Source organism: Cherax quadricarinatus, chromosome 43 (assembly GCF_038502225.1).
Source record: "Cherax quadricarinatus isolate ZL_2023a chromosome 43, ASM3850222v1, whole genome shotgun sequence".
Taxonomy (NCBI): domain Eukaryota; kingdom Metazoa; phylum Arthropoda; class Malacostraca; order Decapoda; family Parastacidae; genus Cherax; species Cherax quadricarinatus.
The window spans coordinates 31,301,270-31,373,358 of NC_091334.1; the positions used below are offsets into that span (position 1 = coordinate 31,301,270).

The 72,089-nt window shown below is 42.4% G+C and overlaps 1 protein-coding gene across 2 annotated transcripts; it reads left to right on the plus strand.

The window, feature by feature from the left end:
• Positions 1-6,760: 6,760 nt before the first annotated feature.
• On the plus strand, positions 6,761-57,385 carry LOC128694169 (coiled-coil domain-containing protein 6-like). Of its 2 annotated transcripts, none has more exons than XM_070093829.1 (4): positions 6,761-6,943; positions 14,545-14,796; positions 35,148-35,224; positions 54,773-57,385. In XM_070093829.1, the coding sequence occupies exons 1-4, from the start codon at positions 6,787-6,789 to the stop codon at positions 55,004-55,006; spliced, it is 720 nt and encodes a 239-aa protein (XP_069949930.1). In that variant the 5' UTR covers positions 6,761-6,786; the 3' UTR covers positions 55,007-57,385. The 2 variants fall into 2 exon arrangements, with proteins under 2 accessions (XP_069949930.1, XP_069949929.1); XM_070093828.1 differs by having other exon boundaries at positions 6,762-6,943; positions 35,148-35,320.
• Positions 57,386-72,089: the final 14,704 nt, after the last annotated feature.

Below are 72,089 nucleotides of genomic sequence, written 5' to 3' on the forward strand. Positions count from 1 at the left end.
CCCGGCCGGGGGTATGGTTTACCTCAAGTCCTAATGGAAGGGGATTCCCCTTCTAAACATTAACAACTTCCACACACTCCCCTCCTCCCATCCCATCAATCATCACCAGATCTTCAATAAAGGTAAGTGTCAATTTGTGTGTATTAAAATTAATATTTCATGTGGTAAAAATTTTTTTTTCATACTTTGGGGTGTCTTGCACGGAATAATTTGATTTCCATTATTTCTTATGGGGAAAATTAATTCAGCTAACGATAATTTCAGCTAACAATGAGTGTTCAGGAATGGATTAATATCGTTAGCTGAGGGTCCACTGTATTTTCATATGGTTTTTATAGTTGTATTCACGTTTTTTGGTCTCATTTGATAGAATGGAAAATATACTACAGAAATAGATATGATTTTGATTGGTTTCACAACAAAAAGTAGCAGAAATGTTCGATTCTTTAGTGATGTTCAAGAGCAGCAGCGGTAGCCATCATGAGGTAGCAGTGGCAGACAACATGAAGCAGAAGTGGCAGACAATATGAAGCAGAAGTGGCAGACAACATGAAGCAGCAGTGGCAGACATCATGAGGTAGCAGTGGCAGACAACATGAAGCAGCAGTTACAAACAACATGAAGCAGCAGTGACAGACATGAAGCAGCAGTGGCAGACATCATGAGGTAGCAGTGGCAGACAACATGAAGCAACAGTAGCAGACAACATGAAGCAGCACCTTGGACCTCGAAAACATCCTTGTTGTACCCTGGTAGCAACCTTGTTGTGCCTTATACTATAAGTGAGTTTCCGAACGCCATCACGAGATGGCAGTATGTATCAAAACAATGCTCAGTCCACTCCACTCACGGTGGAGGGAACTTTCATGTTATCTTTACATTTCGCGCAGTTATTTCTTGTTTCTAACCTTGGGTCCTAAAAAAGCAAGCGCAAAGGGCAGTGCTGAGAAGAAAAAGAGGATGATTTCCATGGAATTAAAGCAGGAAATAAACAAACTAGGTGGAGGGCTAAGGACTTTGCCAGGCAGTACCAGCATACCACTCCTACTGTATGTACAATACTAAAGCAGGAGTTAGCAGGCATTAGTAAGTAAGTAAGTTTATCCAGGTATACACAAATACAGTTACATAGAATTATCATACATAGCAGCATATGTGTAGAGAATTAAGAGTGTAGCAATTGTAAGTCACTCTGTCTGACTTTTTTTGGGCTATCCTAGGTTCTCTACACACGTAGTCAGGAGCAGGAATGGCCGCTGTAGTGGCCCTACAAACCCCAACAACAACAATGGCCGCTGTAGTGGCCCTACAAACCCCAACAACAACAATGGCCGCTGTCACCAATGCTAGCCACATACTTAATGACATGTATTTTATTCATTCTAGTGTATATATCAAGTTTCTATGTTATTAATATTGTTTATTATATCTTATTAGATGAATTGTGAAATATAAATAAGCCATAGAGTTGATATTAGGGAAATATTGAAGTATTGTGTCGTGCCTGGAATTCCACTGGAACGCATTAATTTCATTTCAATTAATTTAAATGAGAAAAATTGACTCTGCAAGTAAGCAAATCCAGATGCGAGCAAGGTCATGGATGGAATGGATTAAATTCGTAAGTAGAGGTTCCACTGTATGTCTAATAAAGCTTTTGTGGGAAGAAGGGAGAGTCCACTAGTTCATTCTAAGAGGGCTACACCCCTCAGAGGGCTGAAGGGGGCTAGGAGATACCCCCTTCCTTTAAAACTGGAGATTTTTCTCCACAGCTTTGAAGTCACTGCAGAAGGATCATTTCAGTATCTAGAGGTGAGTGAAGATGATGTGGAGGGGTTGGTGGAGGAGCATAGAACTGAACTCACCACTGAGGAACTTCTAGACCTTCAGAAGGAGCACCAACAATTGCAGCAGAGGAGCTGTCATCAGAGGAAGAGGAGGGAAGTATGATGAGCCCAGTGAACTTGTCAAGAAAATGTGTGTTAAATAGCATGAGGTGCAGGAATTTACTGAAAAATGCCATCCAGACACAGCAGTGGGCATCCCTCTTTCTAACATATACAATGACAGTGTAATGTCTCAAATTAGATGAGTCTTAAAACTGAGCCATAAACAAACCTCACTGGAGAGGTTTTTTGTGAGACAAAGAACTAGTGAGCCAGAGCAAGGTGTTATTGATGAAGAGAGACAGAGAAGAGAAACATTAGCTCTTCTCTGACAGGTAAAGGGCAGATAAATTTTCATTTACTGTACAGCAATTCAGTTAAATTTTGTTTAGTATTCATCTTTACATTTTCCCTGTTCTCTATAATATTATTCATTGTTTTATGTAGTTAGTACATTATTATTATATGTATATTGTCATTTGCGGTTTGGAACAGATTACAGTGGACCCCCACCCAACGGCGGCATCAAGTAACGGCAAATTCGTCTAATGGCGTAAAGAAAATGGCTCTACCAACTCATCTAACGGCGTTCATCCTGAACTTGTCCATGTGGCAGGAGCCCAGCCTGAGCTGGCCCAGCCACTCCAAGACTCCATGTACAACCAGTGTGCCAGTGTTTACAAGCCGTTTCGGTCGATTCCAAGTGTTCCTGCAATATATTTTGTATTCCAGTGTTTTTAGTACTTGTAATTGCTGAATAAGCCACCACGGGCCCAATGAAAGTTTCTAGTGCCAGCCCTGTGATAAAGAAGGAAACAATAAAATTCAAGAAAAAATTCGTGGCAAAGTACCAAAGTGGAGGAGGAAGAGAGAGGGGTGAATGTGCCTTCTACAATGATTCATTGATTCTGCAATATGTATGATACTAAAGCAGCAGGTATCAATAAAGGCTATAGTGCCAGCCAGCAATAAAGTGTAGAATTAACAGTGTAGCAAGTAAGTTAAGTGAGTAAGCAATAGAAAAATGACAGGAAAGTAACTCTCCAAAGTTGTTGCATGTGTGTATATATGCCGGCCTGCTATCTTCCACAGCCCTAAACCTCTGCCAGCATCTCCTCCAGCAAACTAACTAATTAAACTAACATCTCCTCCAAGGTAAGTGTAAATATAAAAGTGTAAGCATAAAAGTAAATATATTAAGTGTAAATATAAAAGGACCCGAATGGAAGTACAAAAATCACTGACTTTTTTGGGTTATCCCAGGTACTTTACACACATGCTGCTATGTATGATAATCTGTGTAACTGTATTTGTGTATACTTGAATGAACTTATTTATTTATAAATTAAAATATAAATATTTCTTATTTATAAATTAAAATGTAAATGATGGTGTTGGTTGCAGAAGCCTCCACTGCCACCAACACGGCTTCTCTCAGTGGCGGCCCTTAAACCCAACAATAACACACCATTTACTCCTCTCATACATTATGACATAATTTATTCATTCTAGAGTATATATCATGTTTCTATGTTATTAATATTGTTTATAATGTCATATTGGATGAATTGTGATAGATAAATAAAAAGCCGTAGAGATGATATTAGCATCACATTGAAGCATAATAAACTTGTCTTCCTCTTGCCTCCTAGGTGTCTGTCATACACCAACAAGTCGAGTCAGTAAAAGTAAGTCAATAAAGGTAAGTGTGATGTTAAATGTTCATTTATCCACTTTATTAGTGCTTTATATTTATTTGTCATTGTTTTGTGTATGTATATTTATATTTAATCTTTAAAAAAATATTTTTTGTTAATACTTTTGGGTGTCTGAAACTGATTAATTGGATTTCCATTATTTCTTATGGAGAAAATTAATTCGACTAACGGCAAAATCAACTAACGGCTAGCTCTCTGGAATGGATTAATGCCGTTGGTTGAGGGTCCACTGTAATTCTATTTACATTATTTTTATGGGAAAAATTGCTTTGGTTGTTGTCGATTTTGGTTATCGAATCAACATCTGGAATGAATTAAAAAAAAAAAAAAGAGTTTCCACTGTATTATTATTGCATCTTACCTGTGTTTACATTTTTCTAGACTGTGAATGTAACATGTATGATCCATAATTGTTTGTGTACGTAAGTTTTGATAAATTTGAACTTTTTATAATAATCTGTGTATATTTTATGGTAGCAAATGATAAAATAGACTAGTATCTGAATATATTTTATGATTTCATGACATACCTAATTACTATTAACATTTTTTGGTCACAAATCTCCCCCCAAAAAAAAATCCAATATATTTATTGAAATAATTCGTGTATAAGTGGACCCAAGCAGTTCAAGCCTGTATTGTTCAAGTATTAAAAAATATACGTGTATATAATTTTTGTTTTTTGTTTTTCAATACGCCAGCCATCTCCCACCAAAGCAGGGTAACCCAAAAACGAAAGAAACACTTTCACCATCATTCACACATAATCACTGTCTTTGCAGAGGCACTCAGATGTGACAGTTTAGATGTCACTCCAAACAGCCAGTGTCCCAAACCCCTCCTTTCAAGTCAGGCTAACCGGTTTCCCTGAATCCCTTCACAAAATATTACCCTGCTCACACTCCAACAGATCGTCAGCTCCCAAAAATCATTCGTCTCTACTCACTCCTATCTAACATGTTCAAGCATGCTTGCTGGAAGTCCAAGGCCCTCGCCCACAGAACCTCCTATACCCCTCTCCCTCAGTAAACTTATTCTTATATAATTTTTACAATATCTTTTGTCCTCCTTTCTTTTATATAAAGGAATTATACACACACACTCTGGCAATCCCATATATATATGTATCATGTCTTTTTTTTTTTTTCATACATACCTGTGATAAAGTTTAAATGATAAATTATGCACAATAAATGGAGAATTTTCTCCTTTTTCATGGATGGGAAGCACTTCACGGCTTCTCTGTGGCTTTGAAGAAGTGCCACTATTGCTACTTTTTTATGCTTTGGTGCCATTATTGAGCAAAATTAAGGGTTATTTTTGGGCCATGGTAAACCCTGAATAACTGAATCTGTGGATACAGGGGTTCTACTGTATAATACAGTGGACCCCCGCCTTACGAACGCATCGCGTTGCGTTAAATCCACCATACGAAGCATTTGAACGCAAAAATTTTGCCTCGCCTCACGATAAAAAACTCGCCTTACGTGATTCGTCTGGGATGCGTCCCACGTGTGGCCTCAGTGCCAGTGCGGTCGCATCTACGTATACATTCGGTACATTTCACATTATCCCAGTGTTTGTAGTGCTTGTAACTGCAAAATAAGTCACCATGGACCCCAAGAAAGCTTCTAGTGCCATCCCTGTGGTAAAAAGGGTGAGAATTAGTATGGAACTGAAAAAAAAGATTAAGGAAATGTGTGCAAAGTGGGTTGAACTGCAAACCTTTACGGATGAAAATCACCCTGACACAGCTACTGCAAGCCGTGTTGGCAACCTATACAATGACAATGTTATGGCCCATTTTAGGAAAGTCTTAAAGGAACGGGAGGTACAGAGCTCTATGGACAGATTTGTTGTGCGACAGAGGTCCAGTGACTCTCAAGCTGGTCCTAGTGGCATTAAAAGAAGAAGGGAAGTAACCCCGGTAAAAGGACTTGCTACCTCATGTCCTAATGGAAGGGGATTCCCCTTCTAAACAATAACTTCCACACACTCCCCTCCTCCCATCCCATCAATCATCACTAGATCTTCAATAAAGGTAAGTGCCATGTATTCTATTCTTAGAGTAGTAATTGTGCATGTCTTCTTCAGTTTGTGCATATTAAAATTAACATTTAATGTAGTAAAAAAATTTTTTTTTTTTTTCATACTTTGGGGTGTCAGGAACGGATTAATTTGATTTCCATTATTTCTCATGGGGAAAATTAGTTTGGCTAACGATAATTTCGGCGAGCTCTCAGGAACGGATTAATATCGTAAGACGGGGGTCCACTGTACAGTGGTACCCCGAGTTTTGGCCATAATTCGTTCCAGAAAGCTGTTCGAGTGCCGTTACCGAACGAATTTGTTCCCATAAGGAATAACATAAATTACAGTAGTCTGTTTCAGACCCCCAAAAATACACTTACAATAATACACTTACATACCATACCCCGGCCGGGATTGAACCCGCGGTCAGAGAGTCTCAAAACTCCAGCCTGTCGCGTTAGCCACTAGACCAGCTAGCCACAATAAGATTCGTCCAACTAGGTATATTTCTACACCTAGTTGGACAAATCTTATTGTGGCTAGCTGGTCTAGTGGCTAACGCGACGGGCTGGAGTTTTGAGACTCTCTGACCGCGGGTTCAATCCCGGCCGGGGTATGGTTTGTTTGCAATCGTGTCATTACGATTTCGTGAGTCATGTTGACGGCAGTGAAGGGACTTGAGCTAGAGCTCGTCACGGCCATGCTAGCTGGAGATTCGTCTGTAAAAACTTGCATTTGTGGTCACAGTGGTGCCTGTGCTAACCTTCCTATGGTGTAGAAATATACCTAGTTGGATGAATCTTATTGTGGCTAGCTGGTCTAGTGGCTAACGAGACGAGCTGGAGTTTTGAGACTCTCTGACCGCGGGTTCAATCCCGGCTGGGGTATGGTTTGTTTGCAATCGTGTCATTACGATTTCGTGAGTCATACACTTACATAATTGTTCGAGCTGGGAGCTGTACGAAACTCAGGGTACCACTGTACTCATATAAATGCACACATGGTGTGTGCCAAAATCTGTGTCAGTGGGTATTGGCTAATTTTGATGGCCTTATATAGGTGTTGATATTGGCAGAAATTTTGGTAACGTCTCATTCCTACATTATATATTTATAAGTCTGTTAATAGCGTGATTATTATGTTTACACAGGATGCTGCAGGGCAAGTTAGAACAACCTATCTCCAACCCTCCATCTCCAGCTGACTTTAATCAGGGAGACCGAGCGAATAATCTTTCCTCACACATCCAACACCTGCGCGATGAAGTTTCTAGGTTTAGGGAGCAGCTTACGACTGCACAGGAAGAACGTAAGTATGTTGTGTTTTGTTGGGAGTTATTGCCTCAGCCTTAACCCTTTGAGGAGTCGCACCCCCCTGATCTGAAATTTGCTCTCAAGATCGGGGAATTTTCAAAAAAGAAAAAAATCTTATGAAACGATAGAGAATCTTTTTCCGGAGATACTAAAACTTATTTTATTTTTTTATTATTATTATCACACTGGCCGATTCCCACCAAGGCAGGGTGGCCCGAAAAAGAAAAACTTTCACCACCATTCACTCCATCACTGTCTTGCCAGAAGGGTGCTTTACACTACAGTTTTTAAACTGCAACATTAACACCCCTCCTTCAGAGTGCAGGCACTGTACTTCCCATCTCCAGGACTCAAGTCCGGCCTGCCTGTTTCCATGAACCCCTTCATAAATGTTACTTTGCTCACACTCCAACAGCACGTCAAGTATTAAAAAACCATTCGTCTCCATTCACTCCTATCAAACATGCTCACGCATGCCTGCTGGAAGTCCAAGCCCCTCGCACACAAAACCTCCTTTACCCCCTCCCTCCAACCTTTCCTAGGCCGACCCCTACCCCGCCTTCCTTCCACTACAGACTGATACACTCTTGAAGTCACTCTGTTTCGCTCCATTCTCTGTACATGTCCGAACCATCTCAACAACCCTTCCTCAGCCCTCTGGACAACAGTTTTGGTAATCCCGCACCTCCTCCTAACTTCCAAACTACGAATTCTCTGCATTATATTCACACCACACATTGCCCTCAGACATGACATCTCCACTGCCTCCAGCCTTCTCCTCGCTGCAACATTCATCACCCATGCTTCACACCCATATAAGAGCGTTGGTAAAACTATACTCTCATACATTCCCCTCTTTGCCTCCAAGGACAAAGTTCTTTGTCTCCACAGACTCCTAAGTGCACCACTCACCCTTTTCCCCTCATCAATTCTATGATTCACCTCATCTTTTATAGACCCATCCGCTGACACGTCCACTCCCAAATATCTGAATACATTCACCTCCTCCATACTCTCTCCCTCCAATCTGATATCCAATCTTTCATCACCTAATCTTTTTGTTATCCTCATAACCTTACTCTTTCCTGTATTCACTTTTAATTTTCTTCTTTTGCACACCCTACCAAATTCATCCACCAATCTCTGCAACTTCTCTTCAGAATCTCCCAAGAGCACAGTGTCATCAGCAAAGAGCAACTGTGACAACTCCCACTTTATGTGTGATTCTTTATCTTTTAACTCCACACGTTTTGCCAAGACCCTCGCATTTACTTCTCTTACAACTCCATCTATAAATATATTAAACAACCACGGTGACATCACACATCCTTGTCTAAGGCCTACTTTTACTGGGAAATAATTTCCCTCTTTCCTACATACTCTAACTTGAGCCTCACTATCCTCGTAAAAACTCTTCACTGCTTTCAGTAACCTACCTCCTACACCATACACCTGCAACATCTGCCACATTGCCCCCCTGTCCACCCTGTCATACGCCTTTTCCAAATCCATAAATGCCACAAAGACCTCTTTAGCCTTATCTAAATACTGTTCACTTATATGTTTCACTGTAAACACCTGGTCCACACACCCCCTACCTTTCCTAAAGCCTCCTTGTTCATCTGCTATCCTATTCTCCTATTTTCTTAATTCTTTCAATAATAACTCTACCATACACTTTACCAGGTATACTCAACAGACTTCTTTCTTTCTTTCAACACACCGGCCGTATCCCACCGAGGCAGGGTGGCCCAAAAGAAAAAACCAAAGTTTCTCCTTTCAAATTTAGTAATCTATACAGGAGAAGGGGTTACTAGCCCCTTGCTCCCGGCATTTTAGTCGCCTCTTACAACACGCATGGCTTACGGAGGAAGAATTCTGTTCCACTTCCCCATGGAGATAAGAGGAAATAAACAAGAACAAGAACTAGAAAGAAAATCGAAGAAAACCCAGAGGGGTATGTATATATACGCTTGTACATGTATGTGTAGTGTGACCTGAGTGTAAGTAGAAGTAGCAAGACGTACCTGAAACCTTGCATGTTTATGAGACAGAAAAAACACCAGCAATCCTACCATCGTGTAAAACAATTACAGGCTTACGTTTTACACTCACTTGGCAGGACGGTAGTACCTCCCTGGGTGGTTGCTGTCTACCAACCTACTACCTAGGACTCAGCAGACTTATCCCCCTATAATTTTTGCACTCTCTTTTATCCCCTTTGCCTTTATACAAAGGAACTATGCATGCTCTCTGCCAATCCCTAGGTACCTTACCCTCTTCCATACATTTATTAAATAATTGCACCAACCACTCCAAAACTATATCCCCACCTGCTTTTAACATTTCTATCTTTATCCCATCAATCCCGGCTGCCTTACCCCCTTTCATTTTACCTACTGCCTCACGAACTTCCCCCACACTCACAACTGGCTCTTCCTCACTCCTACAAGATGTTATTCCTCCTTGCCCTATACACGAAATCACAGCTTCCCTATCTTCATCAACATTTAACAATTCCTCAAAATATTCCCTCCATCTTCCCAATACCTCTAACTCTCCATTTAATAACTCTCCTCTCCTATTTTTAACTGACAATCTTCCACTTATACACATATCCATTTGTTCTCTAGGCTTCCTTAACTTGTTAATCTCACTCCAAAACTTTTTCTTATTTTCAACAAAATTTGTTGATAACATCTCACCCACTCTCTCATTTGCTCTCTTTTTACATTGCTTCACCACTTTCTTAACATCTCTCTTTTTCTCCATATACTCTTCCCACCTTGCATCACTTCTACCTTGTAAAAACTTCTCATATGCTAACTTTTTCTCCCTTACTACTCTCTTTACATCATCATTCCACCAGTCGCTCCTCTTCCCTCCCACACCCACTTTCCTGTAACCACAAACTTCTGCTGAACACACTGACACTACATTTTTAAACTTACCCCATACCTCTTCGACCCCATTTCCTATGCTCTCATTAGCCCATCTATCCTCCAATAGCTGTTTATATTTTACCCTAACTGCCTCCTCTTTTAGTTTATAAACCTTCACCTCTCTCTTCCCTGATGCTTCTATTCTCCTTGTATCCCATCTACCTTTTACTCTCAGTGTAGCTACAACTAGAAAGTGATCTGATATATCTGTGGCCCCTCTATAAACATGTACATGCTGAAGTCTACTCAACAGTCTTTTATCTACCAATACATAATCCAACAAACTACAGTGGACCCCCGCATAACGATATTATTTCAATCCCGAAGTTTGTTTGGGTACCGTTATAGACCGAATTTGTTCCTATAAGAGATATTGTGAATTAGATTAGTCCATTTCAGACCCCCAAAAATACACCTACAAAAGCACTTACAAAAATACACTTACATAACTGGTCGAGTTGGGAGCTGATCGTTGTGCAGGGGTCCACTGTACTGTCATTTCGCCCTACATCATATCTTGTATACTTATTTATCCTCTTTTTCTTAAAATATGTATTACCTATAACTAAACCCCTTTCTATACAAAGTTCAATCAAAGGGCTTCCATAATCATTTACACCTGGCACCCCAAACTTACCTACCACACCCTCTCTAAAAGTTTCTCCTACTTTAGCATTCAGATCCCCTACCACAATGACTCTCTCACTTGGTTCAAAGGCTCCTATACATTCACTTAACATCTCCCAAAATCTCTCTCTCTCTCCTCTACATTCCTCTCTTCTCCAGGTGCATACACGCTTATTATGACCCACTTTTCGCATCCAACCTTTACTTTAATCCACATAATTCTTGAATTTACACATTCATATTCTCTTTTCTCCTTCCATAACTGATCCTTCAACATTACTGCTACCCCTTCCTTTGCTCTAACTCTCTCAGATACTCCAGATTTAATCCCATTTATTTCCCCCCACCGAAACTCCCCTACCCCCTTCAGCTTTGTTTCGCTTAGGGCCAGGACATCCAACTTCTTTTCATTCATATCATCAGCAATCATCTGTTTCTTGTCATCCGCACTACATCCACGCACATTCAAGCATCCCAGTCTTATAAAGTTTTTCTTTTTCTCTTTTTTAGTAAATGTCTACATGAGAAGGGGTTACTAGCCCATTGCTCCCGGCATTTTAGTCGCCTCATACGACACGCATGGCTTACAGAGGAAAGATTCTTTTCCACTTCCCCATGGACAATAGAAGAAATAAAGAAGAACAAGAGCTATTTAGAAAAAGGAGAAAAACCTAGATCTTTTCTTCTTTCAACACACCGGCCGTATCCCACCGAGGCGGGGTGGCCCAAAAGGAAAAACGAAAGTTTCTCCTTTTACATTTAGTAATATATACAGGAGAAGAGGTTACTAGCCCCTTGCTCCCGGCATTTTAGTCGCCTCTTACAACACGCATGGCTTACGGAGGAAGAATTCTGTTCCACTTCCCCATGGAGATAAGAGGAAATAAACAAGAATAAGAACTAGAAAGAAAATAGAAGAAAACCCAGAGGGGTGTGTATATATGTGCTTGTACATGTATGTGTAGTGTGACCTAAGTGTAAGTAGAAGTAGCAAGACGTACCTGAAATCTTGCATGTTCATGAGACAGAAAAAAGGACACCAACAATCCTACCATCATGTAAAACAATTACAGGCTTTCGTTTTACACTCACTTGGCAGGACGGTAGTACCTCCCTGGGCGGTTGCTGTCTACCAACCTACTACCTACAAAAACCTAGATGTATGTATATATATATATATATGCATGTGCATGTCTGTGAAGTGTGACCAAAGTGTAAGTAGGAGTAGCAAGATATCCCTGTTATCTAGCATGTTTATGAGACAGAAAAAGACACCAGCAATCCTACCATCATGCAAAACAGTTACAGGTTTCTGTTTCACAGTCATCTGGCAGGACAGTAGTACTTCCCTGGGTGGTTGCTGTCTACCAACCTACTACCTATACTGAAACTAAAAGTGTGAAATTTGATGGAAAACCTTTGGAATTATGCCTTCTCAAAGTTAGCAGTCTCAGCAATATTTGTGCATCAGCGATTTCATCTACCTTGAGCCCTATTTTCAGCCAATTCCATTGTTCCAGTTGACCAAACTCATAGCAATTTCACTAGCATTCCTTTTGTTCTGTCGAATGAGTACAAAAAATTCCTCATTTACCTAATTCAACTACCCAATAAAGTAGTCAGAAATCGGTAATTTGGCCAATTTTGCACGCAATTCAGAAATTGCCAATTTCAAAATAGGGTCCAGAATAAACAGTGTAGGTATTCCTGGCACTAAAACATTTCCTCTGTTCATTAATCACATCTCCAGGCCCCTCTTATATTATGCTTTCTTTCCATTTTGAATTTGATGGCGAGAATATTTTGAGGAACTTTTAAGTGTCAACGAAGAAAGGGAGGCAGTAATTTCATGCACTGGACAGGGAGGTATACCATCTTTTAGGAGTGAAGAAGAGCAGAATGTAAGTGTGGGGGAGGTATGTGAGGCATTACGTAAAATGAAAGGGGGTAAAGCAGCTGGAACTGATGGGATCATGACAGAAATGTTAAAAGCAGGGGGGGATATAGTGTTGGAGTGGTTGGTACTTTTGTTTAATAAATGTATGAAAGAGGGGAAGGTACCTAGGGATTGGCAGAGAGCATGTATAGTCCCTTTTATAAAGGGAAGGGGGACAAAAGAGATTGTAAAAATTATAGAGGAATAAGTTTACTGAGTATACTAGGAAAAGTGCATGGTAGGGTTATAATTGAAAGAATTAGAGGTAAGACAGAATGTAGGATTGCGGATGAGCAAGGAGGTTTCAGAGTGGGTAGGGGATGTGTAGATCAAGTGTTTACATTGAAACATATATGTGAACAGTATTTAGATAAAGGTAGGGAAGTTTTTATTGCATTTATGGATTTAGAAAAGGCATATGATAGAGTGGATAGAGGAGCAATGTGGCAGATGTTGCAAGTATATGGAATAGGTGATAAGTTACTAAATGCTGTAAAGAGTTTTTATGAGATAGTGACGCTCAGGTTAGGGTGTGTAGAAGAGAGGGAGACTACTTCCTGGTAAAAGTAGGTCTTAGACAGGGATGTGTAATGTCACCATGGTTGTTTAATATGTTTATAGATGGGGTTGTAAAAGAATTAAATGCTAGGGTGTTTGGGAGAGGGGTGGGATTAAATTATGGGGAATCAAATACAAAATGGGAATTAACACAGTTGCTTTTTGCTGATGATACTGTGCTTATGGAAGATTCTAAAGAAAAATTGCAAAGGTTAGTGGATGAGTTTGAGAATGTGTGTAAAGGTAGAAAGTTGAAAGTGAACATAGAAAAGAGTAAGGTGATGAGGGTATCAAATGATTTAGATGAAGAAAAATTGGATATCAAATTGGGGAGGAGGAGTATGGAAGAAGTGAATGTTTTCAGATACTTGGGAGTTGACGTGTCGGCGGATGGATTTATGAAAGATGAGGTTAATCATAGAATTGATGAAGGAAAAAAGGTGAGTGGTGCATTGAGGTATATGTGGAGGCAAAAAGTGTTATCTATGGAGGCAAAGAAGGGAATGTATGAAAGTATAGTAGTACCAACACTCTTATATGGGTGTGAAGCTTGGGCTGTGAATGCTGCAGTGAGGAGGCAGTTGGAGGCAGTGGAGATGTCCTGTCTATGGGCAATGTGTGGTGTAAATATTATGCAGAAAATTCGGATTTTGGAAATTAGGAGAAGGTGTGGAGTTAATAAAAGTATTAGAGGGCTGAAGAGGGTTTGTTGAGGTAGTTTGGTCATTTAGATGGAATGGATCAAAGTAGAATGACATGGAGAGCATATAAATCTGTAGGAGAAGGAAGGTGGGGTAGGGGTCGTCCTCGGAAAGGTTGGAGGGAGGGGGTAACGGAGGTGTTGTGGGCAAGGGGCTTGGCCTTCCAGCAAGCGTGCGTGAGCGTGTTAGATAGTGAATGGAGCCGAATGGTATTTGGGACCTGACGAGCTGTTGGAGTGTGAGCAGGGTAATATTTAGTGAAGGGATTCAGGGAAACCGGTTATTTTATATAACCCGACTTGAGTCCTGGAAATGGGAAGTACAATGCCTGCACTCTAAAGGAGGGGTTTTTGATATTGGCAGTTTGGAGGGATATATTGTGTATTTTTATTTGTATATACTTCTAAAATGCTGTATTCTGGGCACCTCTGCAAAAACAGTGATATGTGTGAGTGAGGTGAAAGTGTTGAATGATGATGAAAGTATTTTCTTTTTGGGGATTTTCTTTCTCTTTGGGTCACCCTGCCTCGGTGGGAGACGGCCGACTTGTTGAAAAAAAAAAACTATAATGTAAAAAAAAAATACTTTTTGTTAATATTTTTGTACGTGTGGAATGGATTAATTGGATTTACATTATTTCTTATGGGGAAAATGGTTTCTCCATTTGTAAATTTCACCTTTCATCACTCACTCTCCAGAACGAATTAATTAGGGAATTCGAGGATCCACTGTATATACATACTCAAATTTTTCCAAAAACTCTTAAAATTAGAGTGTCTAATGTAAAGGCTCATCTTGTATGACTGAAAAAATAAGTGATTTTTTATTTCAGATAACCGCACAGCTCAGCAGTATGCTAATGAGGAACGCTTAATCCGTGAAGAGAATCTTCGCTTACAGAGAAAGCTACAGATGGAAGTTGAACGAAGGGAGGCTCTCTGTCGTCATCTGTCAGAGTCAGAGTCTAGTTTAGAAATGGAGGAAGAACGTCACTATAATGAGATCACTTCACAGCGGCATCGAACACTGTCTAGTCCAGTGCCGTATAATCCTTCTCCAAGTTCCTCTAGACCACTCTCACCGGGTAAGACAAAAACCTCCATTTTGCTTATGACATCTCTTACTAGCTACAAAGTTTGTTTACTCTGAGACCTGACTGAAGTCAGATTTTGCTATTGACTTCTTGGTCAGCCAGGCTGTTGCTGCTAGCAGCCTGGTACACAACTTGTACACTTTTGAGAATTTTATGTAATTGTTGAATAAATGTCAACACCATATGTGGAACAATTCAAAACTTCAACAAATTGGAAATACATCTTATGATATGTTTTAGCTGTTCTGGACCAAAATGAATCTAATGATTTATCTTCAACCTGAGGGTTAGTTCTTAATCCAGTAATAATAATTTTTTAATTTCTTTTTATTAAGTCGACTGTTGATTAAAACAGTAGTTATGTTTTGGAATACAGTGCCTATCAAAAAATAATCTAAAATGAACTGAAGAACATATGAGAAAATAGTTAAGTTTCTGGACACCCCTCCCCCCACCACCACCACCAGAAAACTAAAAAAAAAAAATTAAACATTGTAATTTTTTAAGCCCTAAAAATAGTCTAGGTTTTCTATTCCTCACATTATAGATGTTGCTGTTTGTTGATGTAGAACTGGTGGAGAGGATTGCTGTGATCCTGTATAATACCTGTACAAACATTTGAGAGACAGTTTCACAGCTGTCACCTGCCACAAGTATCACCAGCCACTACCTCAACCACTTGCAAACATCACTAAAAATATCACATACTATCAGCTGTAAGGAAAAAATTTACTAAATAAATATGCCTATAGTAATATCCTTAAAATGAGTGTAAGCTATCCCCAAAAATCTGAAAAAATGATCAAGAAAAACCTCAGGTTGCCACTGTCCTATTATTCTTTGGTTTAAGAAACCATACCCCGGCCGGGTATACCTAGGTATACCTAGTTGGACGAATCTTATTGTGGCTAGCTGGTCTAGTGGCTAACGCGACAGTCTGGAGTTTTGAGACTCTCTGACCGCGGGTTCAATCCCGGCCGGGGTATGGTTTGTTTGCAATCGTGTCATTACGATTTCATGAGTCATGTTCTTTGGTTTAAGGATTGCTGTGGGCCAAGGGTCTGTCTCTGTCTTAATGCTGTCAGATTGATAACCACAACGCTCTTCTAAATAAGCTATATTATTCATACTAATAATTTTATTTAAAAATAAAGTATCATTTGACTTGCATTTTCTATAATAAAAGTAATAGTACTAAGGAACAGAGGGTGGAGGGAAGTTGGGAGGTTGGAGAGTGGGAAGAACGAGCAGTTGTTAACGTTGCCAACACACTCGCACATTCTGTATCACAAAATATGAGCTCGACTAAACTGTTACACAATATACATGAAGTACATACAGTGGACCCCGGTTATCGGCTGGTTTGGTTATCGGCCAACTCGGTTATCGGCGGGTTTTTTGGTGCCCGGTTATCGGCCGTTTGCTTGGTTATCGGCAGTTTTGGACGCATCCATCCGCCGGCTGGGGCAGCTTGCCCTTCAGTTTGGCTTTGTCTCTTGGTGGCTGAGGAGGCTTCCGCTCATACATCCAAACATTTCACTTGTTTACCATTGTTTTTAGTGGTTTTTCTTGCAGTGCAACTGTGAAATAAGTAACCATGGCTCCAAAGAAAGTTCCTGTGGTAAAGAAAGTGAGAAACACCGTGGAATTTAAGCGTGAAGTGATTTAAAAGTTTGAGAGTGGTATGAAGGTGGTGGAACTTGCCAGGATGTACAGCAAGAATAAATTAACAATTACATCCATCCTGGCAAAGAAAGAACAAATCAAAGATGCTAATGTTGCAAAAGGGACAACTTTTCTAACTAAACAAAGGCCACCAATAATGGAAGAGATGGAAAAGTTATTATTATTGTGGATTAAGGAAAAAGAATTAGTGGGAGACAGTGTAGTGGAGTCTACTATTTGTGAGAAGGTAAGGCAGTTAGTTGCATGAGGATCTTGCAAAGAAAATGCCTGGAACAAGTGCTGCAGTTCGTGAATTTAGGGTCAGCAAAGAATGGTTTGATAGATTTAAGAAGTGTAGTGGCATACACAGTGTTGTAAAGCATGGTGAGGCTGCAAGTTCTGACAAATGTGCAGCAGAACAGTATGTTCACAAATTCCAGGACTATGTAAAGGCTGAAAGATTCGAATCCCAACAAGTTTTCAATTGTGACGAAACAGGCCTGTTTCGGAGGAAGACAGTTCTGGAGGAATCACTTCACTATCCTCCATTGTAAAAGCCTTACAGGTAAGGCTTGAGAGGGAGTGACTTTCAGGACTTTGAACTCTGCTTGGAGAAAACTGTGGCCAGATTGTGTCCAAGAGAGGGATTGTGAAGGGTTTGAGACTCACCGTGACCCTGACTCTGCCGACCCTGTGGACTCTATTGTGTCTTTGGGGAAGTCCCTAGGGTTGGAGGTGAGTGGTGAGGATGTGGAAGAATTGGTGGAGGACCACAGGGAAGAGCTTACCACTGAAGAGCTGCAAGAGCTGGCCTGGTTATATAGTAAACCCCAATCAACCATCGCTACTATTGTGGCCAAGAAAACGGCAATCAAGGAAGCTGTTCTTGCCAAAGGTGCAACTTTCTTTTCGAAACAGAGATCGCAAGTGATAGAAGATGTTGAGAGACTGTTATTGGTGTGGATAAACGAAAAAGAGATAGCAGGAGATAGCATCTCTCAAGTGATCATATGTGAAAAGGCTAGGAAGTTGCATTAGGATTTAATTAGAAAAATGCCTGCAACTAGTGGTGATGCGAGTGAATTTAAGGCCAGCAAAGGTTGGTTTGAGAGATTTAAGAAGCGTAGTGGCATACATAGTGTGATAAGGCATGGTGAGGCTGCCAGTTCGGACCACAAAGCAGCTGAAAAATATGTGCAGGAATTCAAGGAGTACATAGACAGTGAAGGACTAAACCCTGAACAAGTGTTTAATTGTGATGAAACAGGCCTGTTTTGGAAGAAAATGCCAAGCAGGACCTACATTACTCAGGAGGAAAAGGCACTCCCAGGACATAAGCCTATGAAAGACAGGCTTACTCTGTTGATGTGTGCCAATGCTAGTGGTGATTGCAAAGTGAAACCTTTATTGGTGTATCACTCTGAAACTCCCAGAGTGTTCAGGCAAAAGAATGTCCTCAAGGAGAATTTGTGTGTGCTGTGGAGGGCAAACAGTAAGGCATGGGTCACTAGGGACTTTTTCTATGACTGGTTACTCCATGCATTTGCTCCCACTGTGAAAAATTACCTAATTGAAAATAAATTTGACCTTAAGTGCCTCCTGGTATTAGACAATGTCCCTGGTCATCCTTCAGACGTGGCAGAGCAACTTTCTGCAGACATGAGCTTCATAAAGATCAAGTTTTTGCCTCCTAATACCACTCCTCTCCTGCAGCCCATGGACCAGCAGGTTATTGCAAACTTCAAAAAACTGTACACAAAAGCTATGTTTGAAAGGTGCTTTGTAGTGACCTCAGAAATTCAATTGACTCTAAGAGAGTTTTGGAGAGATCACTTTAATATCCTCAAGTGTGTAAACCTTATAGGTAAGGCTTGGGATGGAGTGACTAAGAGGACCTTGAACTTTGTTTGGAAGAAACTGTGGCCAGAATGTGTAGACAAAAGGTATTTTGAAGGATTTGAGGCTAACCCTGAGAAGCGTATGCCAGTTGAGGCAATTGTGCATTGGGGAAGTCCTTGGGGTTGGAGGTTAGTGGGGGGGATGTGGAAAAGTTGGTGGAGGAGGACAATGAAGAACTAACCACTGATGAGCTGCTAGATCATCTTCAACAGCAAGAGGCCAGACCTGAGGAAACTGCTTCGGAGGAGGGGAGAGAGAAATTGAAGAAGTTGCCTACTTCAAAGATTAAGGAAATATGTGCAAAGTGGCTTGAAGTGCAAACCTTCATGGATGAAAATCACCTTCACACAGGTATTGCAAGCCGTTCTGGTGACTATTACACTGACAATGTTGTGAAACACTTTAGGAAAGTCATAAAGGAACGAGAGGTACAGGCCTCTATGGACAGATATGTTGTGCGACAGAAGTCCAGTGACTCTCAAGCTGGTCCTAGTGGCATTAAAAGAAGAAGGGAAGTAACCCCGGAAAAGGACTTGCTACCTCAAGTCGTAATGGAAGAGGATTCCCCTTCTAAACACTAAGACCATCCACACTCTCCCCTCCTCCCATCCCATCAATCATCACCAGATCTTCAATAAAGGTAAGTGTCATGTAACTGTGCATGTCTTCTTCAGTATGTGTGTATTAAAATTAATATTTCATGTGGTAAAAAAAATTTTTTTTTCATACTTATGGGTGTCTTGCACAGATTAATTTGATTTCCATTATTTCTTATGGGGAAAATTAATTTGCCTAAAGATAATTTCACCTAACGTTGAGCTCTCAGGAACGGATTAATAGCATTAGGCGAGGGTCCACTGTACTTACTTGTAGGAAGGCAGGTGTAGGTAGCCCTGGCTCCCTCTCTCATATTTAATATACGATATTTAAAGCAACCCAAGGAGATAAAATACACGTACAGTACACTCATTATTTACCTTAATATATATGTAGTCTTAATGTAGGGTGGGAGGTGAGTAATAGCCGGTAGGTGTACCTATAGACTACTACTCACCTTCCTACCTACACCGGCCCAGAGCCATATTATTACCATCGACATACTTTGTTCAATGAATTTAATCGTTTCTAACAACTACCTTTTGATGCCATCATAAACGAAGGGAGAAGTAATGAATAATTCACGATGAGAATTGTAAAAAAAAAAAAAGGCAGAGTGGGGAGTGACTAGGCCAAACGCAGATTCATACACGTTTTCTCTAATGCTAGACCAGAGAAAACGTAATGTTTCCCTCCACCGACTCGCCCCTTGATAACATATAAACATTGCATGTTTATATGCTATGTAATGTGTTTCTTATACAGTGGACCCCAGTTCACGTTATTAATCCGTTCCTGAGAGCTCATCATAAAGCAAAAATTATCGGAAAGTGAATCAATTTTCCCCATAAGAAATAATGGAAATCAAATTAATCCGTGCAAGACACCCAAAAGTATGAAAAAAAACTTTTACCAAATGAAATATTAAGTTTAATGCAATAGAATAATTACAATAACAATAATAACAATAGAATAATCACAATAGAATAATTGACACTTACCTTTAATGAAGATCTGGTGATGATTGATGGGATGGGAGGAGGGGAGAGTGTCAAAGGTTTTAATGTTTAGAAGGGGAATCCCCCTCCGATAGGACTTGAGATAGCAAGCCCTTTTCCGGGGTCACTTCCCTTCTTCTTTTAACCCTTTGAGGGTTTTGGTCGTACTAGTACGTCTTACGCTTAGGGGTTTTTGTCGTACTAGTACGCATAAATTCTAGCGGCCTCAAATCTCGCAGGAAAAGGCTGATAAGCCTAGATGTGAAAGAATGGGTCTGTGTGGTGGGTGTGCGCAGTAGGAAAAAAATCTGGGACCCAGTGGTGCATTGTGGGAATGCCATCATAGTACACAATTTCCACCGTGCCCTGCGGTAAGAAGTTCCTCACTCCTCGGCGAATTGGGACACTTTTGTTCCCCAGTGACAGTTCTAATACAGATGGAAGTGACAGTGAAGATGAGTTTCAAGGTTCTGGTGAGGTTTTGACCGAAACTAATGACCATAATATGGGTAATAGTGAGGAAAACCCAGACAACCCACAGCCTTCCACCTCTGGTGCTGGGCCGTCGTTCAATTGTACCAGAATCAAAGAGGAAACTCCTATTTTCCAAAATCCCAGACTCAGATGTGAGCATTGGTGATGATAATGATAGTGATTATGAACTACAAGCTCTTCAAACTTGTTCCAAGAATGGAGGAGGAGGAGGAGGAGGCAGAGGAGGAGGAGGCAGAGGAGGAGGAGGCAAGAGGAGGAGGAGGCAAGAGGAGGAGGAGGCAAGAGGAGGAGGAGGCAGAGGAGGAGGAGGAGGCAGAGGAGGAGGAGGAGGAAGAAGAAGAGGAGGAGGAGGAGGAAGAAGAGGAGGAGGAGGAGGAGGAGGAGGAGGAGGAGGAGGAAGAGGAGGAGGAGAAGGAGGAAGAAGAAGAATACGTAATGATAACAATAATACATAATAATAATACATAATAATAATAATACATAATAATAATAGGTAATAATAATAATATGTAATAATAAATGTTCACCCATGACAGTAACAAGATAAGGGGAGATAACATCTGATAAGTGCTGACGTTTGATGAGGGTAAATGAGGGTAGAGCTGATGCCAAAAGATGAGATGAACATCGCCCTCCCTTTGTTTTTGCTGGTATACTAACATTTCTGTCTGTCTATTTGCCTGTCTGTCAAGCTCCCTGTCTATCCATCTAGCTCTCTGTCTCAGAGAGCCACAAGACTGCGTCATGACTTTTACTCACATCTTCAAGCAGAGTATAGCACTTTGTCTGGGTTTCTTGGGTTATCCTAGGTAATTTATACTATGTATACTTGTATTTATGTGTACCTGTGAGACAGAGATAGACAGACAGATAGAATGAGGGAGAAAGATAATTAGATAAAATGGAGGAGGGGAAGCAGCATCCGACCCCATTGTTTTGACAGGCCGGAGGGGGAAAGAGTAATGAGCCAATATGTCACTTTGACAGCTGCCGACTCCTTGTAATTTACACTATGGACGAGGAGGAGGAAGAGTAGGGGGAAGAGGAAGAAGAGGAGGAAGAGGAGGAGGAGGAAGAGGAAGAGTAGGAGGAAGAGGAATAAGAGGAAGAGGAGGAGGAAGAGGAATAGTAGGAGGAAGATTAGGGGGAAGAGGAGGAAGAGGAAGAAGAGGAGGAGGAGGAAGAGGAAGAAGAGGAGGAGGAGGAAGAGGAGGAGGAGGAAGAGGAAGAGTAGGAGGAAGAGGAAGAGTAGGAGGAAGAGGAAGAGGAGGAAGAGGAAGAGTATGAGGAAGAGTAGGAGGAAGAGTAGGGGGAAGAGGAGGAAGAGGAAGAAGAGGAGGAGGAGGGTGGAACACTGGTACTGGTACACTAACATTTCTGTCTGTCTATTTGTCTGTCTGTCAAGCTCCCTGTCTATCTGTCTATCCGTCTAGCTCTCTGTCTCAGAGAGCCACAAGACTGTGTCATCACTTTTACTCACATCTTCAAGCAGAGTATAGCACTTTGTCTGGATTTCTTGGGTTATCCTAGGTAATTTATACTATGTATACTTGTATTTATGTGTACCTGTGAGACAGAGATAGACAGACAGATAGAAAGAGAGAGACAGATTGAAAGAGATAGAATGAGGGAGAAAGATAAAACACCATTGTGTATGACACCATGTTTCAGAGTTCCACAAGCTGCAGAACTAATAGGAATATGTTCAGTGACTGTATATTGGTATATATATTATAGAACAATAATAATAAACAATGTTTTGTATTGTTTGTTTTTGTAAACAAGTTTTGTAAACAATATATTGATAATTATGTTTGTGTGCTTATTGTGTTGTATACAACGAGTGTATATATGTACATTGCACCTTACTTTGGTCTCATAGGCCACATAAGTTATGTGAAAAAATAAAATAGTGAAAAAAACAACAAACCTTCAAATACAAGTAAATCAAAGTTTACCGGGTGAGCGGCAGTCGCCGCTGTTGCCATACGCGGCTCATTTTCTGCAAACTTCATGCATCCATATCTCCGTAAGTATTGATGGTAAAATTTTTTTGTTTATCCTATAATGTTTAGAAAAAAAAACTATTTTTTCATAAAAAATAATTTTTTTTTTTTGAAATTTGGCCGACCCTGAGAACGAGTTTCGGAGAGGGCCTGTCGACCCTGAAAGGGTTAACCCTTTGAGGGTCGACAGGCCCTCTCCGAGACTCGTTCTCAGGGTCGGCCAAATTAAAAAAAAAAAAATTCTCTTATGAAAAGATAGAGAATCTTTTCCCAATCATAATGACACCAAAAGTTTGAAATTTTATGGAAAACTTACGGAATTATGCTCTCGCGAAGTTAGCGGTCTTGGTGATGTTTACGCATCGGCGATTTTGCCCACTTTGAGCCCCATTTTCGGCCAATTCCACTGTACTAGTCGACAAAAAACATGAATATTTCGCTATAACTCGATTTTTTCTATCGAATGAGTGCAAGAAACCACCCATTTATCAATTTCAACTATCCAGTAGAGTGGTCAGAATTTAGCAATTTTGCCAATTTCACACAAATTTCAAAAGATGCCAATTTCCGAATAGGGTCCAGAATAAACAAGAAAGACATTCCTGGCACTAAAATGACATTTCCTCTGTTCATTAGTCACGTCTCAAGGCCCCTCTTATATTCTTTTGCTTTCCACTTTGAATTTTTATTCTCACAAAAAACAGAAGATTTACTGCTATGCAGACTACTGCATTAGTGTAAAAAATGGTATAAATAATATTGGCGCACTTGCGAAAAAATATTAGACTCACCAGTTGACGTGTATTGGACGCTTGGCATGATTTGTTTACTTTTGAACTTTGGTAAAAATTGATCATTTCTGCTACTTTAAGCTCAATTTCAAGGTACTTTTCATTGTAAAACCAGTCAAAATCATCTCAATTTCTGTAATATGTCTTCCATTCTATAATATGAGACCAAGAAAATTAGAATACAACAATAAATACCATACGAAAATACAGTGCAAAGTCTGTTTTATTCCAAAATAACGGTCAAAGTTTTTTTTTCTCATTATGCACTGTGTGCTGCAGGATTTTTTTTTATACTGCGCACACTGACCACATAGACCCATTCTTTCATATGTAGGCCTACCAGTTTTCTCCCACTAGATTTGAGGGCGCTAGAATTTAGAGGTACTAGTACGTCAAAAGCCCTGGGTCGTAAGCCATACTAGTACGCCCGAAACCCTCAAAGGGTTAATGCCACTTGCACCAGCTTGAGAGTCACTGGACTTCTGTTGCCCATCATATCTGTCCATAGAGGCCTGTACCTCTTGCTCCTTTATGACTTTCCTAAAGTGGTTCACAACATTGTCAGTGTACAGGTTGCCAACATGGCTTGCAGTAGCTGTGTCAGGGTGATTTTCATCAAAAAAGGTTTGCACTTCAAGCCACTTTGCACACATTTTCTTAATCTTTGAAGTAGGCAACTTCTTCAATTTCTCTATCCCCTCCTCTGAAGCAGTTTCCTCAGGTCTGGCCTCTTGCTGTTGAAGATGATCTTGCAGCTCATCAGTGGCTAGTTCGTCATTGTCCTCCTCCACCAACTGTTCCACATCATCCCCACTAACCTCCAACCCCAAGGACTTCCCCAATGCCACAATGGATTCCTCAACTGGCACAGGATTCTCAGGGTTAGCCTCAAATCCTTCAAAATCCCTTTTGTCTACACATTGTGGCCACAGTTTCTTCCAGGCAGAGTTCAAGATCCTCTTAGTCTCTCCCTCCCAAGACTTACCTATAATGTTTATACACTTGAGGATATTAAAGTGATCCTTCCAAAACTCCTTTAAAGTTTCTTGAAGTTTGCAATAACCTGCTGGTCCATGGGCTGCAGGAGAGCAGTGGTATTAGGAGGCAAAAACTTGACCTTAATGAAGCTCATGTCCGCTCAAAGTCACTCTGCCAAGTCTGTAGGATGACCAGGGGCATTGTCTAATACCAGGAGGCACTTAAGGTCAAATTTATTTTCAATTAGGTAATTTTTCACATTGGGTGCAAATGCATGGTGTAACCAGTCATAGAAAAAGTCTCTAGTGACCCATGCCTTACTGTTTGCCCTCCACAGCACACACAAATTAGCCTTGAGGATATTCTTTTGTCTGAACGCTCTGGGAGTTTCTGAGTGATACACCAATAAAGGCTTCACTTTGCAATCTCCACTAGCATTGGCACACATGAGAAGAGTAAGCCTGTCTTTCATAGGCTTATGTCCTGGGAGTGCCTTTTCCTCCTGAGTAATGTAAGTCCTGCTTAGCAATTTCTTACAAAACTGGCCTGTTTCGTCACAATTAAACACTTGTTCAGGTTTCAATCCTTCAGCCTCTATGTACTCCTTGAATTCATGCACATATTTTTCAGCTGCTTTTTGGTCTGAACTGGCAGCCACACCATGCCTAATCACACTATGTATGCCACTACGATTCTTAAATCTTTCAAACCAACCTTTGCTGGCCTTAAATTCACTCGCATCACCACTAGTTGCAGGCATTTTTCTAATTAAATCCTCATGCAACTTCCTAGCCTTTTCACATATGATCACTTGAGAGATGCTATCTCCTGCTATCTGTTTTTCATTTATCCACACCAATAACAGTCTCTCAACATTTTCTAACACTTACAATCGCTGTTTTGTAATCACAGTTGCACCTTTTGCATGAACAGCTTCCTTGATTGCTGTTTTCCTGCTCACTATAGTAGAGATGGTTGATTGGGATTTACTATACAACTTGGCCAGGTCCGACACACGCACTCCACTTTCATACTTTGCAATTACACGCATCTCTTTCTTCATTTCAATAGTCATTAGCACCCTTGGTCTCAATGGGTTGGCACTAGAAGCTTTCTTGGGGCCCATGGTGACTTATTTTGCAGAAACAAGCACCAAAAACAGTGATAATATGGATAATATGGAATGTACCGAATGTATCCTTAGATGCACGCACACTGGCTGGCTTGTAAACACTGGCACACACGGGGCAGTTCAGGCCACACGTGGACACGTCTCCTACGAATCGTATCGCATACCGGGTTTTGTAACTGGAACCGAGGCAAATTTTTTGCGATATAATGCTTCGGATACTGGATTTATCGGATACCAATGACTTCACGAACCGGGGATCCACTGTGTACTTTTGAAGAAGATATCATAGATGGATTAATGAAAATGTCTATATTAACATAAAACAAGACATTTTTATGTGCTGAAGAGAGAGTCATGAATGAATGAGCGGCTCAGGCAGGTGTTTCTGGTACCATCGATTTCTGAGCCGATGTACGGAACCCGAGAGAAAATTTCACCAAAAAAAAAAAAAAGTGCTCGAAATCCAAATTGTACGATTTCCATACCAGACGAAAACTGGGGATCCACTGTACCCTTGGCTTTGTTTTCCTCTATATTTCTTAATACAGTGGAACCCTGGTTATCGGCCGGTTCAGTTATTGGCCAGCTCGGTTATCAGCCAGCTTTTCGGCGCCCGGTTATCGCCATTAATTCGGTTATCGGCCATTTGGGAGGCATCCATCCACCGGCTGGGGCCACTTGCAAATCAGTTTGGCTTTGTCTCTGGGCAAGTGAGGAAGCTTCTGCTCATTCATCCAAACATTTTGCTATAATCCATTGCTTTTTGTGGTTATTGATTGAGTGCAACTGCAAAATAAGCAACCATGGGCCCATGCAATGTTTATATGCGATGTATATTTAATAATAATCACTCGTACATTAAATATCTTATTTTACATTAATATAGACGTTTTCATTAACCCTTTCAGGGTTTCGGACGTACTAGTACAGCTTACGCACCAGGGTTTTTGACGTACTAGTACGCCTAAATTCTAGCGCCCTCAAATCTAGTGAGAGAAAGCTGGTAGGCCTACATATGAAAGAATGGGTCTATGTGGTCAGTGTGGGCAGTATAAAAAAAATCCTGCAGCACATAGTGCGTAATGAGAAAAAAGAAAACTTTGATCGTATTTTTGGATTAAAACAGGGAATTTGTACTGTATTTTTGTATGGTATTTATTGTTGCATTCTGGTTTTCCTGGTCTCATTTTATAGAATGGAAGACATATTACAAATTGATATGATTTTGACTGGTTTTACAATGAAAAGTACCTTGAAATTGAGCTCAAAGTAGCAGAAATGTTCGATTTTTACCCAAAAGTAAACAAATCATGCTACACGTCCAATACACGTCAACTGGTGAGTCTTAATATTCTTTCACAAGTGCGCTGATATTATTTATACCATTTCTACACTAATGCAGTAGTCTGCATAACAGTAAATCTTCTATTTTTTTGTGAGAATAAAAATTAAAAGTGGAAAGCAAAAGAATGTAAGGGGGGCGTGGGGACGTGACTAATGAACAGAGGAAATGTTATTTTAGTGCCAGGAATGTCTTTCTTGTTTATCCTGGACCCTGTTCAGAAATTAGCATCTTTTGAAATTTGTGTGAAATTGGCAAAATTGCTAAATTCTGACCGCTTTATTGGATAGTTAAAATTGGTAAATGGGTGGTTTCTTGTACTCATTCCATAGAAAAAATGGAGTTCCACGAAATAGTTATGATTTTTGTCAACTAGTACACTGGAATTGGCCGAAAATAGGGCTCAAAGTGGGCAAAATCGCTGATGCATAAACATCGTCGAGACTGCTACCTTCGCGAGAGCATAATTCCATAAGTTTTTCATCAAATTTTGTACTTTTGGTGTCATTATGATTGGGAAAAGATTCTCTATCTTTTCATAAGAAATTTTTTTTTTTTTTTTAAATTTGGCGACCCTGAGAACAAGTCTCGGAGAGGGCCTGGCAACCCTGAAAGGGTTAATCCATCTATTATATCTTCTTCAAAGTTATATAAGAAACACATTACATAGCATATAAACATGTAATGTTTATTTTATGCAATGTATATTTAATAATCACTTTTTGCCACATTAAATGTCTTATTTTATGTTAATATAGACATTTTCATTAATCCATCTATGATATCTTCTTCAAAATTATGTAAGAAACACGTTACATAGCATATAAACATGCAATGTTTATTATATTTGATGTATATTTAATAATCACTCTTTTCCACATTAAATGTCTTATTTTACTTTGATATAGACACTTTCATTACTCCATCTATAATATTTTCTTCAAAATTGTCTAAGAAACACATTACATATCATGTAGCACATAAACATGGCATATAAATACGCAATGTTTACATGTTATCAAGTGGAGAGTGGGATGGAGAGTAAACATTACGTTGTCTCTGATGCAGCGTAAGAGAAAATCGTGAATCTGACGACTGGTGCAGTAACTGCCCTTCATGTGCGTTTGTTTACAATTCTTGGCATGAATTATTTATTACTTCTCCCTTTGTTTATGATGGCATCTAAAGGTAGTTGTTAGAAACGATTAAACTCAGTGAACATGGTAATAATATGGCTGTGTAGTGTAATAATATGGCTGTGTATTGTAATATAGCTGTGTAGTGTAGCCTGGGGGAGGCTACATACATGTACTGTACCTACATCTACTGCTACCTACACTGACTTCCTACAAATAAATACTACTCACCTCTTGCAGTACATTAAGACTACAAATATTTTCAGGTTAGTAATGAATGTACTGTAGCAGTAAATGACAGATTAAAGAGGTGTGTGCAATGTGGACTAGGGTGCAAGCTTTTGTAGAGAAACACCACCCTGACCAAGCTGAAACAAGCCATATCTGCAACATGTTCAGCAACAAAACCCTGTCCCACTTCAGGGAAATGTTAGATGCCAGAAACAGACCTCTATGGACAGATTTGTTGTGAGACAGGGGTCCAGTGACTCTCAAGCTGGTCCTAGTGGCATTAAAAGACAAAGAAGGGAAGTAACCCCAGAGAAGGCTTTGCTACCTAAAGTCTCTATGGAGGGGGATTCTCCTTCCAAACGCTAACTCCTCCCTCTTTCCTTTTCCCTATCTTCCAGAAGCCAGCATTAGCCTTTAATAAAGGTATGTAAAACTTACATAATTGTTAAAAAAATCATTTTTTTGTGAATATTTTTGTCTGGAACGGATTAACTGTATTTCCATTAATTCTTATGGGAAATATTAATTCGGTTTTTGGCCATTTCAGTTATCGGCCGACCTTCTGGAACGGATTACAGCCAATAACCAAGGGTCCACTGTAGTTCTTATTTCCCCAATGTTTTATTTTAAACTTTGGAAGCTGTTTCTGAGACTTCACTTACGGGGGCAGTGCTCCTCATAACTGTTAATAGTTACAGCCTGAACCACTCTCACTCTTCAACTCTTTCAGGGTCCAGAGGCCAAGTCTCAGAGTGACAGCCAAGGTCCAAGAATTTTCAAAAAAAGATTGTTATTTTTTCTTATGAAATGATAGAGAATATTTTTCTGAAGGTAATAAAACAAAAAGTATGAAATTTGATGGAAAATTTATGAAATTACACTCTTGCAAAGTATGATGAATCAGCAATATTTACTCATCGGCAATTTTGTGGACTTTGACTCCCACTTTAGGCCAATTACAATTTTCCAGTCCACCAAATTCTTAGTTATTTCACTAGTATTACTTTTATTTTATCAACTGAGCCTAAGAAATCAGTCAGTGAACTGTTTCAACTACCCAATGAAGTGATTGGAAATTGGTAATTTGGCCAGTATAACAAAGTTCAAAATATTCCAGTTTCAAAATAAGGTCCAGAATAAACAATGCAGGCATTCCTGGCACTAAACTAGCATTTCCTCTGTTCATTAGTTACATTTTCAGGCTTTACAAATGAATTCCATTTTGATTTTTTATTCACATAATGAATTTTTATTCACACAAAAAAATAGAAGATTTACTGTTATGCAGTGTTGTTATAATTGTATAAATAATATCAGCACATTTGTGAATATATATTAGACCCACCAGCTGATGCATATTACTCATGATGACATTTGTTTACTATTCAGCATCAGCAAAAATTTAACATTTCCGCTTCTGTGAGCTCAGTTTCAAGCCATTTTCAGTACTAAAACCAATCAAAATCATCTCTATTTCTCTCATGCATGCTACAGGATTTGTTTTATGTGGTTCACACTTACCACATAGATGTATTCTCTCATATCTAGGCTCAGATTTACTGCTCACAGGTTATCTGAGTGAGCTGAGCTCATGGCATAGATCTACAGCTTAGACCCTGGCTTCAAAGCCGTAGATCTACGGGACAGACTCTGAAAGGGTTTAGACTTTTCTTTATAAAGTACAGATGCTGCTCACTTTACGATGGTCCACTTGTGATATTTCAGCTTTACGATGGTGCGATAATAATGCACACTTGTACTGTACAGTACTGTGCGTTTATTGATAAGATAAACTTGTATTCATTTATTTACTTTTCAGTACTGGTATTTAGTAACATTAATTATTTGTGTACTTATTCAGTGACAATTATTTATCATATACAGCCTCTCCTCATGTAACGACGGAGTTCTGTTCCTAAAACCACGTCGGTAAACGAATTCGTTGCTAAATGGGGAGAATACTATAATGGTAGGGGTTTTGTGTCATCCATCTTTGATATTGTTTTAATGTCACCTTTGCACCATTTATAACATTTCTGGTATAATTTTAAATGTTTGTACAGTAATGTGCCTTTTTTTTTTTTTTTTGACAAGTTGGCCATCTCCCACCGAGGCAGGGTGGCCCAAAAAGAAAACACTTTCATCATCATTCGACACTTTCACCTCACTCACACATAATCACTGTTTTTGCAGAGGTGCTCAGAATACAACAGTTTAGAAGCATATACGTATAAAGATACACAACATATCCCTCCAAACTGCCAATATCCCAAACCCCTCCTTTAAAGTGCAGGCATTGTACTTCCCATTTCCAGAACTCAAGTCCAACTATATTGTAATATATTGTATACTGTAATAATCAGAATACAAGAAATCAGCTCTAATATACATTATTTAGGTATGCATACTAATCAGAGAGGCCATTGTAAGTCCAAGTCGTCAGTAAATGAGTAAGTCACTAAGTAAAGAGAGGCTGTATTCATATTCGACTTGAAGATATTTTCAATTTAGGATAGGTTCACACGGAAGACAACCCTGTTGTAAGTCAAGGAGTGCTTGTACTTGCTGGAAATTAATATTTACTATGTATTACCTTATTTCTCCAGTGTTCTCATTATGTACAAAGTAATTTTTTTTTTTTTTATTATCACACTGGCCGATTCCCACCAAGGCAGGGTGGCCCGAAAAAGAAAAACTTTCACCATCATTCACTCCATCACTGTCTTGCCAGAAGGGTGCTTTACACTACAGTTTGTAAACTGCAACATTAACACCCCTCCTTCAGAGTGCAGGCACTGTACTTCCCATCTCCAGGACTCAAGTCCGGCCTGCCGGTTTCCCTGAATCCCTTCATAAATGTTACTTTGCTCACACTCCAACAGCACGTCAAGTATTAAAAACCATTTGTCTCCATTCACTCCTATCAAACACGCTCACGCATGCCTGCTGGAAGTCCAAGCCCCTCGCACACAAAACCTCCTTTACCCCCTCCCTCCAACCCTTCCTAGGCCGACCCCTACCCCGCCTTCCTTCCACTACAGACTGATACACTCTTGAAGTCATTCTGTTTCGCTCCATTCTCTCTACATGTCCGAACCACCTCAACAACCCTTCCTCAGCCCTCTGGACAACAGTTTTGGTAATCCCGCACCTCCTCCTAACTTCCAAACTACGAATTCTCTGCATTATATTCACACCACACATTGCCCTCAGACATGACATCTCCACTGCCTCCAGCCTTCTCCTCGCTGCAACATTCATCACCCACGCTTCACACCCATATAAGAGCGTTGGTAAAACTATACTCTCATACATTCCCCTCTTTGCCTCCAAGGACAAAGTTCTTTGTCTCCACAGACTCCTAAGTGCACCACTCACTCTTTTTCCCTCATCAATTCTATGATTCACCTCATCTTTCATAGACCCATCCGCTGACACGTCCACTCCCAAATATCTGAATACGTTCACCTCCTCCATACTCTCTCCCTCCAATCTGATATTCAATCTTTCATCACCTAATCTTTTAGTTATCCTCATAACCTTACTCTTTCCTGTATTCACCTTTAATTTTCTTCTTTTGCACACCCTACCAAATTCATCCACCAATCTCTGCAACTTCTCTTCAGAATCTCCCAAGAGCACAGTGTCATCAGCAAAGAGCAGCTGTGACAACTCCCACTTTGTGTGTGATTCTTTATCTTTTAACTCCACGCCTCTTGCCAAGACCCTCGCATTTACTTCTCTTACAACCCCATCTATAAATATATTAAACAACCACGGTGACATCACACATCCTTGTCTAAGGCCTACTTTTACTGGGAAAAAATTTCCCTCTTTCCTACATACTCTAACTTGAGCCTCACTATCCTCGTAAAAACTCTTCACTGCTTTCAGTAACCTACCTCCTACACCATACACTTGCAACATCTGCCACATTGCCCCCCCTATCCACCCTGTCATACGCCTTTTCCAAATCCATAAATGCCACAAAGACCTCTTTAGCCTTATCTAAATACTGTTCACTTATATGTTTCACTGTAAACACCTGGTCCACACACCCCCTACCTTTCCTAAAGCCTCCTTGTTCATCTGCTATCCTATTCTCTGTCTTACTCTTAATTCTTTCAATTATAACTCTACCATACACCTTACCAGGTACACTCAACAGACTTATCCCCCTATAATTTTTGCACTCTCTTTTATCCCCTTTGCCTTTATACAAAGGAACTATGCATGCTCTCTGCCAATCCCTAGGTACCTTACCCTCTTCCATACATTTATTAAATAATTGCACCAACCACTCCAAAACTATATCCCCACCTGCTTTTAACATTTCTATCTTTATCCCATCAATCCCGGCTGCCTTACCCCCTTTCATTTTACCTACTGCCTCACGAACTTCCCCCACACTCACAACTGGCTCTTCCTCACTCCTACAAGATGTTATTCCTCCTTGCCCTATACACGAAATCACAGCTTCCCTATCTTCATCAACATTTAACAATTCCTCAAAATATTCCCTCCATCTTCCCAATACCTCTAACTCTCCATTTAATAACTCTCCTCTCCTATTTTTAACTGACAAATCCATTTGTTCTCTAGGCTTTCTTAACTTGTTAATCTCACTCCAAAACTTTTTCTTATTTTCAACAAAATTTGTTGATAACATCTCACCCACTCTCTCATTTGCTCTCTTTTTACATTGCTTCACCACTCTCTTAACTTCTCTCTTTTTCTCCATATACTCTTCCCTCCTTGCATCACTTCTACTTTGTAAAAACTTCTCATATGCTAACTTTTTCTCCCTTACTACTCTCTTTACATCATCATTCCACCAATCGCTCCTCTTCCCTCCTGCACCCACTTTCCTGTAACCACAAACTTCTGCTGAACACTCTAACACTACATTTTTAAACCTAGCCCATACCTCTTCGACCCCATTGCCTATGCTCTCATTAGCCCATCTATCCTCCAATAGCTGTTTATATCTTACCCTAACTGCCTCCTCTTTTAGTTTATAAACCTTCACCTCTCTCTTCCCTGATGCTTCTATTCTCCTTGTATCCCATCTACCTTTTACTCTCAGTGTAGCTACAACTAGAAAGTGATCTGATATATCTGTGGCCCCTCTATAAACATGTACATCCTGAAGTCTACTCAACAGTCTTTTATCTACCAATACATAATCCAACAAACTACTGTCATTTCGCCCTACATCATATCGTGTATACTTATTTATCCTCTTTTTCTTAAAATATGTATTACCTATAACTAAACCCCTTTCTATACAAAGTTCAATCAAAGGGCTCCCATTATCATTTACACCTGGCACCCCAAACTTACCTACCACACCCTCTCTAAAAGTTTCTCCTACTTTAGCATTCAGGTCCCCTACCACAATTACTCTCTCATTTGGTTCAAAGGCTCCTATACATTCACTTAACATCTCCCAAAATCTCTCTCTCTCCTCTGCATTCCTCTCTTCTCCAGGTGCATACACGCTTATTATGACCCACTTCTCGCATCCAACCTTTACTTTAATCCACATAATTCTTGAATTTACACATTCATATTCTCTTTTCTCCTTCCATAACTGATCATTTAACATTACTGCTACCCCTTCCTTTGCTCTAACTCTCTCAGATACTCCAGATTTAATCCCATTTATTTCCCCCCACTGAAACTCTCCTACCCCCTTCAGCTTTGTTTCGCTTAGGGCCAGGACATCCAACTTCTTTTCATTCATAACATCAGCAATCATCTGTTTCTTGTCATCCGCACTACATCCACGCACATTTAAGCAACCCAGTTTTATAAAGTTTTTCTTCTCTTTTTTAGTAAATGTATACAGGAGAAGGGGTTACTAGCCCATTGCTCCCGGCATTTTAGTCGCCTCATACGACACGCATGGCTTACGGAGGAAAGATTCTTTTCCACTTCCCCATGGACAATAGAAGAAATAAAAAAGAACAAGAGCTATTTAGAAAAAGGAGAAAAACCTAGATGCATGTATATATATATATGCATGTGCGTGTCTGTGAAGTGTGACCAAAGTGTAAGTAGGAGTAGCAAGATATCCCTGTTATCTTAGCGTGTTTATGAGACAGAAAAAGAAAACCAGCAATCCTACCATCATGTAAAACAGTTACAGGTTTCTGTTTCACAGTCATCTGGCAGGACGGTAGTACTTCCCTGGGTGGTTGCTGTCTACCAACCTACTACCTACAAAGTAATTTTTATTAAAAAGATTACCAAGGAAAAAAAATGATTTTGGCATGTTCAAAATCATATGATTAGGTTTCGATTTTGTTGAAGAATGAGACATTTGTGCAACATTTGGGAAAACATTTTGCCAGCTAGTGGCTTCTTCAGTCCAATACAGAGAATAACAGAGGAAGATGAGGAGTATGAGGTAATCAGTCCCTCGGCCTGTAGTCGATGTGGTCAGTCCATCAAGATTGAAGGACTGACTTAATGGTTTGACTTAAAACATTGTGACCATTGACAGCTTTCATGGACACAATTAGGTCATGAGTGCATGAGTCGCCAGTGTTAGGTGAACCTTTTATACTTTTGTAGTCTTCAGGAGGAAGTGCAGTTCACAGCTAGTTAGGTCATACCTTGGAGATAAATATTTGGACATTGTTCTCATCCATCCTTGACCTTCATAATGTGAGTTGGTAATGATCCAGGGTGGATCAAAATGTTGCCTGACAATTCTTCTCCAGGATGTACATTGTTCCAGCCGTGTAATTGTGACTGAATTTTTAGGATGTACGTTGTTCCAGCCATGGTATTGTGACATTCTACAGGATGTACATTGTTCCAGCCATGGTATTGTGACAATTTTCAGGATGTACATTGTTCCAGTCATGGTATTTTGACAATCTTCAGGATGTACTTTGTTCCAGCCATGGTATTGTGACATTCTACAGGATGTACATTGTTCCAGCCATGGTATTGTGACAATCTTCAGGATGTACATTGTTCCAGCCATGGTATTGTGACTGAGTCTTCAAGACATACAGTAGTTTTTACTAACCAATACTCACTATTGTTTTTTCCTCTACAGGTTTGTCAGGTTACAGCGGTGGGCGGGATCTGTTCTCTCCGCCCAGCCCCATGGGTCGCTGCCCACACTGTGGCCAGGTGATCCTGCATCACCCGCCTCCCACTGTCCCTCCGCCTAATTACCTGCCCTCCGCCTCCCCTCCTCCTCCTCCCCCACCTGTAATCTCACCTGCAGTAAGTGTCGTCTCTCATAACCATTATTACATCGTCTCTTGAACATTTAATACCAAAGCCTTAGCTGTTGTTGCTTTGTAATATTTTGTAGCAGTACTCTTCAAGGAAGCTCTTTGATGCTGCTGGGTAGCTCTTCTTTCAGGGAACTGGAGCTACCCTTCCCTTCCTCAAAGCAAACCTAATTATCTCCCATTACCCAGGCGCTGTATGACCCATATTTAGCATTTCCTCATGTATAATATTATAATGTAATAATTTGTAATAAAAATAGTAATATAATAATTGCTTCTAACAGTATTGCATATAATTGAGAGGTATATCAATAGTATGTCTGACCAACTACCTGAAGGTTTCTGCCTGATTAGTATATTAGTGTATACTAACATTCTGTAAAAGAAATTCATTTGTGCTTGAAATGTTGTATAGAACAAAATGACTAACTCAAGCTGGATTTTGGTTTTTATGTCCTCGATTTATTTTTTAACAAAAAACCCAAAGCTGAGTTGGTAATGAACAATAAAGTGTCATTGTAGTAAATCCAGTTAAAGAATTTGTCATTTAAATGAGTCATACAGTTTTGTTGTTGTTCTGCATCAGCTGTCCCCCACCAAGAAATTTGTTTGTAATTAAGGGATTGAATGAATGATGGTGAAACTGTTTTTCTCTGTTTTGGGTCACCTTGCCTCCCTGGGAGACAGCAGGTCTTTAAAAAAAATATATATATATATATATGATTTTCATGTTATTATTATAGACAAGACTTGCATTAACTTCTAGTATTCACTCAGAATCTTTTAACATGTTACATTTAAATTACTCCATGGGGAAGTGGAGAAGAATTCTTCCTCCATAAGCCATGTGTGTCGTAAGAGGCGACTAAAATGCCGGAAGCAAGGGGCTAGTAACCTCTTCTGTATAAATTACTAAATTTTAGAAGAAAATTCTGTTTTTCTTTTTAGGTCACCCTGCCTCGGTAAGATACAGCTGATTTGTTGAAAAAAAAAAAAAGAATTTAACCACTTGATTTTGTGTGCCTTTGTTCTACGTGTTTTGAAGCCCGGGTCTGTGCCATTGTTGTTCTGCACGAGCTCAGCTCACTCATATAAGCTGTGAGCAGTAAATTTGGGCTTAGATATAAGAAAATGGATTTCTGTGGTAAGTGTGCACCATCTTAAAATAATCCTGCAGCACACAGTGAATAATGAGAAAAAACTGCACTCATGTTTTTGGTTTGATTATAACAGCGACTTTGCAGTTTACAGTGGAACCTCTACTTGCGAGCATGTCCACGTGCGAGTCTTTCCAAATCCGAGCAGTCGATGGGTCGAGTTTTTGCTTCCATATGCGAGCAAAATTTCCACAAACAGCAGACCTCAAGGCAGGTTCCTTGACACTGGTGAGAGGCTCTTGCTCTTGATCTCGGGAATTGTATCTCAGTTGTTTGTTGGACTATCTTATTGAAACTTGGGCAATGTATGATGGAAAGATGCTTCTTAACGTACACCAAAAATGAAAGAAATTTAAGCATAAATAGTGGAGTTCACTTTTCAGCAATTAGCCACCCCTTAGCAGTAATTTCAAATGGTTTGTATGGTTGTATTCTCGTTTGTTTGGTCTCATTTCATAGAATGGAAGATATATTACAGAAATAGATATGATTTTAATTGCTTTCACGACGAAAAGTACCTTGAAATAGAGCTCAACCTAAGAGAAATGGTCCATTGCTTGGCTGTTTCTTAGTAAACAAATGATATCACTGTCCATTCCAGTATGCAGTCGTGAATGGGTTGACATTATTTATACAATTATTGCAATAAGGAATAACAGTAAATCTTATATTTTTTGTGTGAATAAAAATTACAAATTATTTATATAATAATAATAATAATATGTATAATAATACATATAATAATAATAGTATAATAATATAATACAGTAATAATAATAATAATAATAATAATGTAATATGTATAATAGTAATACATTTTTTTCTTTTTCCAACAAGTTGGCCGTCTCCCACCGAGGCAGGGTGACCCAAAAAAGAAAGAAAAATCCCCAAAAAGAAAATACTTTCATCATCATTCAACACTTTCACCACACACACATCAGTTTTTGCAGAGGTGCTCAGAATACAACAGTTTAGAAGCATATACGTATTAAGATACACAACATATCCCTCCAAACTGCCAATATCCCAAACCCCTCCTTTAAAGTACAGGCATTGTACCTCCCATTTCCAGGACTCAAGTCCGACTATATGAAAATAACCGGTTTCCCTGAATCCCTTCACTAAATATTACCCTGCTCACACTCCAACAGATTGTCAGGCCCCAAGTACATATATAATAATAATGTACACGTACTACATATAACAATTATAATAGACGACTTCAAAAGGCCGTCACTAGATGGTAGTGTTTACCACAACAAAGAGGGAGCGGTTGTGGCCGCCTCCACCTGTTACATAATGACATATTTTATTCATTCTAGAGTATTTATCATGTTTCTATGTTATTTTTATTGTTTCTTATGTCATATTAGATGAACTGTAATATATAAATAAGCCGTATAGATGATATTAGCGAAATTGTTCATGAAGTATTTTGCCCGGTCTCCAGACAAACTCGTCCACTGCCGACAACGCCCATACCACCACATGAATGATATATTTTATTCATTTTAGAGTATATATCAGGTTTGTATGTTGTTTATATTGTTTATTATGTCATATTAGATGAAGTGAGATAGATAAATAAGCCGTAAAGTTGATATTAGCGAAATTATTGAAGTACAGAATTCTACTGGAACGGATTAATTGCATTTCAGTTAATTTAAATGAGGAAAATTGACTCTGCAAACGAGCAAATCCAGTTGCAAGCAAAGTCATGGAACGGATTAAACTCGCAAGTAGAGGTTCCACTGTATTTTCTTATGGTTTTTATGGTTGTATTCACAGTATCTTGGTCTCATTTGATAGAATGGCAGATATATTACAAAAATAGAGATGATTTTGAAAATAGCTTGAAATTGAGCTCAAATTAGAGGAAATGTTCAATTTTTGCCAATGTTCAAGAGTAAACAAATCACATCACGCATCTAATACACGTCAACTGGTGGGTCTAATATGTATTCATGAAGGCACTGATATTATTTATTCAATTATTACAATATTGTATAACAGTAACTCTTCTATTTTTGTGTGAATAAAATTCTTCATGTAAAAAAAAAAAAAAAAAAAGCAAAATGAAATTTATATGTAAACCCTGGGAACATAACTGATGAACAGACGAAATGTTATTTTAGTGCCAGGAATGCTGACATTGTTTATTGTGGACCCTATTTTGAAATTGGAATATCTTGAATTTTGTGTGAAATTTGACAGATTACCAATTTTTGATCACTTCATTAGGTAGTTGAAATAGTTGATTGGGCAGTTTCTTGTGCACATTCACTAAAATGGAAGACATACCAGCAAAATAACTAAGAATTTGGTTGACTGGAATAATATAATTGGCTTAAAATAGGACTCATTGTAGGCAAAAATCACCGGTGCATAAATATCGCTGACAACAAAATTCGTGATGGCGTAATTTCATCAATTTTCCTCAGATTTTGTACCTTTTTGTTTTATTACCCTTAGAAAAAGATTCTCTACAATTTCAAAAGGAAAAAAATGGATTTTTTTTTTCTAATTCTTGGACCCTGTGTACAAGTTTCAGCTCAAGGGTCTGGACCCTCAAAGGGTTAAATTGTAACATTTATGCACTTCTGGTTGGACAGCTAAAGGAAGAGTGATGGTGAAAGTATTTTCTTCTTATGGTCATCTTTCATTTAGGGACCTCTTCAAGGGGGGCTCCTTGGCGTGGTGAAGAGGCTCTTGGTCTGAGGAATTAGACCTATCGGTCTTCTTCCTCAGACCGAACCTAATTACCCCCCAATCTCCCCTCCCCTATCCCATCCTCCCCATCCTCCCCTTTTTCCTTTCCTCCTCCTCCTCCCCACTCCTCCCTTTTGCCCTTCCTCTTTTTGTCCTTTGGGATTTCTCCCACAGGCGCGCTAGTTCCTGGGTAGGAGAAAGGATACCGGGGTCCATCCCATTCCGTTGAGGTTCTTAGCGGTGGCGTAGTTTGCCGTGGAATCTGGATCGCCTGGGGATGTCCCGATCCCTCTCCGGTATCCCGGAGTAGCTTTGGGTGTCTTTCGGGCGACGAGTGTATCTCTGGAAGCCACCTTTCGGATTCCGGGGGTGGTGGCCGAAGGAGGTATGCTTTGTGGTGGATATCCGGCCGCCCTCTCTTTTGTCCATCGAGGTAGCTCGGCAGATGTGAGGTTGCTATCCCGGATTGTTAGTTTACTAGCATGATGGGTAGGGTATGGCACGGGTTCCATGCTGCATCTGCGCTACTTGCGGTGCTGAGGTCCTCTTGGGCGCGGAGGGAGATTTCTGGCCCTTTCATTCCTCCTAGGAACTATCCCTCCCCGGTCCCCCCTTTTTTTTCTTTTTTTTTATTTTTATTTTCTTTTCTTCTTTCTTTTTTTTTCTTAAAAACAAAAAGAAAGAAGTAACCTAACCATGGCAGCCCTAGTCCATGAACCTGGTACCCCCGGGCCCCTTCTTGATACCGCACCCCGTTCTGACCCCGCCTCGTCTTTGGACCACTCTTCAGACATTCCTCATGCCTCTGTACCTATTGCCGGTGCTGTTTCCTCACCCGCTTCAGGTACTGAGGCGTCGACTGACTCCTTCGATTTATCAGACCTTCGCTCTCCTCTGACTATGCTTCCGGCCTCTCCCTCTACGGTGCGGCAATTTTCAAATCGCCGACCCGTTCCACGTCGGACCAACTCTGGTCCCACGCCTAAACGTCAACGACAATTACCTGCTGATGATACTTCTCCACCTTCACCTTCTCGTTCTTCTCAGAAACGACCGACACGTCCTTCACTACCTTTCCACGCTCAGTTTCAGACTGAACAGTGGACTAAATTCTTCACTTTACGACCAACTTCCTCTACTGCCTATCTTTCTGACCATAGTATTGGCAAGGCACTCCTACGCCATGTTGGTAAAGATATTTCTTTTCATGCTCTTAAGAGCGGTACGCGCATCATTACCGTACAGAATGCTACCCAGGCTCGTGAGCTCTCTCGTCTTTCCCATATAGATACTGTTCCTGTCACCCTTGAAAAACATCATTCCCTCAATTCTTGTAGTGGTACCGTCATTCTGCCCCATACCATAGTTCAACAAAATTTCCAGACATGTGGCACCGACATTCTAGAACAGCTGGAACTCCAAGATCTCCCAATCCTCAAGGTAGACACTTACGTTCTTCCTGCCCGTGGGCGGAGACGATACCCTAGCAATGTGGCTCGTTTAACTTTTGACAGCCGAGAACTCCCATCCTCAGTTTATATAGCAGGACATCGGTTACAAGTTCGAAAGGTGATCCCTACACCACAACAGTGTAGAAATTGCTGGCGATTTGGCCATCCAGCGAAATATTGCAGATCTATCGCCGAATGCCCAGTCTGTGGTGCCGATGACCATTCTAATACGTCTTGCAATCGATCTCCCTCTTGCCTTAACTGTCATGAGGCTCACCCTTCGTACTCTCGCCGTTGTCAGGTCTATTTAAACGAGCGGGAAATCCGTTACCTCAAAGAGACAGAAGGTCTCCCTTATGCCATGGCAGTTTCTCATCTCCGCCTCCAAGGGAGACTCCCACGTGTTTCTTATTCCCGTGTTTCAAAACGTCCCCCCACTTCTGGTATCCCATCTTCTACACCCACCTCTGTGGTTACCTCTCCCATAATCACTCCTGTATCTAATCCTTTTGCTGTCCTCGGCTCAGACGTCCCTACTTCTACGCCTCAGTCTAATCTCGCTTCTTCGAGTTCTCTCTTACAAGCCTCAGTATCGATGAGACCTCGTACGACACCTCTTCCCAATCGTCCCTCTACTTCTCAAAAGTCAAAAAAAGGTCCGGTAACACCTCCTACCCATCTTCTACCTCCTCATTTTCCCCTCCCTGTCTCTGTCCCTAGTTCTTCCCCTCTCACTGGCTCAGTTACAAGTGCAGAGGTTCACCCTCCTCCTCGTAATGTACCTTCCTCCCCTGTTCCCTCCCAAGTTTCTTCCTCTTCTGCCACCTCCCAAGTTCCTGTCTCTTCTGTCCCCTGCCACGCTTCTCCAGTTCCCTCCACCCTTTCGCCCCCCCCTACCTTGGTACAGTCCAATACAGTTCCAATCTTTACTCATCCTCCCCCTACCATTCCCAATATTGTCTCCCATACGACATCTCTGAATTCCGAAACACTTGAAGCAATCTCTGAATATATTGCAGAGACCAAACCATCAATGGACACTGATCCACCTTCCGCTCTTTCTCTCTCCTCTGCTCCATCTGCGCAACTCCTTTCTTCACAGCGCACCGTTCCTTCGCTGCTTGAACATTTTCCACTGCCTCCGCATGTGGACTTTTCTAACCCTTCTAGTCCGTAGGAACCCTTACCTGCGGATTTCAAGTATCTTTATCATTGCCAATCATGGCCTTTTTACAGTGGAATATACGCGGCCTCAGGGGTAATCGGGGTGAGCTTCAGATGTTACTCTCCCAGTTTGCCCCTGTTGGTGTTTGCTTACAGGAACCAAAATTACACTCTGCTGTTATTTCTCACATCTCAGGCTATAATTTATTGTATTCTTCAGATCCTTTTCCTGATGGGACCTTTAATGAAAGTGCCCTTCTTCTCCGCACTGATATTCCGTACCATCAGCTATTTGTTCATACTTCGCTGCATTACACAGCAGCCCGTATCCACTTACATAGGTGGTATACGCTCTGTTCTTTATATCTCTCTCCTTCTCGGGCATTATCTATTCCGGATTTTGCCTTCCTTGTTTCGTCATTACCGCCACCGATTCTGTTACTTGGTGATTTTAATGCCCACCATTTCCTCTGGGGGGGGTCTCACTGTGATTCCCGTGGAATTCAGTTAGAGGCTTTTCTTGCCACCCACCCCCTCCATGTTTTAAATACAGGTACTCACACCCATTTTGATCCTCGGACTCATACTCTCTCTTGCATCGATCTCTCAGTTTGCTCTTCCTCCGCCGCATTAGACTTCACTTGGTCTGTTCTCCCGGACTTACATGACAGTGATCATTTCCCAATCATTCTTACTTCCCCTTCATATTCGCCACCTCTTCGCACCCCACGCTGGCAATTTAATCGGGCAAATTGGAACCTTTACTCACACCTGACTGTTTTTAAAGAGGTTCCTTCTTCGTCCTCCATCGATGAGATTTTACACCTCTTCTCGTCCTCCGTTTTCACCGCAGCTTCTCATTCTATACCCCAAACTTCGGGCAGGCATTCTCAGAAATGCGTGCCTTGGTGGTCTCCTGCTTGTGCTCGTGCAGTACGTTTGAAACGCGCTGCATGGGGCAGGTACCGGTACAATAGAACCACAGAGCGACTCCTTGATTTTAAACAGAAGCGTGCGATCGCTCGCCGTGTCATCCGTGACGCTAAACGCACTTGCTGGCGAGATTATGTCTCCACCATCACCTCTGCTTCCTCTATGAGTGCAGTCTGGAAAAAAGTACGAAAACTGAGTGGTAAATATTCTCCTGACCCGGCTCCTGTTCTGCGGGTTGCCGGTGTTGATATAGCAAACCCACTAGATGTTGCCAATGAAATTGGCAATCGTCTGGTCCGTATTTCTCAGGGACTCCATCTATGCCCCTCATTTCTTTCCTCAAAGTCTGCCAGAGAGTTAGCACCCTTGGACTTTTCTTCTCTCAGAGAAGAACAGTATAATGTGCCTTTTACACTTCAAGAACTGGAGGCAACACTCTCAGCTTGTCGATCATCGGCAGCTGGGCCCGACGACATTCATATTCGTATGCTACAACATTTACATCAGTCAGCCCTTGCAGTCCTATTACGCCTTTACAATCTTATTTGGTCACAAGGAGTTCTTCCACAGCTGTGGAAATCCGCCATTGTTCTCCCTTTCCGCAAACCAGGCACTACGGGACATGAAACCTCCCACTATCGTCCCATTGCTCTTACCAGTGCAGTTTGCAAAGTAATGGAACGTCTAGTAAATAGACGTTTAGTGTGGTATTTAGAGACACACAACAGTCTCTCCACTCGTCAATATGGCTTTCGTAAGGGACGTTCTACCATAGACCCCTTACTGCGCTTGGATACGTATGTTCGTAATGCCTTTGCGAATAACCACTCGGTTATTGCCATATTTTTTGACCTTGAGAAGGCATATGACACAACTTGGAGGTATAATATTTTAGCCCAAGCCCACTCCTTAGGCCTTCGAGGCAATCTACCATCCTTCCTTAAGAACTTTTTAACTGACAGGCATTTCCGTGTTCGGGTTAATAATGTGCTCTCCCCGGACTTTATCCAAGCTGAAGGTGTCCCCCAGGGATGTGTTCTGAGCACAACACTTTTTCTCCTTGCTATTAATGATTTGGCCTCTAGTCTTCCATCAAATATTTGGTCATCACTCTATGTTGATGACTTCGCTATTGCCTGTGCAGGCGCTGACTGTCACCTCCTTACAGTTTCTCTCCAGCATGCAGTCGACCGTGTTTCCAATTGGGCCACCACACATGGGTTTAAATTTTCCAGCACTAAAACCCACCAAATCACTTTCACTAGACGCTCTGTCATCTCCGATCATCCTTTGTACCTCTATGGCTCCCGTATCCCTGAACGTGATACAGTCAAGTTTCTGGGCCTCCTCTTTGATCGTAGGTTATCCTGGAAACCTCACATTACCTCTCTGAAGGCAACTTGTCACAGCCGGCTGAACCTTCTTAAAACCCTTGCTCATCTTTCGTGGGGAGCTGATCGTCGAACCCTCCTTCACCTACATTCCACCCTTATTTTATCGAAACTTGATTATGGTGACCAGATCTATTCAGCGGCATCTCCTGCTACTCTCTCTAGCCTTAACCCCATTCATCACCAAGGATTACGTTTATGCCTTGGTGCTTTTCGCTCTTCCCCTGTCGAAAGCCTCTATGCAGAAGCGAACGTTCCATCCTTATCCGATCGCCGTGATGCCCATTGCCTGCGCTACTATGTACGCTCTCATGATCTCCGCAATCCTTCCATTTATAGAATGGTCACTGATATTAGTAGACATTCTTTATTTGTTCGCCGCCCCTGCTTACTCCGTCCCTTCTCTCTTCGCCTTCATTCGCTCTTGTCTTCTCTTCAACTACCACCTTTCTATGTACATGTAGCATCTCACTTTTCCCTACCCCCCTGGGAAGTTCCAGCTGTTCGAGTCTGTTCTTTCTCCCTCCCTTGCTCGAAAGCCCAACTGTCTACGGTCGCTTCCCGCTCTCTTTTTCTTGACCACTTTCACTCTCATTCTCATGCCATTGCTGTGTACACAGATGGCTCTAAGTCTTCTGATGGCGTAGGATTCGCAGCAGTGTTTCCGGACAGCGTCGTACAAGGGCATTTACTATCTTCAGCTAGTATTTTTACTGCTGAATTATATGCCATCCTTACAGCACTTATCCGTATTGCATCTATGCCTGTGTCATCATTTGTGGTTGTCTCAGACTCCCTTAGTGCTTTACAGGCTATACAAAAATTTGATACACCTCACCCCTTAGTCCTCCGTATCCAACTTTGGCTACGCCGCATCTTTACTAAGCATAAAGATATTGTTTTTTGTTGGGTCCCTGGTCATGTTGACGTACAGGGCAATGAACAGGCAGACACTGCTGCGCGGTCAGCAGTACATGACCTACCAGTTTCTTATAGAGGTATTCCATGTACGGACTATTTTGCTGTAATATCTTCCCACCTTCACACCCGTTGGCAACAACGTTGGTCTACTATGCTCGGCAACAAACTTCAGTCTATTAAACCGAGTATAGGTTACTGGCCGTCTTCTTATCACCAGTGTCGAGGTTGGGAGACTACTCTCTCCCGTCTTCGCATTGGCCATACTCGTCTTACTCATGGATATCTCATGGAGAGGCGTCTTGCTCCTCTCTGTGAGAATTGCCAAGCTCCATTATCAGTCAGCCACATTCTGTTGGACTGCCCACTTTATCAACGAGCACGCAGAATTTACCTCTGTCGTCGTCTTCGCCCCGCTGCTCTCTCTTTACCTTCCCTTCTCGCTGATGGACCCACCTTTCATCCGGACTCTCTCATTGACTTTTTGACAACGACTGACTTACTTCACAAATTCTGATACTTTCAGCCCTTTCTACTTGAATCTCTTGCTACCCTCTACCCCCGTACTATCCCCTGCCCCGCTGTTTTCTGTAACTTGCTGATCATCCCCCCTCCCTTCTGCCATCCAATTCCCTTGCTTCCTTCCCTACCCTGCAGCGCTGTATAGCCCTTGTGGCTTAGCGCTTCTTTTTGATTATAATAATAATAATTTCATTTAGGGAAATGATCAACGTAAAGCCATTGCGTTTGCCTTTTTTTTTCTCGAGTAATGGATGAAATTCATCGTATTTTAATTTTAAAAACTGTTTAAAATAGAGAGGGAAGAATAACGTTGTTTGGGTTTACCATAATTAAGTATTTGTAGTTCATACTAAGTTATGAAGCTGCGTATTGTGACAGTTTATGACCACGAGCAGTATAGTGAAGCATTCATCACTGCTAAGATGGTGAAGCAACCATCACTGCTAAGATGGTGAAGCAACCATCATTGCTAAGATGGTGAAGCAACCATCACTGTTAAGATGGTGAAGCAACCATCACTGCTAAGATAGTGAAGCAACCATCACTGCTAAGATGGTGAAGCAACCATCACTGCTAAGATGGTGAAGCAACCATCACTGCTAAGATGGTGAAGCAACCATCACTGCTAAGATGGTGAAGCAACCATCACTGCTAAGATGGTGAAGCAACCATCACTGCTAAGATGGTGAAGCAACCATCACTGCTAAGATGGTGAAGCAACCATCACTGGTAAGACAGTGAAGCAACCATCACTGCTAAGATAGTGAAGCAACCATCACTGCTAAGATAGTGAAGCAACCATCACTGCTAAGATAGTGAAGCAACCATCACTGCTAAGATAGTGAAGCAACCATCACTGCTAAGATAGTGAAGCAACCATCACTGCTAAGATAGTGAAGCAACCATCACTGCTAAGATAGTGAAGCAACCATCACTGCTAAGATAGTGAAGCAACCATCACTGCTAAGATAGTGAAGCAACCATCACTGCTAAGATAGTGAAGCAACCATCACTGCTAAGATAGTGAAGCAACCATCACTGCTAAGATGGTGAAGCAACCATCACTGCTAAGATGGTGAAGCAACCATCACTGCTAAGATGGTGAAGCATTCATCACTGCTAAGATGGTGAAGCATTCATCACTGCTAAGATGGTGAAGCAACCATCACTGCTAAGATGGTGAAGCAACCATCACTGCTAAGATGGTGAAGCAACCATCACTGCTAAGATGGTGAAGCAACCATCACTGCTAAGATGGTGAAGCAACCATCACTGCTAAGAAGGTGAAGCAACCATCACTGGTAAGACAGTGAAGCAACCATCACTGCTAAGATAGTGAAGCATCCATCACTGCTAAGATAGTGAAGCAACCATCACTGCTAAGATAGTGAAGCAACCATCACTGCTAAGATAGTGAAGCAACCATCACTGCTAAGATAGTGAAGCAACCATCACTGCTAAGATAGTGAAGCAACCATCACTGCTAAGATAGTGAAGCAACCATCACTGCTAAGATACTGAAGCAACCATCACTGCTAAGATACTGAAGCAACCATCACTGCTAAGATAGTGAAGCAACCATCACTGCTAAGATGGTGAAGCAACCATCACTGCTTAGATGGTGAAGCATTCATCACTGCTAAGATGGTGAAGCAACCATCACTGCTAAGATGGTGAAGCAACCATCACTGCTAAGATGGTGAAGCAACCATCACTGCTATGATGGTGAAGCAACCATCACTGCTAAGATGGTGAAGCAACCATCACTGCTAAGATGGTGAAGCAACCATCACTGCTAAGATGGTGAAGCAACCATCACTGCTAAGATGGTGAAGCAACCATCACTGCTAAGATGGTGAAGCAACCATCACTGCTAAGATGGTGAAGCAACCATCACTGCTAAGATGGTGAAGCAACCATCACTGCTAAGATGGTGAAGCAACCATCACCACTAAGATGGTGAAGCAACCATCACCACTAAGATGGTGAAGCAGCCATCACCACTAAGATGGTGAAGCAACCATCACCACTAAGATGGTGAAGCAACCATCACCACTAAGATAGTGAAGCAGCCATCACCACTAAGATAGTGAAGCAACCATCACTGCTAAGATAGTGAAGCAACTGTCACTGCTAAGATAGTGAAGCAACTGTCACTGCTAAGATAGCACAGCAACCATCACTGCTAAGATGGTGAAGCAACCATCACCACTAAGATGGTGAAGCAACCTTCACCACTAAGATGGTGAAGCAACCATCACTGCTAAGATAGTGAAGCAACTGTCACTGCTAAGATAGCACAGCAACCATCACTGCTAAGATAGTGAGGCAACCATCACTGCTAAGGTAGCAAAGTAACCATCACTTCTAAGATAGTGAGGCAACCATCACTGGTAAGATAGTGAGGCAACCATCACTGGTAAGACAGTGAAGCAACCATCACTGGTAAGACAGTGAAGCAACCATCACTGGTAAGACAGTGAAGCAACCATCACTGGTAAGATAGTGAGGCAACCATCACTGGTAAGACAGTGAAGCAACCATCACTGGTAAGATAGTGAGGCAACCATCACTGGTAAGACAGTGAAGCAACCATCACTGCTAAGATAGTGAGGCAACCATCACTGGTAAGACAGTGAAGCAACCATCACTGGTAAGACAGTGAAGCAACCATCACTGGTAAGACAGTGAAGCAACCATCACTGGTAAGACAGTGAAGCAACCATCACTGGTAAGATAGTGAGGCAACCATCACTGGTAAGACAGTGAAGCAACCATCACTGCTAAGATAGTGAGGCAACCATCACTGGTAAGACAGTGAAGCAACCATCACTGGTAAGACAGTGAAGCAACCATCACTGGTAAGACAGTGAAGCAACCATCACTGGTAAGACAGTGAAGCAACTGTCACTGCTAAGATAGCACAGCAACCATCACTGCTAAGATAGTGAGGCAACCATCACTGCTAAGGTAGCAAAGTAACCATCACTGCTAAGATAGTGAAGCAACCATCACTGGTAAGACAGTGAAGCAAACATCACTGGTAAGACAGTGAAGCAACCATCACTGGTAAGATAGTGAAGCATTCATCACTGGTAAGATAGTGAAGCATTCATCACTGCTAAGATGGTGAAGCAACCATCACTGTTAAGATAGTGAAGCAACCATCACTGGTAAGACAGTGAAGCAACCATCACTGCTAAGATAGTGAAGCATTCATCACTGCTAAGATGGTGAAGCAACCATCACTGCTAAGATGGTGAAGCAACCATCACTGCTAAGATGGTGAAGCAACCATCACTGCTAAGATGGTGAAGCAACCATCATTGCTAAGATGGTGAAGCAACCATCACTGCTAAGATAGTGAAGCAACCATCACTGCTAAGATGGTGAAGCAACCATCACTGCTAAGATAGTGAAGCAACCATCACTGCTAAGATGGTGAAGCAACCATCACTGCTAAGATGGTGAAGCAACCATCACTGCTAAGATGGTGAAGCAACCATCACTGCTAAGATGGTGAAGCAACCATCACTGCTAAGATGATGAAGCAACCATCACTGCTAAGATGGTGAAGCAACCATCACTGGTAAGACAGTGAAGCAACCATCACTGCTAAGATAGTGAAGCAACCATCACTGCTAAGATATTGAAGCAACCATCACTGCTAAGATACTGAAGCAACCATCACTGCTAAGATAGTGAAGCAACCATCACTGCTAAGATAGTGAAGCAACCATCACTGCTAAGATACTGAAGCAACCATCACTGCTAAGATAGTGAAGCAAGCATCACTGCTAAGATGGTGAAGCAACCATCACTGCTAAGATGGTGAAGCAACCATCACTGCTAAGATGGTGAAGCAACCATCACTGCTAAGATGGTGAAGCAACCATCACTGGTAAGACAGTGAAGCAACCATCACTGCTAAGATAGTGAAGCAACCATCACTGCTAAGATAGTGAAGCAACCATCACTGCTAAGATACTGAAGCAACCATCACTGCTAAGATAGTGAAGCAACCATCACTGCTAAGATACTGAAGCAACCATCACTGCTAAGATACTGAAGCAACCATCACTGCTAAGATAGTGAAGCAACCATCACTGCTAAGATGGTGAAGCATTCATCACTGCTAAGATGGTGAAGCATTCATCACTGCTAAGATGGTGAAGCAACCATCACTGCTAAGATGGTGAAGCAACCATCACTGCTAAGATGGTGAAGCAACCATCACTGCTAAGATGGTGAAGCAACCATCACTGCTAAGATGGTGAAGCAACCATCACTGCTAAGATGGTGAAGCAACCATCACTGCTAAGATGGTGAAGCAACCATCACTGCTAAGATGGTTAAGCAACCATCACTGCTAAGATGGTGAAGCAACCATCACTGCTAAGATGGTGAAGCAACCATCACTGCTAAGATGGTGAAGCAACCATCACCACTAAGATGGTGAAGCAACCATCACCACTAAGATGGTGAAGCAACCATCACCACAAAGATGGTGAAGCAGCCATCACCACTAAGATAGTGAAGCAACCATCACCACTAAGATGGTGAAGCAACCATCACCACTAAGATGGTGAAGCAACCATCACCACTAAGATAGTGAAGCAGCCATCACCACTAAGATAGTGAAGCAATCATCACTGCTAAGATAGTGAAGCAACTGTCACTGCTAAGATAGCACAGCAACCATCACTGCTAAGTTAGTGAGGCAACCATCACTGGTAAGATGGTGAAGCAGCCATCACCACTAAGATAGTGAAGCAACCATCACCACTAAGATGGTGAAGCAACCATCACCACTAAAATGGTGAAGCAACCATCACTGCTAAGATAGTGAAGCAACTGTCACTGCTAAGATAGCACAGCAACCATCACTGCTAAGATAGTGAGGCAACGATCACTGCTAAGGTAGCAAAGTAACCATCACTGCTAAGATAGTGAGGCAACCATCACTGGTAAGATAGTGAGGCAACCATCACTGGTAAGACAGTGAAGCAACCATCACTGGTAAGACAGTGAAGCAACTATCACTGGTAAGACAGTGAAGCAACCATCACTGGTAAGATAGTGAGGCAACCATCACTGGTAAGATAGTGAGGCAACCATCACTGGTAAGATGGTGAAGCAACCATCACTGCTAAGATGGTGAAGCAACCATCATTGCTAAGATGGTGAAGCAACCATCACTGCTAAGATAGTGAAGCAACCATCACTGCTAAGATGGTGAAGCAACCATCACTGCTAAGATAGTGAAGCAACCATCACTGCTAAGATGGTGAAGCAACTATCACTGCTAAGATGGTGAAGCAACCATCACTGCTAAGATGGTGAAGCAACCATCACTGCTAAGATGGTGAAGCAACCATCACTGCTAAGATGATGAAGCAACCATCACTGCTAAGATGGTGAAGCAACCATCACTGGTAAGACAGTGAAGCAACCATCACTGCTAAGATAGTGAAGCAACCATCACTGCTAAGATAGTGAAGCAACCATCACTGCTAAGATACTGAAGCAACCATCACTGCTAAGATAGTGAAGCAACCATCACTGCTAAGATAGTGAAGCAACCATCACTGCTAAGATACTGAAGCAACCATCACTGCTAAGATAGTGAAGCAACCATCACTGCTAAGATGGTGAAGCAACCATCACTGCTAAGATGGTGAAGCAACCATCACTGCTAAGATGGTGAAGCAACCATCACTGCTAAGATGGTGAAGCAACCATCACTGGTAAGACAGTGAAGCAACCATCACTGCTAAGATAGTGAAGCAACCATCACTGCTAAGATAGTGAAGCAACCATCACTGCTAAGATACTGAAGCAACCATCACTGCTAAGATAGTGAAGCAACCATCACTGCTAAGATACTGAAGCAACCATCACTGCTAAGATACTGAAGCAACCATCACTGCTAAGATAGTGAAGCAACCATCACTGCTAAGATGGTGAAGCATTCATCACTGCTAAGATGGTGAAGCATTCATCACTGCTAAGATGGTGAAGCAACCATCACTGCTAAGATGGTGAAGCAACCATCACTGCTAAGATGGTGAAGCAACCATCACTGCTAAGATGGTGAAGCAACCATCACTGCTAAGATGGTGAAGCAACCATCACTGCTAAGATGGTGAAGCAACCATCACTGCTAAGATGGTGAAGCAACCATCACTGCTAAGATGGTGAAGCAACCATCACTGCTAAGATGGTTAAGCAACCATCACTGCTAAGATGGTGAAGCAACCATCACTGCTAAGATGGTGAAGCAACCATCACTGCTAAGATGGTGAAGCAACCATCACCACTAAGATGGTGAAGCAACCATCACCACTAAGATGGTGAAGCAACCATCACCACTAAGATGGTGAAGCAACCATCACCACTAAGATAGTGAAGCAACCATCACCACTAAGATGGTGAAGCAACCATCACCACTAAGATGGTGAAGCAACCATCACTGCTAAGATAGTGAAGCAACCATCACCACTAAGATAGCGAAGCAACCATCACTGCTAAGATAGTGAAGCAACTGTCACTGCTAAGATAGCAAAGCAACCATCACTGCTAAGATAGTGAGGCAACCATCACTGGTAAGATGGTGAAGCAGCCATCACCACTAAGATAGTGAAGCAACCATCACCACTAAGATGGTGAAGCAACCATCACCACTAAGATGGTGAAGCAACCATCACCACTAAAATGGTGAAGCAACCATCACTGCTAAGATAGTGAAGCAACTGTCACTGCTAAGATAGCACAGCAACCATCACTGCTAAGATAGTGAGGCAACCATCACTGCTAAGGTAGCAAAGTAACCATCACTGCTAAGATAGTGAGGCAACCATCACTGGTAAGATAGTGAGGCAACCATCACTGGTAAGACAGTGAAGCAACCATCACTGGTAAGACAGTGAAGCAACCATCACTTGTAAGACAGTGAAGCAACCATCACTGGTAAGATAGTGAGGCAACCATCACTGGTAAGATAGTGAGGCAACCATCACTGGTAAGATAGTGAGGCAACCATCACTGGTAAGATAGTGAGGCAACCATCACTGGTAAGACAGTGAAGCAACCATCACTGCTAAGATAGTGAGGCAACCATCACTGGTAAGACAGTGAAGCAACCATCACTGGTAAGACAGTGAAGCAACCATCACTGGTAAGATAGTGAGGCAACCATCACTGGTAAGACAGTGAAGCAACCATCACTGGTAAGACAGTGAAGCAACCATCACTGGTAAGACAGTGAAGCAACCATCACTGGTAAGACAGTGAAGCAACCATCACTGCTAAGATAGTGAGGCAACCATCACTGGTAAGACAGTGAAGCAACCATCACTGGTAAGACAGTGAAGCAACCATCACTGGTAAGACAGTGAAGCAACCATCACTGCTAAGATAGTGAGGCAACCATCACTGCTAAGATAGTGAGGCAACCATCACTGGTAAGACAGTGAAGCAACCATCACTGGTAAGACAGTGAAGCGACCATCACTGGTAAGATAGTGAAGCAACCATCACTGGTAAGACAGTGAAGCAACCATCACTGGTAAGACAGTGAAGCGACCATCACAAGTAAGATAGTGAAACAATGATCACCAGTAAGATAGTGAAACTGATCATTAAGATTGTGAAGCAGTGGTCAGTAAGATAGTGAGAGTTTACTCTGCCATGTTTTTGTATTTTTTCTGGCAAATATTTGGGTAAAGATTATAATGATTGTGTTAATTTTTTTGCTTTAAAATCGAATTAAATTTTGGTGGGAATTGGCCAATTTACTGATAGCCAGAGCAGGAGAGTTAGAGAAAGATATAAGCATCTGTTGAGAGAAAGATAGGCTAGAGAGAGTACAGGAGGGCCTCACTTATACCGCAGGTTAGGTTCTGGCCTACTGCTGTAAAGTGAGATATGGACGTTTCCTGCCTGCCTGCCTTCCTTCCTTCCTTTCTTCTTTTTTTTTCTCACTTTCAAATGCATATCCTACCATCCGACTTACGACCTGCTCGACATATGACCACTCGACTTACGACCGTGTTTTTTATGCCAAATTTCTGGGAAATAAACAACTATTTGTGTTGTACACAGTGTTTATCCTAAACCTTACAGTATAAAATACAGTACTAACAGCATAAAAAGTAAAGTAAAACATGAAATACCAAAATAAAACAATAAAGTTCAACTTACGTCCATTTCGACTTAGGACCTGTTTCTCAGAACCGAACTCGATCGTATTTCGGATGGTAGATGTAAAAGCCTGATAACATGTTTGCAATATCATATATTAATTGAGCAATAAAGCTAGGCCTACAACATGCATATGCAGTACACACATTACTTACCTGAAAATATTTTCATAGCATAATTATAGTGAGTGGTGAATATATTTATTGTATTAAGCATGAATCAGTGAATAATGGGTAGAATTGAAAACCACTGCATTAGCGATATGCTTTAAAGCGAAGCACTGTGTAGGTATTGAGAGGTCAAAGAGGAATGGAGTAAATTCATGAATACAGTGCTAGAGGTAACAACAGAAGTGTGTCAGTATAGGAGTGTGAGAGAGAAGTGATTAGTGTAATGATGAGGTAAAAATGGTGGTAAAGGAGAAAATTTAGTGTAGGAAAGTCTGTACATTATAGAGGTGATAGGTAAGACACATGCACAGCTCATCTTGGTTAATGAAATTTTTCACCTACTTAGCAGGTTTCCTTGAGTTGAATACACAGATGAATTACAGTCCTTGAGACATTCAAAGAAATGGAGAGGTAGTCTGGGGTAATCAGTCCCTCGTATGTTGCTGTTCGGAGGCTCATTTGAATTGTGATATCTACACACTTTTGGCAGAACTACTGTTCAATAAACAGATAACCTGCACATAGGAGAAAGAAACTTATGACTCCATTTCGGTCCAACTGGGACCTGTCTGTGACTATTTAATGGTCCAAGTCAGACCGAAACGTCATCATAAATTTCTTTCTCTTGTGTGTGGGGTTATTTGTGCATTCCTGTTATGATATTGTGCCTTTTTATTTACTGTTGAATGAATGAAGGCAAAAGTGTTTTATTTTTTGGCCACCCTGCCCAGCTGTGAGACTGCCAGTATGATTAAAAAATTGCCAATATAAAAATTTTGTGTATTACTTTTGTTTCTTTTAATTGATTTTTTTTTATTTTACAGTTTCAGAGACATGGAAGTCGCACATCACAAGAGCGATTTGTAAAGCCCATTGCCCCTCCCCCAAGTAGTTCTGCTCTACTGGCCACCCCAGCCTCTCATCACCCTACATCTAGCACATCAGGATCATCTAACTCTACTCCTCCACATCACCCTCCACTTGTGCCAGCGCCCCAGCTGCCTTCATCTCCACATCCAGTGGCTCCACCATCCCCCATGGATGTGAGCCGCAACTGATTGAGAAGCCTCTGGGTCAGCACTGAGGTTCCTGTGGGGTTTCTGGAAAAGTTGCTAGCAGCCTTTCCGTAGGATTTCTAGAAAGGCTGCTAGCTGACTTTTTTTGCCCTGGTAGACTTGGAGTTTTTCTCCATATTGGTGAGTCTTGATGGTCATATTTGTTGTGAAAAATGTGATATCATGTTACTGACATGGGCGAGAAAACCAGAGCTGCAAAGATGGTGGTTGTAGCTTGAACTAAACTGAACAATATATGCCACAATTTTCTGAGAAAAAGTTGCATAACTGGATTCTTGTATTGTTGAGGTAGTTGCAGTTGCTTTGTGGCAATTATTGGAGTTTGTTGAGCCAATTATGTGATATATTTGAGAATATGATAAAGTGAGTAAGAGTCAGATGAGAAGATTATAGAAGGAAATGAAAAATCTGTGGTAGCATAGTAGTTTTTAGGCATCTATAAATAAAGTGCTACATGCCCTCCCTCTGTCGATTGTGATATCAAAACTACCGATGTGTTGGGTTAATATTCAATGCTGTCTTAAGTAGACGTTTGTGCTGACTTGTTCTACTTGAAAGAGGTGTCACTTGCTGTCTTAAGTAGACATTTGTGCTGACTTGTTCTGCATTAAGGAGGTGTCACTCATGCTTCATTTGATCTTGACACAGTTGATTCTACTTGACTTTTTATACATTAACTCATTTATGCACAACAATGTTAATGGAATTGGTAGAGGTATGTTATCTTGTTAGTATTGGTCTAGTTAACTGTGACATGGTTAATGGAAGTCATGGTGTATACAGTCACACCCACAAATCATGCAATTCCATTGCCCAACATATTTACTGATGGGCAACTCACAAGTACTGTATGTTTCATTATTCACTAATTTTTTAATTTAGTTTGTTATAGTGTGGCCCTTAAATTAAAAACTAGACACAGAATTTCATTCCCAATATTTATGATGGGCTTCCCATGCCTAAATCTTTCCTTTTTCGGTCATTCTTTCTTATGAATGTCAACATTAATGAGGTTTAAGCAATAATATGGAAAAAGATTTGGTATCTAAAACTCAGAACAAACTCAAATCTGAGAAAAATTTATGCGAATATAATTTATTCTTTGGTCTAGCAGAGTTGCTTGACCTGGGAATGTGACCCAAAGTAATTTGTGAATGTGACTGTTCTTTTTGATACTGCGTCTCCTTGTTATTTATTAAGACACAAGAAGAATGGTAATCTGATGCATCGAGTGATATTATGTTTTGGTTTGTTGTTTCTTCTCCATTTATAAATTTTACCGTTTATGCAATTAGCTATAAATGTTGAGTATGAACTGACATAGCTCAGTGTAATGCACTCTTCAGGGCTATGGTAGGCTCATTATTGTTTCAATTATTAATTGCTGTTTGATGCAAGAATTATAATTTTGAGTCAATACGCTTTTTATTGAACTCGGATTGTACAGCATTTTCAATGTAATGGAGTGATTGGGACTCCACCTTGTGGTCTGAAAATTACCATCTTATCACACTACCCACTCAACTACAGAGAAGACCACCAGAATACTGGCTTAAATCCCAGTCACTCTACTAAACTGTTCACACTTGTTCGTTAGGAATTTTCGGCACATGTACAGCATACGTTTAGAGAAGAGTGAGAGAAAAAAGTCGTCATTTCTGACATGGTACTCTCATATCTTCATATAAGTTTAAATATTTTGCAGTAGAAACCTGCTTATATGGGTAGCACCATACGTTATTCTCATTACTGTTCTTGGAGTTAATAAAAAGCATTGCCTATATTTTTGGACACTGCAGTGGGATATAGCAGCTGGCTTTGCATGTTTACAAAGACTTAACAACAGAGTACAGGAGGTCTCCAAGGTACACACTCTTCAAGTTACATACAACCACACTTAAAGACACAGCACTTAGGAACCACGTACAGTTTTCGCAGCCATCAGTCTGTTGTTGTAAATGGTGTGGTGATGACAATAGGCTCTGAATGAAGACACTTGTGTATAGTTGATGACATTAAGGGAAATACTTCACCTTGAATGGCTTAATAAGGACTGATGAAGCCACTTGTGGCAAATTGTTTCTTTTTATAAATGTCTGGAACTGTACACAAGTGTCTCTACCCACATGCAATTGTAGTGCAAGCATGTGTAAAACATCTTCTCTACTATTGTTTTCTATTGTTCGCAAGTTGAAACACCACCGAGACAACTTGTTTTGTAAGTTGAAACACCACAGACACAACTTCTTCATAAATTGAAACACTGGGGGAGACCAGTTGTATATTGGGAACCTCCTGTATAATTTTGTTAAAAAATTGAAGTTGAACCTATTAACCTGTGGAATAAAATACTGCATGAGAGTTCAGTGACTTTGTCTTTTTTTTTTTTTTTAAATAATTTTGTAAATAAAATGGCAAATTTATTTTACCAGTAATTGTTCATGCAAATAATAATGAAATTATGCATTTGTGTGTGCATGCTTGCTCACGTTTCAGTAAATATGTTAAATGATTGAACAATCCTGCATGTAATGTCTGTACATAGTTACATTTTTTGTTTCTTTGAATCTGTATAGAAGGATGTGAGTCTTAACTCTAGGTTCCTTAAGAAGAATACCTTGATATTAGTAAAGGGCTCTTCATTCAAGGAACTGGAGCCATCAGCCCATCCCTATGATCAAACTTAATTGCCTTCCACTCCCCCAGGCACTGTAGAACCTCTGGGGTTTAGTGCTTCATTATAAATGTACAGTAAACCCTCTATATTATGGACTGATGGGGGTGTCTGTTATATCAAAATAACATTAAAAAAAATATCAATACAAAGTACTTAAGTACTCTAATGTGCACCTACTCCTCTTCAATGAAGGGGGGGGCTTCTTCATGCGGTGAAGAGGGTTTTGCTCTGAGAAATTGACCTCTTCAAGGGGGGCTCCTTGGCGTGGTGAAGAGGTTCTTGGTCTGAGGAATTAGCCCTGTCGGTCTTCTTCCTCAGACCGAACCTAATTACCCCCCATTCTCCCCTCCCCTATCCCATCCTCCCTATCCTCCCCTTTTTCCAATCCTCCTCACCCCTCCCTTTTGCCCTTCCTCTTTTTGGCCTTTGGGATTTCTCCCACAGGTGCGCTAGTTCCTAGGTAGGGGAAAGGACACCGGGGTCCATCCCATTCCGTTGAGGTTCTTGGCGGTGGCGTAGTTTGCCGTGGAATCTGGATTGCCTGGGGATGTCCCGATCCCTCTCCGGTATCCCGGAGTAGCTTTGGGTGTCTTTCGGGCGACGGGTGTATCTCTGGAAGCCACCTTTCGGATTCCGGGGGTGGTGGCCAAAGGAGGTATGCTTTGTGGCGGATATCCGGCCGCCCTCTCTTTTGTCCACCGAGGTAGCTCGGCAGATGTGAGGTTGCTATCCCGGATTGCTGGTTTACTGGCATGAAGGGTAGGGTATGGCACGGGTTCCATGCTGCATCTGCGCTACTAGCGGTGTTGAGGTCCTCTTGGGCGCGGAGGGAGATTTCCAGCCCTTTCATTCCTCCTGGGAACTATTCCTCCCCGCTCCCCCCTTTTTTTATTCTTTTTTTTATTTTTATTTTCTTTTCTTTCTTTTTTTTTCTTAAAAACAAAAAGCAAAGGAGTAACCTAACCATGGCAGCCCTAGTCCATGAACCCACTACCCCCGGGCCCCTTCTTGATACCGCACCCCATTCTGACCCTGCCTTGTGTTTAGACCACTCTTCGGACACTCCTGATGCCCCTGTACCTCTTGCTGGTGCTGTTTCCTCACCTGCTTCAGGTACCGGGGCTTCGACTGACTCCTTCGATTTGTCTGAACTCCGCTCTCCTTTGACTATGCTTCCGGCTTCTCCCTCTACGGTACGGCAATTTTCGAATCGCCCGCCCATTTCACGCCGGACCAACTCCGGTCCTACTCCTAAACGCCAACGTCAATCTCCTGATGATGCTCCTTCGTTACCTTCCCATTCTACTCGGAAAAGACCGACACGTCAAGCACTCCCTCTCCACGCTCAGTTTCGGACCACACAATGGACTAAATTCTTTACTTTAAGACCGACTTCTTCTTCTGCCTACCTTTCTGACCATAGTATTGGCAAAGCGCTCCTGCATCATGTTGGTAGAGATATTTCATTTCATGCTCTCAAGAGCGGTATGCGCATCGTCACTGTCCAGAATGCTACCCAAGCTCATGATCTTTCTCTCCTTTCGAATATCGATACTACTCCTATCACTATTGAAAAACATCTTTCTCTCAATTCTTGTAGTGGTACTGTCATTCTGCCCCATACCATAGTCCAACAGAATTTCCAGTCATGTGGCAATGACATTTTTGAACAGCTGGAACTCCAGGATCTCCCAATCCTCAAAGTAGACACTTATGTCCTTCCTGCCCGGGGGCGGAGACGTTACCCTTGCAATGTGGCTCGTTTAACTTTTGACAGCCGAGAACTCCCGTCCTCTGTATATGTCGCGGGACATCGGTTACAAGTTCGAAAGGTGATACCTACACCGCAACAATGTAGAAATTGCTGGCGTTTTGGTCACCCAGCGAAATATTGCAGATCTATGGCCGAATGCCCAGTCTGTGGTGCCGACGACCATTCTAATACATCTTGCAGTCAACCTCCATCTTGCCTTCCTCTTCAAGGGGGGCTCCTTGGCGTGGTGAAGAGGCTCTTGGTCTGAGGAATTAGCCCTGTCGGTCTTCTTCCTCAGACCGAACCTAATTACCCCCCATTCTCCCCTCCCCTATCCCATCCTCCCCATCCTCCCCTTTTTCCATTCCTCCTCCTCCTCCTCACCCCTCCCTTTTGCCCTTCCTCTTTTTAGCCTTCGTGATTTCTCCCACAGGCGTGCTAGTTCCTAGGTAGGGGAAAGGACACCGGGGTCGATCCCATTCCGTTGAGGTTTCTTGGCGGTGGCGTAGTTTGCCGTGGAATCTGGATTGCCTAGGGATGTCCCGATCCCTCTCCGGTATCCCGGAGTAGCTTTGGGTGTCTTTTGGGCGACGGGTGTATCTCTGGAAGCCACCTTTCGGATTCCGGGGGTGGTGGCTGAAGGAGGTATGCTTTGTGGCGGATATCCGGCCGCCCTCTCTTTTGTCCACCGAGGTAGCTCGGCAGATGTGAGGTTGCTATCCCGGATTGCTGGTTTACTGGCATGAAGGGTAGGGTATGGCACGGGTTCCATGCTGCATCTGCGCTACTAGCGGTGTCGAGTCCTCTTGGGCGCGGAGGGAGATTTCCGGCCCTTTCATTCCTCCTGGGAACTATTCCTCCCCGCTCCCCCCTTTTTTTATTCTTTTTTTTGTTTTTATTTTCTTTTCTTCTTTCTTTTTTTTTCTTAAAAACAAAAAGCAAAGGAGTAACCTAACCATGGCAGCCCTAGTCCATGAAACCACTACCCCCGGGCCCCTTCTTGATACCGCACCCCATTCTGACCCTGCCTTGTGTTTAGACCACTCTTCGGACACTCCTGATGCCCCTGTACCTCTTGCTGGTGCTGTTTCCTCACCCGCTTCAGGTACCGGGGCTTCGACTGACTCCTTCGATTTGTCTGAACTCCGCTCTCCTTTGACTATGCTTCCGGCTTCTCCCTCTACGGTACGGCAATTTTCGAATCGCCCACCCATTTCATGCCGGACCAACTCCGGTCCTACTCCTAAACGCCAACGTCAATCTCCTGATGATGCTCCGTCGTTACCTTCCCATTCTACTCGGAAACGACCGACACGTCAAGCACTCCCTCTCCACGCTCAGTTTCGGACCACACAATGGACTAAATTCTTTACTTTAAGACCAACTTCTTCTTCTGCCTACCTTTCTGACCATAGTATTGCCAAAGCGCTCCTGCGTCATGTTGGCAGAGATATTTCATTTCACGCTCTCAAGAGCGGTACGCGCATCGTCACTGTCCAGAATGCTACCCAAGCTCATGATCTTTCTCTCCTTTCGAATATCGATACTACTCCTATCACTATTGAAAAACATCTTTCTCTCAATTCTTGTAGTGGTACTGTCATTCTGCCCCATACCATAGTCCAACAGAATTTCCAGTCATGTGGCAATGACATTTTTGAACAGCTGGAACTCCAGGATCTCCCAATCCTCAAAGTAGACACTTATGTCCTTCCTGCCCGGGGGCGGAGACGTTACCCTTGCAATGTGGCTCGTTTAACTTTTGACAGCCGAGAACTCCCGTCCTCTGTATATGTCGCGGGACATCGGTTACAAGTTCGAAAGGTGATACCTACACCGCAACAATGTAGAAATTGCTGGCGTTTTGGTCACCCAGCGAAATATTGCAGATCTATGGCCGAATGCCCAGTCTGTGGTGCCGACAACCATTCTAATACATCTTGCAGTCAACCTCCATCTTGCCTTAATTGTAATGAAGCTCACCCTTCGTACTCCCGCCGTTGCCAGGTCTACTTAAATGAACGTGAAATCCGTTGCCTCAAAGAGGCAGAAGGTCTCCCTTATGCTATGGCAGTTACTCATCTCCGCCTCCAAGGGAGACTACCCCGTGTTTCTTATTCTCGTGTTTCCAAACATCCCCCCACTTCTGGGGTCCCATCTTCTGCAGCCTCCTCTGTTGTTACCCCTCCCATAGCCATTACGGCATCTAATCCTTTTGCTGTCCTTGGCTCTGACGTCCCGACTACAACTCAGTCTGTTCTCACATCTTCGCGTCCTTCCTCACAAGCCCCAGTATCGACAAGACCTCGTACGACACCTAATACCAATCGCCCCTCTACTCAGAAGTCCAAAAAATCCACATTGCTCAAATCTTCTTTGCCCCTTCCTTCCCTTCTTCCACCTCCACACGTTACCTTTCCAGTCTCTGTACCTAGTTCTTCCCCTCTCTCTGGCTCTATTACAAGTGTGGAGATTCACCCTCCTCCTCGTACTATGCCTTCCACCCCCGTCCCCTCCCAAGTTTCTCCCTCTTCTGTCACCTCCCAGGTTTCTACCTCTTCTGTCCCCCCCCACACTTCATCTCCAGTCCCTTACACTTTTCCCTCCCCCTCTACTTTGGTACAGTCCATTACTGTCCCAATCTTTACTCACCCTCCTCCTCCTATCTCCAATATGGTTTCCCATACATCTTTGAATTCAGAAACACTTGAAGCCATTTCAGAATATATTGCAGAGACTAAACCTTCAATGGACACTGATTCACTTCCTGTTCCTTCTCTTCCCTCTCCTCCATCTTCACAACCCCATTCTTCGCAACGCTCCGTTCCTTCGCTACTTGAACATCTTCCAATGCCACCACACGTTGACTTTTCTAACCCCTCTAGTCCGTAGGTGCCTTTACCTACAGATTCCTGATATTTTCTTCATCGCCAATCATGGCCTATTTACAGTGGAATATCCGCGGCCTCAGGGGTAATCGGGGTGAGCTTCAGATGTTGCTTTCCAGGTTTTCCCCTGTTGGTGCTTGCTTACAAGAACCAAAATTACACTCGGCTGTTTTCCAACCTATCTCAGGCTATAATTTATTGTATTCTTCGGATCCTTTCTCAGATGGGACCTTTAATGAAAGTGCCCTTCTTCTACGCAATGATATTCCGTACTGTCAACTATTTGTCCATACCTCGCTGCATTACACTGCAGCCCGTATCCACTTGAATAAGTGGTTTACAATATGTTCTTTATATCTCTCTCCTTCTCGAGCATTTTCTATCCCAGACTTTGCCTTTCTTGTTTCATCCTTACCACCACCACTTCTGTTACTTGGTGATTTTAATGCCCACCATTTCCTCTGGGGGGGGTCTCATTGTGACTCACGTGGCATTCAGTTGGAGGCTTTTCTTGCCTCTCACCCCCTCCATGTTTTAAATACGGGTACTCCCACCCATTTTGATCCTCGTACTCATACTCTCTCTTGCATCGATCTATCAGTCTGCTCTTCCTCCACAGCACTAGACTTCACCTGGTCTGTTCTACCAGACTTACATGACAGCGATCATTTTCCGATCATTCTTACTTCTCCTTCCTATTCACCACCTTCCCGTAGCCCTCGCTGGCAATTTGATCGGGCAAATTGGGATCTTTACTCACACCTCACTGCTTTTAGTGAGGTTCCTTCTTCATCCTCCATTGATGAGCTCCTACACATCTTCTCGACATCAGTTTATACCGCAGCTTCTCATTCTATACCCCACACCTCAGGCAGGCATTCTCAGAAGTGCGTGCCTTGGTGGTCTCCTGCTTGTGCTCGTGCAGTACGTTTGAAACGTGCTGCATGGGGCAGGTACCGGTACAATAGAACCGCTGAGAGACTTGTTGATTTTAAGCAGAAGCGTGCGATCGCTCGCCGTGTCATCCGTGAAGCTAAACGCACTTGTTGGCGAGACTATGTTTCCACCATCACCTCTGCTTCTTCTATGAGTGCAGTCTGGAAAAAAGTGAGGAAATTGAGTGGTAAATACTCTCCTGACCCGGCTCCTGTTCTACGGGTCACTGGTGTTGATATAGCAAACCCTCTCGACGTTGCCATTGAACTTGGCACACATCTGGTCCGTATTTCCCGAGGGCTCCATCTATGCCCCTCGTTTCTTTCCTCAAAGTCTGCCAGAGAGTTAGTACCCTTGGACTTTTCTTCTCTCGGAGAAGAACAGTATAATGTGCCTTTTACACTTCAAGAACTGGAGGCAACGCTCTCAGCTTGCCGATCATCGGCAGCTGGGCCTGATGACATTCATATTCGTATGTTACAACATTTACATCGGTCAGCCCTTGTAGTCCTCTTACACCTCTTCAATCTTATTTGGGCACAAGGAGTTCTTCCCCAGCTGTGGAAATCTGCCATTGTTCTCCCTTTCCGCAAACCGGGTACTACAGGACATGATGCCTCCCACTATCGCCCCATCGCTCTTACAAGTGCAGTTTGCAAAGTGATGGAACGCCTCGTAAATCGACGTTTAATGTGGTATTTAGAGACTCACAACAGTCTCTCCGCTAGTCAATATGGCTTTCGTAAGGGTCGTTCTACCATAGACCCCTTACTACGCTTGGATACGTATGTTCGTAATGCCTTTGCGAATAATCACTCAGTTATTGCCATATTTTTTGACCTTGAGAAGGCATATGACACAACTTGGAGGTATAATATTTTGGCCCAGGCCCATTCCTTAGGCCTCCGAGGCAATCTACCATCCTTCCTTAAGAACTTTTTAACTGACAGACATTTCCGTGTTCGAGTCAATAATGTTCTTTCCCCGGACTTCGTCCAAGCTGAAGGTGTCCCTCAGGGATGTGTTCTAAGCACAACACTTTTTCTCCTTGCTATAAATGATTTGGCCTCTGTTCTTCCACCCAATATTTGGTCATCACTCTATGTTGATGACTTCGCTATTGCTTGTGCAGGCGCTGACTGTCACCTTATTGCAGTTTCTCTCCAGCATGCGGTCGACCGTGTTTCCACTTGGGCCACCACACATGGGTTTAAATTTTCAAGTACCAAAACTCACCAAATTACTTTCACTAGACGCTCTGTTATCTCCGATCATCCTTTGTATCTCTATGGCTCCCGTATCCCCGAACGTGATACAGTCAGGTTTCTAGGCCTTCTCTTTGACCGTCGGTTAACCTGGAAACCTCACATTACCTCTCTGAAGGCAACTTGTCACAGCCGGCTAAACCTTCTTAAAACCCTTGCTCATCTTTCCTGGGGAGCTGATCGTCGAACTCTGCTTCGCCTACATTCAGCCCTCGTTTTATCGAAACTCGATTATGGTGACCAGATTTATTCCGCGGCCTCTCCTGCTACTCTCTCTAGCCTTAACTCTATCCATCACCAAGGCTTACGTTTGTGCCTTGGTGCTTTTCGCTCTTCCCCTGTTGAGAGCCTCTATACAGAAGCAAATGTTCCATCCTTGTCTGATCGCCGTGATGCCCATTGCCTTCGTTACTATGTACGCTCTCACGATCTACACAATCCTTCCATTTATAGAATGGTCACCGATATTAGTAGACATTCTTTATTCGTTCGCCGCCCCTGTTTGCTCCGTCCCTTTTCTCTTCGCCTACTTTCACTCTTGTCTTCCCTTCAGTTACCACCTTTATATGTTCATGTAGCATCTCACTTTTCCCTACCCCCCTGGGAAGTTCCAGCTGTTCGGGTCTGTTCTTTCTCACTCCCTTGCTCGAAAGCTCAACTGCCTACGGTGGCTTCCCGCTCTCTTTTTCTTGATCACTTCCACTCTCATTCTCATGCCACCGCTGTGTACACAGATGGCTCTAAGTCTTCAGACGGCGTCGGATTCGCAGCAGTGTTTCCGGACAGCGTCGTACGAGGGCATTTACTATCTTCAGCTAGCATTTTTACTGCTGAACTGTATGCCATTCTTGCAGCACTTATTCGTATCGCATCTATGCCTGTGTCATCATTTGTAGTAGTCTCAGACTCCCTTAGTGCTCTACAGGCTATACGAAAATTTGATACATCTCATCCCCTAGTTCTCCGTATCCAACTTTGGCTACGCCGTATCTCTACCAAACATAAAGATATTGTTTTTTGTTGGGTCCCTGGTCATGTCGACGTACAGGGCAATGAACAGGCAGACACTGCTGCGCGGTCAGCAGTATATGACCTACCAATTTCCTATCGAGGTGTTCCATTTCTAGACTATTTTGCTGCAATAGCTACCCACCTTCGCACCCGTTGGCAACAACGTTGGTCAACTCTGCTCGGTAACAAACTTCATTCTATTAAACCGAGCATAGGTTACTGGCCGTCTTCTTGTCATCAGTGCCGAGGTTGGGAGACCACTCTCTCCCGCCTTCGCATTGGCCACACTCGTCTTACTCATGGGTATCTCATGGAGAGGCACCCTGTTCCTCTCTGTGAGCAGTGTCAAGTTCCAGTATCGATTAGCCACATTCTGTTAGACTGCCCTCTCTATCAACGAGCACGCAGAATTTACCTCCAACGTCGTCTTCGTTCTCCTACTCTCTCTTTACCTTCCCTTCTTGCTGATGGACCCTCCTTTAATCCTGACTCTCTCATTGACTTCTTGACAACGACTGATTTACTCCACAAACTCTGATGATACTTTTCGCACTCCCCTCAGCCCTTTCTGGTTCAGTCTCTTGCTGCCCTTTACCCTTTCACCATCCACTGCCCCGCTGTTATCCGTAACCTGTTGCTCATCCATCTCCCTTTTGCCACCTGATGCCCTCGCTTCCTTCCTGCCCTGCAGCGCTGTATAGTCCTTGTGGCTTAGCGCTTCTTTTTGATTATAATAATAATAATCTGTATACGTCGCGGGACATCGGTTACAAGTTCGAAAGGTGATACCTACACCGCAACAATGTAGAAATTGCTGGCGTTTTGGTCACCCAGCGAAATATTGCAGATCTATGGCCGAATGCCCAGTCTGTGGTGCCGACGACCATTCTAATACATCTTGCAGTCAACCTCCATCTTGCCTTAATTGTAATGAAGCTCACCCTTCGTACTCCCGCCGTTGCCAGGTCTACTTAAATGAACGTGAAATCCGTTGCCTCAAAGAGGCAGAAGGTCTCCCTTATGCTATGGCAGTTACTCATCTCCGCCTCCAAGGGAGACTACCCCGTGTTTCTTATTCTCGTGTTTCCAAACATCCCCCCACTTCTGGGGTCCCATCTTCTGCAGCCTCCTCTGTTGTTACCCCTCCCATAGCCACTACGGCATCTAATCCTTTTGCTGTCCTTGGCTCTGACGTCCCGACTACAACTCAGTCTGTTCTCACATCTTCGCGTCCTTCCTCACAAGCCCCAGTATCGACAAGACCTCGTACGACACCTAATACCAATCGCCCCTCTACTCAGAAGTCCAAAAAATCCACATTGCTCAAATCTTCTTTGCCCCTTCCTTCCCTTCTTCCACCTCCACACTTTACCTTTCCAGTCTCTGTACCTAGTTCTTCCCCTCTCTCTGGCTCTATTACAAGTGTGGAGATTCACCCTCCTCCTCGTACTATGCCTTCCACCCCCGTCCCCTCCCAAGTTTCTCCCTCTTCTGCCACCTCCCAGGTTTCTGCCTCTTCTGTCCCCCCCCACACTTCATCTCCAGTCCCTTACACTCTTCCCTCCCCCTCTACTTTGGTACAGTCCATTACTGTCCCAATCTTTACTCACCCTCCTCCTCCTATCTCCAATATGGTCTCCCATACATCTTTGAATTCAGAAACACTTGAAGCCATTTCAGAATATATTGCAGAGACTAAACCTTCAATGGACACTGATTCACTTCCTGTTCCTTCTCTTCCCTCTCCTCCATCTTCACAACCCCATTCTTCGCAACGCTCCGTTCCTTCGCTACTTGAACGTCTTCCAATGCCACCACACGTTGACTTTTCTAACCCCTCTAGTCCGTAGGTGCCTTTACCTACAGATTCCTGATATTTTCTTCATCGCCAATCATGGCCTATTTACAGTGGAATATCCGCGGCCTCAGGGGTAATCGGGGTGAGCTTCAGATGTTGCTTTCCAGGTTTTTCCCTGTTGGTGCTTGCTTACAAGAACCAAAATTACACTCGGCTGTTTTCCAACCTATCTCAGGCTATAATTTATTGTATTCTTCGGATCCTTTCTCAGATGGGACCTTTAATGAAAGTGCCCTTCTTCTACGCAATGATATTCCGTACTGTCAACTATTTGTCCATACCTCGCTGCATTACACTGCAGCCCGTATCCACTTGAATAAGTGGTTTACAATATGTTCTTTATATCTCTCTCCTTCTCGAGCATTTTCTATCCCAGACTTTGCCTTTCTTGTTTCATCCTTACCACCACCACTTCTGTTACTTGGTGATTTTAATGCCCACCATTTCCTCTGGGGGGGTCTCATTGTGACTCACGTGGCATTCAGTTGGAGGCTTTTCTCGCCTCTCACCCCCTCCATGTTTTAAATACGGGTACTCCCACCCATTTTGATCCTCGTACTCATACTCTCTCTTGCATCGATCTATCAGTCTGCTCTTCCTCCACTGCACTAGACTTCACCTGGTCTGTTCTACCAGACTTACATGACAGCGATCATTTTCCGATCATTCTTACTTCTCCTTCCTATTCACCACCTTTCCGTAGCCCTCGCTGGCAATTTGATCGGGCAAATTGGGATCTTTACTCACACCTCACTGCTTTTAGTGAGGTTCCTTCTTCATCCTCCATTGATGAGCTCCTACACATCTTCTCGACGTCAGTTTATACCGCAGCTTCTCATTCTATACCCCAAACCTCAGGCAGGCATTCTCAGAAGTGCGTGCCTTGGTGGTCTCCTGCTTGTGCTCGTGCAGTACGTTTGAAACGTGCTGCATGGGGCAGGTACCGGTACAATAGAACCGCTGAGAGACTTCTTGATTTTAAGCAGAAGCGTGCGATCGCTCGCCGTGTCATCCGTGAAGCTAAACGCACTTGTTGGCGAGACTATGTTTCCACCATCACCTCTGCTTCTTCTATGAGTGCAGTCTGGAAAAAAGTGAGGAAATTGAGTGGTAAATACTCTCCTGACCCGGCTCCTGTTCTACGGGTCGCTGGTGTTGATGTAGCAAACCCTCTCGACGTTGCCATTGAACTTGGCACACATCTGGTCCGTATTTCCCGAGGGCTCCATCTATGCCCCTCGTTTCTTTCCTCAAAGTCTGCCAGAGAGTTAGTACCCTTGGACTTTTCTTCTCTCAGAGAAGAACAGTATAATGTGCCTTTTACACTTCAAGAACTGGAGGCAACGCTCTCAGCTTGCCGATCATCGGCAGCTGGGCCTGACGACATTCATATTCGTATGTTACAACATTTACATCGGTCAGCCCTTGTAGTCCTCTTACACCTCTTCAATCTTATTTGGGCACAAGGAGTTCTTCCCCAGCTGTGGAAATCTGCCATTGTTCTCCCTTTCCGCAAACCGGGTACTACAGGACATGATGCCTCCCACTATCGCCCCATCGCTCTTACTAGTGCAGTTTGCAAAGTGATGGAACGTCTCGTAAATCGACGTTTAATGTGGTATTTAGAGAGACACAACAGTCTCTCCGCTAGTCAATATGGCTTTCGTAAGGGTCGTTCTACCATAGACCCCTTACTACGCTTGGATACGTATGTTCGTAATGCCTTTGCGAATAATCACTCAGTTATTGCCATATTTTTTGACCTTGAGAAGGCATATGACACAACTTGGAGGTATAATATTTTGGCCCAGGCCCATTCCTTAGGCCTCCGAGGCAATCTACCATCCTTCCTTAAGAACTTTTTAACTGACAGACATTTCCGTGTTCGAGTCAATAATGTTCTTTCCCCGGACTTCGTCCAAGCTGAAGGTGTCCCTCAGGGATGTGTTCTAAGCACAACACTTTTTCTCCTTGCTATAAATGATTTGGCCTCTGTTCTTCCACCCAATATTTGGTCATCACTCTATGTTGATGACTTCGCTATTGCTTGTGCAGGCGCTGACTGTCATCTTATTGCAGTTTCTCTCCAGCATGCGGTCGACCGTGTTTCCACTTGGGCCACCACGCATGGGTTTAAATTTTCAAGTACCAAAACTCACCAAATTACTTTCACTAGACGCTCTGTTATCTCCGATCATCCTTTGTATCTCTATGGCTCCCGTATCCCCGAACGTGATAGTCAGGTTTCTAGGCCTTCTCTTTGACCGTCGGTTATCCTGGAAACCTCACATTACCTCTCTGAAGGCAACTTGTCACAGCCGGCTAAACCTTCTTAAAACCCTTGCTCATCTTTCCTGGGGAGCTGATCGTCGAACTCTGCTTCGCCTACATTCAGCCCTCGTTTTATCGAAACTCGATTATGGTGACCAGATTTATTCCGCGGCCTCTCCTGCTACTCTCTCTAGCCTTAACTCTATCCATCACCAAGGATTACGTTTGTGCCTTGGTGCTTTTCGCTCTTCCCCTGTTGAGAGCCTCTATACAGAAGCGAATGTTCCATCCTTGTCTGATCGCCGTGATGCCCATTGCCTTCGCTACTATGTACGCTCTCACGATCTACACAATCCTTCCATTTATAGAATGGTCACCGATATTAGTAGACATTCTTTATTCGTTCGCCGCCCCTGTTTGCTCCGTCCCTTTTCTCTTCGCCTACATTCACTCTTGTCTTCCCTTCAGTTACCACCTTTATATGTTCATGTAGCATCTCACTTTTCCCTACCCCCCTGGGAAGTTCCAGCTGTTCGGGTCTGTTCTTTCTCACTCCCTTGCTCGAAAGCTCAACTGCCTACGGTGGCTTCCCGCTCTCTTTTTCTTGATCACTTCCACTCCCATTCTCATGCCACCGCTGTGTACACAGATGGCTCTAAGTCTTCAGACGGCGTCGGATTCGCAGCAGTGTTTCCGGACAGCGTCGTGCGGGGGCATTTACTATCTTCAGCTAGCATTTTTACTGCTGAACTGTATGCCATTCTTGCAGCACTTATTCGTATCGCATCTATGCCTGTGTCATCATTTGTAGTAGTCTCAGACTCCCTTAGTGCTCTACAGGCTATACGAAAATTTGATACATCTCATCCCCTAGTTCTCCGTATCCAACTTTGGCTACGCCGTATCTCTACCAAACATAAAGATATTGTTTTTTGTTGGGTCCCTGGTCATGTCGACGTACAGGGCAATGAACAGGCAGACACTGCTGCGCGGTCAGCAGTACATGACCTACCAATTTCCTATCGAGGTGTTCCATTTCTGGACTATTTTGCTGCAATAGCTACCCACCTTCGCACCCGTTGGCAACAACGTTGGTCAACTCTGCTCGGTAACAAACTTCATTCTATTAAACCGAGCATAGGTTACTGGCCGTCTTCTTGTCATCAGTGCCGAGGTTGGGAGACCACTCTCTCCCGCCTTCGCATTGGCCACACTCGTCTTACTCATGGGTATCTCATGGAGAGGCACCCTGTTCCTCTCTGTGAGCAGTGTCAAGTTCCAGTATCGATTAGCCACATTCTGTTAGACTGCCCTCTCTATCAACGAGCACGCAGAATTTACCTCCAACGTCGTCTTCGTTCTACTACTCTCTCTTTACCTTCCCTTCTTGCTGATGGACCCTCCTTTAATCCTGACTCTCTCATTGACTTCTTGACAACGACTGATTTACTCCACAAACTCTGATGATACTTTTCGCACTCCCCTCAGCCCTTTCTAGTTCAGTCTCTTGCTGCCCTTTACCCTTTCACCATCCACTGCCCCGCTGTTATCCGTAACCTATTACTCATCCATCTCCCTTTTGCCACCTGATGCCCTCGCTTCCTTCCTGCCCTGCAGCGCTGTATAGTCCTTGTGGCTTAGCGCTTCTTTTTGATTATAATAATATTTGCTCGAGCAGATTGGGATTTTTACTCCCATCTACTTGTTGCAGCCGGATGAACCTTCTTAAAACCCTTGCTCATCTTTCATGGGGAGCTGATCATCGAACCCTCCTTCGCCTACATTCCACCCTCATTTTATCGAAACTTGATTATGGTGACCAGATCTATTCAGCAGCATCTCCTACTCTCTCTAGCCTTAACCCCATTCATCACCAAGGATTACGTTTATGCCTTGGTGCTTTTCGCTCTTCCCCTGTTGAGAGCCTCTATGCAGAAGCGAACGTTCCATCCTTATCCGATCGCCGTGATGCCCATTGCCTTCGCTACTATGTACGCTCTCATGATCTCCACAATCCTTCCATTTATAGAATGGTCACTGATATTAGTAGACATTCTTTATTTGTTCGCCGCCCCTGTTTGCTCCGCCCCTTCTCTCTTCGCCTACATTCGCTCTCGTCTTCTCTTCAGTTACCACCTTTCTATGTTCATGTAGCATTTCACTTTTCCCTACCCCCCTGGGAAGTTCCAGCTGTTCGAGTCTGTTCTTTCTCTCTCCCTTGCTCGAAAGCCCAACTGTCTACGGTCACTTCCCGCTCTCTTTTTCTTGACCACTTCCACTCTCATTCTCATGCCATTGCAGTGTACACAGATGGCTCTAAGTCTTCTGACGGCATAGGATTCGCAGCAGTGTTTCCAGACAGTGTAGTACGAGGGCATTTACTATCTTCAGCTAGTATTTTTACTG

What these genes read in the sequence shown, in the direction of transcription:
- LOC128694169 (XM_070093828.1), top strand. Translation starts at nt 6,787, where the DNA reads ATGCTGCAGGGCAAGTTAGAACAACCTATCTCCAACCCTCCATCTCCA. An exon ending in CTCTAGACCACTCTCACCGG is followed by an intron (nt 14,797 to 35,147) that starts GTAAGACAAAAA and finishes TTTCCTCTACAG; the next exon opens with GTTTGTCAGGTTACAGCGGT. An exon ending in CACCTGTAATCTCACCTGCA is followed by an intron (nt 35,321 to 54,772) that starts GTAAGTGTCGTC and finishes TTTATTTTACAG; the next exon opens with TTTCAGAGACATGGAAGTCG.